Source organism: Miscanthus floridulus, chromosome 9 (assembly GCF_019320115.1).
Source record: "Miscanthus floridulus cultivar M001 chromosome 9, ASM1932011v1, whole genome shotgun sequence".
In the NCBI taxonomy this organism is placed as follows: Eukaryota; Viridiplantae; Streptophyta; class Magnoliopsida; order Poales; family Poaceae; genus Miscanthus; species Miscanthus floridulus.
In genome coordinates this window covers 22,727,224-22,799,312 of record NC_089588.1, presented here as the reverse complement: position 1 = coordinate 22,799,312, position 72,089 = coordinate 22,727,224, and the positions used below count along the sequence as shown (strand labels likewise).

Sequence of the window (72,089 nt, the reverse complement as noted above, 5' to 3'; positions counted from 1 at the left end):
TAAGCATCGTCCGAATCTCGAGGACGAGATTCATTTTAAGGGGGTAGAATTATAACACCTTAAATTTTCATTATTTTTAAATAGGTAAATTGATTTAATTATGCAATAGTGTGTGCATGCCACATAGAAAAAAATAATAAATTTTATCAAATTAAAATCAAATACAAGGTATACAAACATGTATATGCATTCATGCTGCTGCATAGTATTTTTGAATTGTGTGGTTTGAAATCAGATTTCAAATTGATTTGAATTTGCATTCAAAAGTTGTTTGGAAACTAATTTGGAAAATAGAAAAGGGATTTATTTTTCCCTTCCCTGTATTTGGGCCGTTCGGCCACTTCTGCTCCCGGCAGCCCATCCCGACCTCTCTCTCTCATGTAGGCCTGCTCCGCCCATGGCCCGTGCCTTCCTTTTCCCCTTCTCTCCGGCCCAGCTGGTCGGCCCAGTTTCACCGCGTAGCTCTGCTCTCTCCTCCGCTAGCCGGTCCCCTTCTGCTCTTGGGCCACCCCGCGTCGCCTGTTTATCAGCGCGGCCCAGCTTCGCCTGAAGCCGCAGCTAGCGCGGACGCCGTGCTCCTATCCCGTTTCACTGACAACCCGGTCCCATCTATCATCACCTACCTCGCAACCGTGCCTGACTCGGACACTGCCATCGCTGGTGAGTCCGCGCCCGCGCCGTTTTCCTTCCTTGCCTTGCGCCCCACGATGCTACCGGCCTTAAATAGCAGCCCCACCGTGCCGCCTCCCCCCAAATTGCCAAAGCCGTTTCACCTCGAGCTCGCATCGTACCGCGTCACGCCAACCCTAGTGCCACCACCGACACCGTCCGCTTCGCCAAGCCGCATGCCGCCGCAGTCCCGCCTACGTTCGCAAAAATTCTTTCGGTGAGTCCGCCGTAATCTCCTCTCTCCCTCTCCATGCCCTTGATTCGCTCAATGGTGGTCCGTAGGACGTGTTTCGTGCGCGCCACTCACTTCCGGCCATGGCGCCACCACGCTTGGCTCTGTTCCGGCTGACCGGCCACGTCAGTCCCTCCCATCCGTCCAATCTAAGATCAAGGGCCAGGATTAGAACATACTCTTTCCCTGCAAATTTTATAAAAAGGCCCTTATAATTATTTAGATCTCAACCCGTCGTCCCTGGTTTCTTTCAAAAGGACCCCTGCCTTTTCTTTTAATAATGCCCGCAGTCCTCGTTTTGATTTAAAAATCAGGTTTTATTTATTTTGATTTAAAAATCAAGTTCCACTTATTTACAAGATTGCCACTATCTTCTATAGGCCATAAAATCTCTGTTTTAACTCCGATTTGTTCCGTTCAACTTGCGTTAGGTTCATAATTCCATAATCTACATGTTCATACTACTGTTAGGTATGTTTTCAACCTTTAAAATTTGAGGTTAGATTTAATCTATTATTTTACTAAAGGAAATCTTGTTAATTCATAACTTCTTCGTTTTAGCTCTGATTTTTGTGATCTTCGCATCTGTGTGTTCGTAGTGAGACGTAGATTCATTTTACAAACTTTTTATCTTGATTTTATGCTGATTGGTGTACTGTACTAATCTATAGCTTTTTGTTTGCTATGTATGATTGCTTCTGGATGCTTGTATATTGTTGTGATTATCGAGTATAGACGGTGAGCAATTCATGGGAGACCAAGAGTATTACTTTGACGAGCAGGATCAACAGGAGCAGTTTGTTCAAGGCAAGTATAGCATAGGATCATCCTTGTTTCCTACCAACTTTAATACATTTAATTCATGTTGCATGTGTCACCTTGATAAGGATTCTCTAGAATTGAACCTATACCTTGTCTCCTATGGGATATGCATTGGGTAGCTTTGCTACTGCTCAATTAAACCATGATCTTATAACTTGACTAATGGTATACGTAATAAACATTAAAATATGACTTTTTAGCAATATGGAACCAGGGGGCTAGAGCGTTGGGCTGTTTTTATGGTGCTTTAGATTCCTCTCCCTAAGGACATATCTGTAAGTGATCATCCGGGACTTACAGTACAGCTGTGAGGGCTATATGGCTCTGGCTTTAGCTCAGTATGAGGACATTTTCTAGTTTATTAGTGGTTACCTTTATTGGCGTAAGAATGGCTTGACGAATCGGGTATAGTGCGGCCTCTGTCCCCATGTGTATAGGCTGCGCGTCATTGTGCCATTGGAAAGGGGGGCTCTACATCTGTTTGCCAAGTGAATCTAATGGCCCTAACTTGTTAGACGAACCTTTGAAAGGCTTCATAGTGAACGCGGCCGACCTTCCTTGGTAGTGGATCAAGAGGTTGGCCGCCTTGGACGAAAGGATAAATCACGACTCACAATGAAAGCGTACAACCTCTGCAGAGTGTAAAACTAGTATATCAGCCATGCTCACGGTCACGAGCGGCCTTGAAACCCTTATAGAATAGATGATCACTAAGAATTATTGGTTTATGCTATTCATTATTCATGTTTACATTGATCATGTGTTTTGCTTTGGGATTGAAACACCTTGATGCTACTCTTATGCTAAAAATTGTGACAACTAAAAGCTGAATGCTGTTAAACCTGTGTCAAGCCTTTTGAGCCTCATGAACCCCATGTTACACTTCGGTTGCTTCACCAACTGCAAATATTCATTTTATTTGTGAATGCATTAATAATTTATAGTGTCTTAAATAGAACAAAATTGGTAAGCTTTCATAGCCCAGCGCTAAAATTAAGCATTACAGTAAGTAGTCTATGTCGTGCTAATTAACTTAGAAGAAAATTGTGCAGCATGTTTATCATGCAAATAAAAAAATACCCCAATCGTATGAAGATGTTGCTATCCCCCAAATATTTTGGTAAATTTGTAATTGTATTAATATTCTACCAAAGTAATACCATTTTTATAACTTTTGTGAAACTTTGATTGTATCATAGATTAAAAAGAACACCAAAACCTGAAAAATGTGAATTCAGGATTAATGACTCAAATAGCATTCTGAATTTTTTTAACTAGAATTTGAAGACATGTTCATAAGAATTCAAATATTGGTGTCCTGATTTGATTTTAAATATCATTTTGATTGAAACTACCCTTTTCCAAATGTTTTATCACTACATGAATACTCATATTGGACGTTGTTTGTCATCGACCGGTTAGAAATGTTAAAAAATAGATTTCCTATCACAGTTTGTAACACTTGCTAGGTGAAGGAGATAATTCACTGCTATATGGCCGGGCCTATTTTGCTTGAATTATCTTTGGCAGTTGGTAATATCATCCATGGCAAAATATCCATCATGATTGTATTCTAGAGCCATGTGAGAAACCAAAGCATCCAGCATAAGGTGGAGCACTCCGGAAGCGATTTATCGATCACACTTTATGTCATCATCCCACATAGCTGCACATACAAAGCCTTCGAAAATTTGATGCTTCAGTCTTCCCATGCGTGCGAGTCTTAATTTCTAGCTAGAGTTATTTCTCTCCTCTGCCCTCCTGAAAAAGCCCAATTGCCCATCGCTCCACCACTAGATTCCACACATCTACTGCACACTCACCAGCCCAATTCCCTCTAACCATGGCTCACCAACCACCTGCATCAATGATCCATGGCCATCACTAGAGCTCGACCTTTAATTTGCTCTTCTCTCCATGTAGTCACTGCTTAAGCCCAGAGGACAAGGATTCTGTGGTGCAGGAAGCGGGCAAAACAAGGCACACTATGACTACTCCAACTGTGAGGAGTCCATCGACGTGGACTTCAAGATAACACAATACAAGCCATTGCCATAAAAGTGGAGGAAGATGTGCCTGAGCGAGTGAGGGCACAAGTGCAAGAGTGGTCATACGAGCAAGCACGTCAGTGGGCTTGCAGGCTAGTATAGAGATGGGTGTGGGAAGGCTAGTGTGCACTAGTACAAAAACAGTTTGTATTGGCTGTAGTTTTTGTTTTTTACTGTCAGTCTTTTGAACCGCTAGCATAAAAGGCCACTAGAAATGATGATTGTTCCATTTGCGTCAACTTGTTCACTGGCGGGAAGTTTAAACCAATTGTCACCAGTACACAAATGATTTTGTGAGGCGGTGGGTTTTAACTAACCGAGGTGGGCAGGCTGGACGGCTGCCTCCGTTCATCAGTGGCAGGGCCGCTGGCCATGCACCCGTCTCGGTTAATGCTTAACGGAGGTGGGAACCATTAGGCGTCCGCCTCCGTTAATGCTAGATTAATAGAGGCGGTCGCCATAAGACAACCGGTTTTGTTAATCGATTAACCGAGGCGGGCAACTTAAGACGTCCGCCTCCGCTAATCGATTATTTTTGGAGGCGGTCGTTGTAACCGTCCGTCTCCGTAAACCGATTTACGGAGGAAACGTCTTAATGATTGTAACAAAAAATAATTCATAACTTTTTCATATAAACTTAGATGAAGACAAACTTTACATCAAAATTTTTGCTCTCGATGAGATCTACAACTTTGTAGTTGAAAAGTTTTTGAATTGAAACTGTTTAGGATCCCAAAATATTGTTGTAAGTGCAAAGATTTGAAAATGTAAAAATTAAAATTATCAAACGATCTCGGACGTTGACATGGTCTATACAGAAGTTATAGTTCTAAATAGAATCAACAACTTTATAGTTCCTTTAAAAAAAATAACTTTATAGTTGAAAAGTTTTTAATTTAAAGATGTTTAGAGTCCTAAATACGTGTTTGAAGGTTATAGATTTTAAAATTTAAAATTTGAAATTCCTAAACGGTCTCAAATGTTCACATAGTTAATACCAAAGTTCTAGTGTCCGACCTGATCTACATGTTTGATATTGACAAGTTTTTGTTTTAAAGTCATCTAGAGTCTCAAATATGTGTTTGAAATTCACATGTCCTGAGACTCAATTTTTTGAATTTTTCAAACTATCTTTGATGGAGATACATCCTATACCAAAGTTGTAGTACTTGACAAGATTTAAAACTTTGTAGTTCAATGTTTTTTTCATTTAAGTTCATTTAGTAGCCAAAATATCCAATATAAAATTACGAAACATTGATATAAAAAGATAGCTTATTATATATAGACATAAATGAGTGTGCGGTGCAGTGGTAGATACACTGTAGTGCTACACACCCTATGTAGATTGTTATTCTAGTTGGTTCATATTTAGATCTAATGGTTAATTAGAGTTAGATGACGATAGTATTTTGTGTAAGTGACTTGTATGAAGAATTTATTAGTCTATCATCAGGATTTGCCTTGTTAGATCTGGATGACACAACCATAGGTTAAGCGTATTATCAGCAAAGTCTTTTAAACCAGAAGATTTATATATATTTGGCATTAGACAGCGTATGCATATTTTACTCTTTTCTTAGTTCCTTGTTCCTTGCCCCTGCCTAATATGTATTGGCGTATTGCCATCCACATAAACGAGTGAGTCGTGTCTTTCCCAATTGTGGTATAAACGCAGGGCACCAATGTCATTTGATCCACTTTAATTTATTAATTAATCTTTGTGCACAAGTGTAACATAACCTACATTTAGAGGCAGAGGAAGTATCACATGTATCAATTGTAAAGAGTATTATGTCGAGTAATATGTAGATGTGCTACATGAGGAGCTAAAAATACCATAAATGGAGTTTTTGATAATCTTAATATACATTAATTATGTCTAGTCATCTGTGACGCACTTGCTCCTTACTAGACCGTGGCAAATATATATAGGACTCTCATCTTTTAGTTATTTCAATAACCGATCCAGGCTGTCTCATGTCTACAGAGCGGTGTTTAGTCAGAGAAGGGAACTTACCTCAGTCGTCGTCGTGTTCCCCGCTACAGGAGGTGCAATGTAGGAAGCCGTCAGTTTCACCTGCTGGGCCACACGGCCATCTTTTTCAGCCTCCGCAAAGAATCTGCTATAGCTGTCTGCTGCGTCACGAGCTGCATCTTGTACACCCTGATCGACTGCTATGACACTCAAGAGTAAAGCACTTCTGGTCAGACGACGTGGTCACGGTAAGGACGCAGCTGGACATTGGCGGCACCATACCACCGAGTGGCCTCAAGAAATAATCCGAACTCATGGTGAGCAGCCTAAAGGCAACTCGGGCAGCAGTGCTGTTTGTTAGACGCAGCAAGGACGAGATTGTCAAATCGCTTGGATCCGAGTGGAACTGGAGCTCCACTGACTGGACGCTGAGGAGGACGCTCTGCAATGAACGAACGGGGATTCACATTAACGTACAGCTGTCAATGTCGTATTCTGATATATCATATATAGGGTACAGTCTATTCTGTATTCGCAAAAAAAAAAACATAGTCTATTCTGGTTATTTTAGTCATAATATGGAATGTGGAGTGTAATACTGGGTTAACGTTCTCACATGTAAAAGAGTAAAAAAGGATTCAATGCTACCACCTAATTTCAAATAGTAATTAGCAATTACATTGAATCTTTGTGTTATAAAAATATATAGTTGAACCTTGGTTTCCTGCTATATGCTCCATCAATTCAAACTAAGTTACTTTACATTTGGACTTGTTCACCAAGTAATTACGGTGACCAAGCCCATTCTACGTACCCTTAAGCTAATGATAAGCTAGAGAGCCTTTTTGTAGTGAAGTAGTTTACTAACAAAAGCACCTTCACATGGAATATATATTCACGCAAAACAAAATGATAATGGAAGATAGATATTGTGTATAGGATTGAACCATGGTTTTGGGAGACAACTTCATAGTCCATGTATAGCGCCCCAAGGGAGTGAAAGAACAAGCCAACAAATTATTGAAGAATGTCCTCTTGACATCAACGTAGCGTCCATATTAGAGCAGATGATGGGGGTTACTGGAACAGCTGATCTCCCCGATTGGCAACAAAGGACCAGCGACAGCCCCCACCACCTCAGAGGAAGCAACTCCTTTAAGAGAGGGGGGATGCACCGCCATTGTTTCCTACCACTCATCACGACGCCTGGAGAGCTTTTCACAACCTTAGTGAGGAGGGATCTCTAGGGTCGTTTTACTTGAGAAATAGACAGGCCAATCTGATCAGGAGATCAGTAGGGAGCCGCGCCACCCTGCGACGGGCACGGGCGCCTCACTAAGAAAAACTTTTGCGAGGCGTTTAGAAAATGGTCTCGGAGACGGGCGGATATTTGAACCGCCTCAGTTAATGCATGGGATTAACTGAGGTGGGAATTTTTATTAACCGAAACGGTCACAATCAACCGCCTTGCAAAATCGATTTACGGCCCAAAATCCATTAACGGAGGCGGGCCTTATAAAAAGCATGCCTCTAAAAATACCTATTAACAGAGGCGGTTCACTTATAAGGCCTGCCTCAGTTAATCGTGGCCAAGCCCACTAGCAATGAAAAAGCCCAAACCAGCCCAATATCACGCTCACACTATATATACTGTGACTTAGGGTTTAGCTCTCTCACTTCCTCTCCCTCACCTCTCATTCGCCGGCGCGGCACGATCCCGCCCCCATGCCCGGCTCTCCCTCACCTCTCACTCCACCACTATCTCCCTCCCTCCACTCTCTCTCCGTCGTAGCGCGGCTCGGCGGAGGGGCTCGGCATGGCGCGACGCGGTGGAGCAGAGCGGGCTCAACGCGGCGGAGCGGGCTCGGCGCAGTGGATTGGGCTCGGCGCGGCGGAGCGGTCTCTCTCCCTCGCCGGTGCTCAGATTCACGGCTGCTGCTGGCGGATCCGGCGGCCGTGGCCTAGATCTGGCCCCCTGCTCCCGGATCCGGCCTCCTCCGCATGCGGCGGCGGCTTCGCGAATGGCGGCGCGACCCCGAGCGGCGGCAGCTTCGCGCGGATCCGGTGCGGCCCCAGCAGAAGCGCCTCCCGGCGGCAGATCCAGGTTAGGCGTGCCCCCCTCCCCCGCGGCGGATCTGACGATGGCGCCCCAATCCAGTGAGCAACGGCAGCGGCGGCCCGTGGATGGGCTCGGTGGGCTTATACACGTGTTTTCCTTTTTTTTGTTTTTTATTCGATTTACCGAGGCGGGCATCCAACCGCCTCGGAAAACATCCCATTTACCATGACCTTTGCAGCGAGGCGGTTGCGATGCCCGCCTCGGTTAATCGAATCTGCCCGCCTCGGTTAAGTTTTTTGTAGTAGTGCCTTCTAGAGGGATCCTGAGCCATCGATGTCCCATATTGATGGCTTAGGACATGGCCTCAACACTTGGAGCCCGCCGGTGGGTGGGGGTTGGGAGGGGGCGCTGAACTCGGCATTGCACCCACGAAATGATGACAACAACCCACTGCAAAATCCTTATGGTAAGAGAACTTGCTCAAATGTTGGCTTTGTTCATGGGATGGGATTTGCTAGGGGTGGTTCTTCGTGTTTTGACTACAGTACTCTGCCTTAGGGTAGGGGGATGGCTCAATGCACTCGTGTGCTCCTCAAGGGGAGCATTCCTCAGGGTGAATCAATAGGATTACTGGAGCTCATTACATTTCACCTCAGTCTAGGAAACTGGAGAGGAGTGCATAGCTGAGGTAATTAAGCTGCATTTGTCCAACTATAATTTTGTACACTAAGAAACTGGAAGATCCTTCTTTACATGAGTTCATTGACTCGGAGATTGCTTCTTGCAGCCTGGAGGAATCACTTGTAGAACTATCTAGATTGGGGGGAGTGAGGAGTTATATGACGCCCCCTCAGTTCCTTGTGGCTCTACGCCGAATGGCAGTGGGCTCCTTGAAATTCACAACATTGGGCCAAACAGACACACTCATTCCTAGAGGCCCAAAAACCTAAAATGGATATGGGTGCCCAACCTTGTTTTGGGGATTGGCTACTCATCTAAGAAAGAAGAGGTTCGTTGCCTAGGATTCCAAGCCACATTTCTTTAGAAGACTGCCTCTCTTGTCTACATTGTTTGCTAAAGCTGTGAAGCAAGGGGCAATGACAAGGAGAGAGCAACAATATGATAGGCCTTGGAAGAGGATGGCAGATGAGTGGATGAAGGAGGATGACCTCATAGAGGAGAAATTCTAGGAACAACACACTAAACAAGATTTAAGGGCTAAACTCCAGCATCTCATGGGCGCCAGATTTGGGGAAGGAGTGAAATAGGATTATTGAGGAGGGTATTGGGAAGAACATATTAGTAGGGGTGCCAAGAGATTGAAGCTGCAAGATCACCTGAGGTGTGGAAGCCACTATTCCTTTCCTTCTCGCTCTCAGGGTGAGAGCAAGGCCATGGGCAGCCAAAACTCTCACCTAAGAGGAAGACGACCATGGCCACGTACCTAACAAAGATATGGATATAGAGGGAAACAACAAAAACCTACATGTAAACCCAAACCTAATGAAGTTTGGTGTTTTAGATGCAATAAAATGGGGCACCATCATGTAGATTTTAACAATGGGCGTATCTGCTATATATAAATGTAACTTACTAGGCACATGCCTAGAAATTGTCACTTAAAGCTGCACAAGAAACTCAAGGAAGTTGGTTTTCGCATACTTGCTCAAGGTTTGTACTTAATCTGGATCCTTGATGCCAAAACAAAAACTAAGGAAATCAATGGGGTCATCTATATTGGAGAGTGAAGCTACTCCTGACAAACTAGATAAAGAATTGAAGAACCAGATCAGTAACAAATGGAACTTCAAGGTGAAGCAAATTTCTTCTACCGACTATCTAGCTTCTTTCCTTGATGAACCTTAGCTGAACACATTTACCAAATTTACTGGATTATAGCTAGCCCTATACAAGCTCAGGGTGAAATGTCTAGATCCAACCTTTGTCCCACCACCTCCTCTTTCCTTGAATCCGTTGGGTAAAAAATCACAGCATACTAATTATTGCATGGGGTGAGGAGGTGCTATAGGAATTGTGATGCCTAGTAGTTGCTAAACCAGTTAAAGTAATGCTGACCTATCTAGCCTCAAGATAGATGTCCTAATGAGAGTCAAAGTAAATTGTAGAGACCCTAGCCAAATTAGGGGTTTCATTGAAGTCTTTCCAATGACACTGAGTATGATCTTCACTCCATGGCAAGTCACATGGTGGAGGAGATGAAATCATGGGGAATGGAAAACCATTAGATAAGTATGATCTGAAGGGGGGCAAGAATGGGGACCCTAAACAAAAGAAGAAGGACACAACCACTTAGAAGGGGTGCTTGGAGAAAGATACGAAACACAGTTAGGAAACTCTATGGAAGATATCTTGGAATATGAGTTGATAACAAATGGAGTTCTCACTTAAGATGAGGCAAACACCAGGAGAAAAACTAGAACTCCGCAGGAGAAGTCTTACTCCCCTACAAAAGGACTGCATGACACATCTAAACCCTTTACGGACACCATCAACCTTGGGGACTCAACTATATATGTTGACTACAACCAACTCTTGAGAATTCTACCAAGAAGGTTTTGGGATCCCTCATAGGGTATCTGCACTGAGCATTAATCTTTATCCTGTTGGACACCATTATTACTGCCACAGGGCCTAGAACAAGTGTGCATCTACATACTGAGTATGCTAATATATCAAGTACCATATCTGGGATACAAGGAATAATGTGTTTAAACTTTGAAGAAACAGTAAGTTACATATGTATGTATGTAGGACTCCGGAAGTCCAGATACAACATGCCCCCCTTTGTGTGACTATGTAAGGCAGGACGGAAGACAAAATGCAAAGGACTCTTCCTAGAAACTAATTTGAAGTTAGAAAGAAACATCTACAAACCATAGGCTTAGCACTTTGCAAGAATGCATAAACTCCCTCCATTCTAAAATATAGAGTTTTGTGCTAAATCAAACTTTTCTAACTGTGACCGAGTTTATAGAAAAAAGATATTAACATTTGCTAATTTGCTATACCAAATAAGTGCACTATCAAGACATTTTATGGATGGAGTTAATTTGATGTTGTAGATGCTGGTGCATTTTTCTATAAATCTAGTCAAACTTAGAAAAAAATGATTTATTTAAGACAAAATTAAAATGGTCTATATGTACTTTGGAATGAAGGAAGTACAATATAATCGTATCACAAATATGACACTGATATTATCCTACATGAGGCCTAGACCTGTATAAACTTGTTTGTGCTTACTGTGATTGGCTGATTAATGTCCATTAAAATCCCAGTACATAACTATTATACACGCATAAGATCGATTTGCAAACATCAGTACAAACCAAATAATGGTATCGGTTACTTTTTTTCCCTGCAGCGACATGAGGGCCAGTGTGCATGCTCTGTATGTGGCTGTGTGTTTCACACACACACACACACATATCAAGAGGTATAAAAAGTACAATATAATAAGAGAGAAATACGGAGAGAAAAGAAAGTCACCAAAAAAGTTATAGCTAGTTACCTTGCCGATCTCGTTTTCAATCTCATCCAGCTGCTGAGCAACATTGGCTATATGGGGCCTTTTATCCTTGTTGGACTCCATGCATTTGAATGCGATGTCAATGCATGTATTTACCTGTCGGCAATATGCTTCAAGCGAGGAACCGCTCCATGCTTTCTGCAACCTCATCCTCCAATTTGATTGTAGCTGTAAAACCACAATGTAAAAAGCTGTACTGTTACTACACAATTGTAAACTATATAACATACTATATAGTGACACTATTATACTGGATGCTTTTCTTATTATCACTATTGGAATAACTCGTCAATTTTCTATAAACAACAGAGAAAGTGGGAAATACAAAGGAAAATACATGAACCTGTGGGTACGAAAACATCCAGGAAAATTAGTTCAAATAAAAAAAATACAACAAAACTCCAAACCGTAGGCTTCCCTATCCACTCCTTCCCAACTTTCCCTACCCACGTTGTCATTCTCTTAGGGCTTGTTAGGTTAATAATTCTCCCTCCAAGAGGAAGATAGAGAAAAGATTTTGACATATAAGGGGTTTATAATCCCCCTCCAATTCTTATAAAACCGACTAAGGCTCTTATTGATGCATGGAGCCAATAGTTAGCCCGAGCATCTCCAAAAGCTCCCAATAAAGCCTCCCAATTTAGGACTTTTGGCAAGAATAGAAAAAAAACCATCTCCAAGAGTTCCCAATCCCACATACCAATCTTTTGGCACTTGAAAAAAATCACCGAAAGCGCGGATATATCCGCGTGAAAGATGCCCGTATCGGTCTGCCAATCTAAGGTGGAAGGGCGTGGAAAAGAATAAAGAGTAGAAAAGAGTATTGATGCAAATGTATAAGAGAGAAAGAATATATATAAAAATGGTTAGGATAATTTAGAAATAGTATAGAATTTTAGATGTAAAATTGTCTTCTATATCTTAGGAGTGAATTATTGGAAACGGTTGGAGATAGTCTTATTTATTCCTCCCAATACTTTTTGGCGAGTTAAAAAACTCTATGGTTTTGGGAAGAAATTCTTGGAAACTCTTGAGATTCTCTTAGATTCAAATGGTCTAGCTAATAATCTATCTAATTGTTAGTTAAAACCTAACTAACAATTATCTCACTAGTTGGACCAAACCAGCTAATAGCAGCTACTCCATTCGTTACAAATTACAAGATGTTTTGGCTTTTTTAGATACATTATTTTTATTATGTATAGACATAGTGTATATCTAAGAACGCAATAAGATCTATGAATCTAGAAAAACCAAAACGTCTTATATTTAAGAATTGGGATGGAGGGAGATGGTAATAGTTTTGAGCTATTAACTAGTTAACTATTAGCAGCTAATGGATCTAAACTAAATAGGGCCTAAGTCCTTATTAAAAATAATGCTAAGTAACACATATGTTTGCATTCAAATTACCTATATATATATATATGCCATTATGAAATAAAAATAGAAAGCAATAAATTTTAATTTGTATCTAGATTATCCATCTCTATCGTCATAAATAATAAACAAAAATATCTCTCAAATTAAATCTCCATAAACTATGCTATATATTTCTCAATTACAAACTTCTACAACTGTTATGTTATAAGTAAGAAAATGTTATGTTACACCATGTAGACCAAGTAAACATGTATACATTAAGATAAATATTTATTCTAATAGCTTATCAAGTGTAGAATAATGTTCACTTAATAAATCACATAGCAATAACACTATTAAAACTCCATTATACTAAATTTCATAAGTTGTTATTATAAATAAGTTTATACATTTTGATCAAAACATATGTGATATTAATATTGGTAATTTAAGTTTAAACACTCATGTTTTATAAGACAATTCTACTCCATATATAATTATGTGATGTAATAAATTCAACATGTTGAGTGCTGGCATGCAAGCTAAAACTTATACTATTGTACCAACAAGAGGATAACCTAGGACCTATACTCTTTCTTAATAAAATTAAAAATAAATAAAAGATACACTAAGCACTAGAGTTTTGACTCAACATGTGGATAAAAAATTGCAACAACTAAATTAAAAGTTGAAAGCTAAACTCTAGATCCATGATGTCACATAAAGGAATGCAACAAGAGCTTATATATATTTTCTAGAAACTCTAACTAGAGGTCCCTAATGGATTCTCCATGCTAATTCTCATGAAGCTCGCATGAAAAAAGAAGATAAATTCTAGAAATTCTCAAAAAATTCAGAAATATCTAGCTGTTTATTGTAGACTCTAATCACAATTGATAATAATAATTATGGTATCTATTTGTTTTTTAAATAACTACCAGCAGAAGGTATCATATGAATCTATATTTAGATTTCCTAGGTATACCATTAAGGAAAATTATCTAATGTAAACCTAAATTTGCATCTAATTACGAACCTACTATTATGATAGATAATATATGTAACCCCTAAAATTTAGATATAAGTGACCACTTCCATTTATTAAAGAAAAATCTAAAACGTCCCCTCAAATCTACGTCTAAAGTATCAACATTTTCTATCACAAAAATTGTTTAAATAATCATAAAGCATATATAAGTTTCTACGTTGCCCTGTAATTTGTTGTAATAGCTGGAATGTTATATCTACGTTGCATCCAGATATAACATTCCAGTTAATAGACTTGTATGTTTATTATAGTAGTGGTAGTTGATCTAGATATAGAAACATAGACTTTCGTACCAGACCAGTAAATTCTTTAGGAGGCATGTCGTCAATTCTTGTGCGGGCTGTTGGCCCTGCTATTATCTCCAAGATTACAACACCCAAGCTGAATATGTCAAACTTGGTTGAGCGAATCCAGTTACCCACATATTCAGGCGGCATGTATCCTCTGCACATCATAAATATAGCACAGACAACAAAATTATGTATATTTTGGTGTCGCATAGACAAGAAAATGCATTCCTAGACATCAGGAACGTAGCCAGCGGTGGGGCTAGGGGGGCTTCAGCCCCCCCTACCCATCCTGAGTACGTGGAGTTTTCCTAAGTTCTTCCTTAAAATTTTATGCATACATGTATTTGGTAGGAGAGGCTAAGGTTAAGAGAAAATAAAAAAACCTCTATTATTTTGTTCAGTCCCTCCTAAAATTTTTTCTGGCTTCGTCACTGCTAGACATGGAACTTACAGTGTTCCATGCACATCTTTCGTGCTCCTGGTTTGTTCCAAAAAGTCGTTAACTTAATTAATTCAAACCTAGAATGGTGATTTCATTTTAAGTCTGAGGTAATAATTTGCTACTCCCCGTCCTAGGTATGCTCCCCTCGCTGCAAAAAGAACGAACTTTCATTTTTAAAGAAATCAAACAATCCAACATTTAATTCGTTTTATAAAAAAAATAGTATCATTATTTGAATCTTCAAATTGGTTTATTATATGCAAATATATTTCGTGATTAATCTAGTGATACTTATTATAAATATTAATAGTTTTTATAAATATATGATTAATCTTGAAATCGTTTGAATCATTGGGAAATAAGATTTCGTTCTTCTCGACAGAGGGAGTGTACATAGAGAAGCTACCATGGCCGTGATGTTGACATGACGTCGGATCGGATGCCAAAGGATCAACGCTCGAGCGACAACGAGTTGTGACCCACGCGTTTTATAAGGAATTAATTAATGTGGGAACACACTCATGACAATCTAGGTAGTGCGTCATTATATAGCGTTGGAGCTTTAAACGGATCGGACACGGAGAAATATTATCAATCATATATTTGCTTTTATTTTTTTATTTGGATTCTGAGTCTTATATTTGCTTTTATATATATTTTTTATTTCAATTCAAAGTCAGATGGACACGCATAGATAATAGATACAGATGGGTACAGATTGTCCCGGTTACGAATACGATCGAATATGGAGTGAGTCAAATGCGATAATGTTTGGTCACATATATATTTTTTGAATATTAGGTAAAACCAATATCCACATATATATATTTTACATTCTGTCCAGGTCCTGCACAATATCTTTCTTCTGTAAAGCAAAAGGCTCTCGGACAAGAGCAGTACTTGTGGCTAAATCAAAAAATCAATGTAGAGTGTTCCAAACAATTGATATTGGATTAAAGGACTAACAATTGGTTAATGGATTCTAATCCATAGCTAATGTGCGAGTCAAATAATATTTCATCTATATCTAATCCAAAGTACAAAAGGACTAAGGGGATTCTAATCCGTACCTAAAGCATGAGTTAAATACTAGGGGCTTAAGTGTTTCTACCCCTGTTTTGAAGCGAAATGGTCATTTTGGCTTCGTTTTTTTAACTTTGTGATTTTACCCCTACGATTTCAAAACGAAAGCACATTTTTCAACCAAACAGCTTATAACTTTTCCACGTCACATAACTCACGACGGCTTTTTCATAGTTCATTGTTAATAGCAGATTTTCCACGGTTCATAGCTCAATCAAATAGACACTTAGATCACAAAAATTATCTCTAAACTTCTAAAAAATTGAGAAAAAATCTAGAGATAGATTGGGATACGAAAAATTCAAATAAAATATTTAGAGCTCATGAAAATATCTCCGGATGCTTAAGAAATAGATTTAGCTCTAGGAAAGTAGAAAAGATATCCAGAAAAATCCCAAAACACTCTAATCGACATGTCAACATGTTTTGAAATCTTTTCACAACAAAAACCTCATTCACAACCAACATGAATGCATTCAGCATGAATGTATGTTGCATTCATGTTGGTTGCATTTCATATTTTTGTCATGCAAAGTTTTTAAAACATGCTTATACCTCGAATACAAAGCTTTGGGAATTATCTTGATATTTTTTCCATTTTCCTAGAGTTAAACCATTTTTTTTAAAATTCTAAAAATGTTTTGATGAGCTCTAAATATTTTATTTGGATTTTTTTTATCCCAATATATCTCTAGATTTTTTTTTCAAAATATCTAAAAACTAGATTTTTTGTGGTTTAAAAATATTATCAAATATGCATGTGCCATCCCATGATGCTTTATATCGGCCCTTGTTGGTTTGTATATCGTGGTAGTAGTAATCAATTCAGGACGCGGGAGTGTGGTCAAGTCAACGCGCACCTGATGGAATCCTAGTAGCATCAATTGCTTAACGACTAACCAAATCTTGCTTCTATCAGCATAACTTGTTCCAACTTGAGCAGTTTTATTTTTTTTAACGAATTACACAAGTACAAACACACGCACGCACACTTACCTCTATGAACACACGTACACAAACTCTACCCCTATGAGCACCTCCGAATGACTGTGCTAGCACATCTCGAGATTGACGAAGTCACCATAGGCGTCTCGCTGTCGACGGGAACGTCGCCTACCACTAAAAGCATAACGCCATTAAATCATAGAGTAAATCTAGAAAAATACGAGCACCCGTGACCCGTGCTAAGTTGAGGACTTGACAATGCACGCAAGCGTCAAGGGGGGATGATTCCAAAATAGCGAATTATAGGGTCGAAAAAACCCGGCACCTACATTTGTCGGTACAACGCTAAACATGGTCGCCGGCAGCATATCATGATAATTAATATGGAGTATATGCCAACTTGACCTACTACTAGTATGTACAATAATCCACTCGTAGCTGAGTCAAGTCTTCACATGCATTGTGAACTATTCCAAAAAATCCGCATGAATCGCTATCGAGAGCGAGTCACCATGACAAAAGCACGTGTAACTGTTTTTGAATGATTCATACAACAAGGAGCAACTCTTCATGGAATCCAGCCTGTTCAGATTCAGAAGCAGACAGTCCACGCGTACTTGTACTGAACTTGAGACTTGACCAGGAACAGCAGGTCAGCCGTGGGAATTTTATCCTGTGCCACTGGCCGCTGGCTGGAGAAGCAGGTGAGTGCTACTTGCTTGACCGGCGGGCGCCTAGGCTACAGAAACGATTTTTATTGATGTTATTAAAAAATTTCACTGGCGGTTCGGAAAAAAACAGACATTAGTAGAAATAGAACTGTGAGTCTATAGCTATAAATTACATTTACACAGATAGATTTCTTAGAGATAACACTAGTACAAATCCTGTCCGTGTTTCGTCAACCAACTAGTGAATTTGTATGAATGCTGCGCTGCCCCAGAAAGACGATGATAGCATCCAAAAGACATAAGGAATTATACTGGTTCAGGCCGGAGCCCTATGTCCAGTCTTAGAGAAAATCAAGTGCGTGTTCCTCGGTTGAAGGCTCTGAAGTTTTTACAATGGGGTCTGCAAGAAGGGTAAACGAGGTAAGAGAATGGTGATCTATGAGCTAGATGATCTAGAGATCTCCATGGAGGGGTGCCCTAGCTGCCCTCATATAGAGTTCGGGGTCAGACCATGTACAAAAAGATATGTTCTCCCGACCGAATGGTCGTGAGCCTGAGGGAGGGAAACTAGCTAACTTGGCCGGCAAGGAAGGATGTCTTGTCTTGGTGCAGCGCACGTATGGACGTGGTTGTCGTCATGGTCTTGTGCTCACGTAGCGGTATGGGGTGGCGTGGTGCTACTGTGCTGGTTGTAACGGCACTGTTGGCACAGCGGTGGTTTGCCAGCCGTCCTATACGACGTGGTCTCCGTCTTGGCCTCCTGATCTCCCGGGCTTGTAGTACAGGAGTTGGTACTCTTGCCAGTCGTGGAGCCGATGGCCACGATCCCAAGCTCTAGGTCGTGGCCTTCGTTGGCTCGGACAACCTTGAAAGTCAAGGTTGCTGTCGTGAGCTCCATCCCGTAGTGGGTGGAGCCGTACGCCCATCCCGTCGGGCCGCATTTGGATGGTGGTTATCATACCTGTCGTCAACGCCTGACGGTCCTATCTTGTCTGCGGCATGGCAAAGGGATGGCGCCTGCTCCGAAATGGCTATCTCCTCGGTCCTGGCGGAGCGAGCAAGCGTGCCTGTCCTTGTCAAGGCAAGTGTACATGGCGGGATTCAACCTCTCACGTCCCTCCCAGTGGTCGAAACGGGAGAGAGGTCGTGCGGCGTCCTTTGTCGTGCGGCGAAAGGACAAAGAGGACGTCGTGGCCGACTCCCCATCGTAGTTGGGCTGCGGTTGCTCTGGCTTATACCAACTTTGTGTATTGTGGGCCGCCTGATCGGCTAACTAACCGGTGCCTTGAGATACCTGGGGTATCATAACCCCAACAGTAGCCCCCAAGTGTCTTTACGATCACGAAGTGATCGTGAAGGCGTTGATATCTACGTGTATTAGATGTGGATTCAAAGTCATTGCTGGTCTGAGCTTGAAGCACGACCCCTTGTAGGCTGGTGCGTTCAATGCGGTAGGCGGCTGCTACGTCCCATCAGCCAGGACGCCCTAACCGTGTGGTACGTGACTGTTCTGCTGGGCCCGGCAGTGTCGGTGTGCTGCGTGCCGGGGTACGTGGTCCAAGCAGGACCGAGTGGTCTCGTCGATGCTGTACCGGCTCTGTCTTTAGGAGGATCTCGATTTCCACGACCTCACGCGGGCATTTGACAATGGTTGTGACTTCCCGTAGTTCACCACATGGCGCGGGGGCTTCAGGATGCATAGTCCACCCTTGGGCCTTTAAATAGGGGCCTTCCTACCGTTTGAACTACTTGCAACCATGCCTATGAACTATTCTTAGTCTTCCTGAAAGGCTAAGTTTGAGAGAGTTCCTGCGTAGACAGGATAGTTTTGAGCATGCGACCCGCTAGGGGTCGGTTGCGTTGGCCGAAGGCCGGTGTCGCTCCCTCCAGCAACTGGTGCTAGAAGAAGATTTGCGACTGGGGGAGGATTGAGGCAGTGCTCGGGCCGCCTGTGGGGCCTTGAGATTTCGGCGCTTCCCCAAAACCTTAGGTTTGGGGTCGCTGAATCACATACTCTAAGGGCCGCAATTGGCTTCTCCCGAAACTTGTAGGCTGCTTGGTGGTGGGGTCGTGGTCCTATGTGAGGACCACTTCCCACTCTCGGGTAGCTGCCTGAGGGTCAGGAGACATGTTGCAGCGCCTTAGTGCCCCCATCGTGCTTTCCGGAGCATGATGGTGGTGGCCTACAAGCTCGGCTCCACCCTTTCTCCCCCTATGCGTTTTTGCCCTAGAGGTCATGATGCTACGAGAAGGATCGCGAGGCGGTTTTTCATCTCTTCCCTTCCGCACTTGTAGCAGGCGCCTCTAGGGGTCCCGATGACGCTACCTTTGTGATGGCGTCGTGGTTCAGTACTTTGTAAGCGGCTCGACCGCTCTTGTACTCTTGAACGTTGAATGGAAAGAAGCTTCCTTCGAATGTTTAGGCTGCCCTTATGGTTGTGGTGAGCCCGCCTCTGGTCCAGGGTCGTTGGCCCGAAAGAGTCGACATGCCTCACGAAGAATCGTTTCCTTGACCTCTTTTTGCGAGGTCATGAGGTTTTCTGCGACCGTGCTCCGGCTCATGGGTCTTAGACCTTTTGTTTGTTTTTCCATGCAACCAAACCGTGATCGCGTTCTGGGTTTCACATTGCTTCACGAGGAAGACGTCGCTGCGCAACCCTAGCCGTCCGCTCCATCGATCTTTCCCGGAGGGGTTGCTAACCGCCGATGGTTTGTGAGACTCTAGAGCTGGCCTCAGGTCTTGGACTTGGGACATAGGGAAAAGCTGGTTGTGGCTTGGCCTCGACCTCTAGCGGGGTCACGGGGGACCCGCCTCTATTTTTCCCAAGCGTCCTTGTCGACCTCGTGAGGTCATGTTGCCTTGTTGTAGGCAAATTCGGTTTCACCCCACGTGGGGCGAGGCTCATCCACCGTAACCACATGGTCAGAGTGGTGTGCCTCGTCGAGGTCGATGGGTAGTTCAAGTGGGACCCAATATCCCCCATAATCGACGTGAAGTTCGGCTGTGCCTCATCACGAGACGTCCTATAAACCGTCGGCCATCAAGCTAGTTGGTCCCCAACTGCCTCCGCAGCGGCCAGAGGGCAAGATGCCTTCCCCCAGAGGGGGTCAGCCCAGGCGACTTCGAAGCCTTCAACTCGAACACAGGGAGAGATGGTCAAGAGGCTCCGCACCACCGATAAAGAGCCACTAGGGCCCATCTCACCTTGCCCTATCCGTTTGTGGCCTCGAGCCCTTCTAAGGGCTAGCCTAAGAGTAGGTTTCCTAAACATGACACGGGGTCGCAGATGCGGTCGGTCACCTTGTGCACGGATTCAAGGGGCGGTTGGCCTCCCCAATCATGTCGCGCCTTTAATGGCACCCACTCATGAAGCGTCTCCGGTTATCCGAAAACTCAAATGTAATAAAATACTAGTCCTATGAGGCTAGTACGCACATTTATTACATCAGATAGTCTCAAAGTAGTAGTTCAAACGGAAGTGGGAACTTAAACCGTGCCAAAATAAAGATACAGATGGATCCAAAGATCCACACAAATCAATATGCTAATATCTGGTGATCCCAAGCCATAGGCTAAGCTGGGTGCAAACACGACCTTACTCGAATGCAGCTTCTGGGTCTTCCTCTATACAACAAAGCAAGGGTGAGTACAAAAGTACTTAGCAAATCCAACCTTACCCTACGGAAGGGGATAACAATATATGTGAAGGGACCGTGACGCCTAAGAGGGGAGTGAATTAGGCAACTTAAAAAATCTAACTCTAAACTATGGCCACTTTTTCTGCCCTTAGCAAAACATATGCAAAAGATAAACTATCTAAATGTGCAACTACGATTTTGCTAATGTGTTGCTATCTCTACCACAAAAGAAGTAATGTAATCAATGTAAGTGCGGAAGCTAAAGAGCAAGGTAGAGATATGCAAACTCCCGTCGACGACTCTGGTATTTTTATTGAGGTATCGAGAAGCGCGCAAGCTTCCCCCTAGTCCTCGTTGGAGCCCCTCGCAAGGAATCCCTTGCAAGGGCCAAGCTCCTGGTCGGGTAACTCCGTGGATAGCCTCGGGCCTTTCCCACGCGCAAGTGGGTCTCCGACGTGCCACCCGGCAAGCCTCTCCCGGATGCTCCCCGTCGTCTTCACTATCAAGCTTCCGGCCGAAACACCGCGGGCCTTGTTCCCTCCGGTACACGGTGGCGGCCATACCACAAACGCGGTTGGTGTGATCTCGCAAGACTACAAGCCCCTCCGATGTACAACAATGGTGCTCGCAAGCACCGGGTAGCAAGAGGTATGCAAAACTCACTAAACACTAGGCCTAAACCTAGAGCAAGCGCATGAGCGGTGGTCTAATCAACCTAAGCACTTCGCAAAGCACCTACGCTAATCACCTAATGAATCACTAAGCTCTATGCAAGTGGAGATCACTAAAATGGTGTATCAACACCCTTGGTATGTTTCCTTGGCTCCACCTTACTCAAATGGCCGGTTGGGGGTTGTATTTATAAGCCCCACTGAGAAAGTAGCCGTTGGGGTCGAATTCCCGCAATTCTGCTACTGACCGGACGTTGAATCGTCCTGACCGGACGCCTCCAGTCGTCCCGACCATTGACCTAGCAAAACATTGATCGGACGCTGGCCAGCGTCCGGTCGCCTGCCACTGGACGCGTTCGGTCGCAGATATGCCGCTCTGGAACCTTTCTGTACTCAATCGGACGCTGTGTTCCTGTGTCCGGTCGGTTGCCGCCAGCGTCCGGTCCTCGCGTCCGGTCGCCTATCTGCCGAGCCATCGGTCCAACGTCCGATCGCGCTTCCAGCGTCCGGTCGCCTCTACGAGCTTGTTTCTTCGCGATCTTACGTACGGCTTGGTTCCTATCTTCATACTTGGACTTTTGCTTGATATCTTGGGTCTTTTCTTGTGCTCCTAAGGTCTTGTTTAAGATGTTGATCATCGAATCATCACGTTGCCTTCGTCCAAGTCATGTCTTGCACCCTATTGGACTACAAAACAAACACTTGCAAATTCATTAGTCCAATTTAGTTGTGTTGGTCATCAAACACCAAAATCCAAAGTAAATGGGCCTAGAGTCCATTTTCCTTACAATCTCCCCCTTTTTGGTGATTGATGACAACACGACCAAAGCAAGCAAATAATGAAATTTTGAAAATTAAAAACTACCTACTTGCTAGGATGCAATGCAAAGGGCAAGGTTATATGATGCTAGAAAGTCCTACTTAGATACCAATTGAAGACCATCTTGCCCTTGCAAATATCCCCATGTGGCATTATGGATTAAATCTTGTTCCTTATAAAATCTCCCCATTACTTAGACTAATCCATAATCCACTAACCTCCCTTTTCTCGGACCATTACTACTTGTATACAAATTAATGCTTGCTTTTGGTCCTCTAAATTTCTCCCCCTTTGGAATCAAACACCGAAAAGGAAGACATTAAGCACAAGGGAGGGTCAAACTTTGTGATCCTTTGCATATAGAGTGGAATAGATCACAAAATTTGACTCTCACATTATATAGTTTAAGCTCCCCCTAAATATATGCATACATATGATAGAAGACAAAGTATATGCATAATTAGCAATTTTATTGCACAAGAGAATTTAATCTATATGATGCATGGAGAAAGCATATAAATATCAAAATGAAATCAACATGATGATATTGGTTTAGAAATACCACATGTGGAAACCACTTTGATTTCTTCCACTTGCAATAAGTGGTGGATACTTGAAGTATGATGCTTTGCTCCGGGGACTCCATTTTCCTTGCAATAAGACTACTATACACATGATAAGCTTGAAAAAGGTGTTAGTCTCAAAGCATCCAACTTGTAGAGTAACCTCCCCCTAAATTTGTGCACACAAGCGTGGAATACTTGTAGGAATCATGCACATTGATTTTAGAATCAAAATACCACTTAAAAGATGACATCACATGAATGCGAGGATCATTTTTAAAGATGATATTTGGGAGAGATTATCTACAATTTGGACTTTGGCACATATTAGATGAATAAATTGAAGGACAAGCTATGTGCCGTGCTTCTAAACAATTTTAAACCATGTAGGATTGCTCCAAGGGTTAAGAATGAAACTGAGCAAGCCTACCATAAGATATACCTAGTGTATGCATGACAAAAGATATAAGTATGCACATGCAAACCTAGGCATGAAGAGTAACTAGATGCTTAAAGATACCAAATGTAAGGAAAATCTAATACCAAATGAAGTAAATTGAATCTAGTTACCTAACATGGGAAGGGGAATTTGGGTCCATAGTATTCACTAACCCACTTGGCAATGACTTTGTCCATCATGATGCACCCCATGAAATGTACCCATACTTTGCCAAGTCTCTAAATTCCCCAAAGTCCATTTGACTTCTCACTTCCCTTTCGGGATCCAAACCTTCTTGGTGCTCTTCATGTCGGAAATGATTTTCTTTGGCACCCAAAAGCGTTTGACCCCATTGTTGGCTTGTTTGTTCACATTGATGGCCACCACCTTGTCATTTTTCTTCTTCTTCAAGAGATAAGGTGTGGAGGCATTCTTGTCCACCTTGTTGGTGTAGGTGTTGGAGAACTTGCTTGTTTGCTTTTTCTCCTCCTTCTTTGCTCCTCCCCCATTCTTCACCTTGCACTCATAGGACTTGTGGCCTTCCTTGTGGCACACGTAGCAAACCACGGTTTGTCCTTCATCAAGCTTCTTCACTCCCTTGACGGTGTTATCTTGATGAAGTTGGGTTTGCTTTGCCTTGCCTTTTACTTGAGTCAAGTCCTTGGTGAGGCGAGCTACTTCTTGCTTGAGTTGCTCATTCTCCTTTGCAACCTCTTGTGTGCATGTATCTACAACAACTTTCTCAATATAAACTTGGTTGCACAAAGGTGAGTTTAAACATAAATCATTACATGAAGTAGAGGCATCCTTTTTAGACATGTTAATGATAGAACTTTTCTTTTTAGATGCTTTGGTGAGGGTTGTACTAATGGCTTCAAGATTAGCAACTTTATTAGTTAGCTCATCACAATGTTTGCACATGGTTTCCATTTTAGCAAGCAAACTCGAGCTAGCTAACTTTTCATTTAATTTTTCGTTTTTCTTTACAAGTTGCTCATCATTCATTGTGCATGCATTTGTTGTTGCACTAGCCTCAAGTTTCTCAATTTTAGTAGATAGTTCAACATTGAGATTAGCAAAGTCCTCATATTGTTCAAGCAAGGTTTTGTATGCTTTTTGTGAACTATCTAGCTTTTCTTTTAAACTTTTGAGCTTCTTTTGTTGACTAGTGCAAGCTTTAGCATAATTAAGATTTTCTTGCCCAATTTCATGATAAGAAGGCAAATCATCATCACTATCACTCTCACTAGAGGATGAGCTTTCGTTACCTTGTGCCATAAGGCACACACGTGAAGAGCTTGATGATGAGTGCTTGCGGCCTCACCTCTTGTGATGATGTTCTTCTTCACTTGAAGAATCATCCCATGATCTTATTGAGGTGAGGGCTTAGTTCTTGTATGCCTTCTTCTTTGTCTTGGGTGTGGACTTGTTTGGACAAACTTCCACAAAGTGCCCCAACTTGCCGCATCCATAGCATCCTCTCTTTCTTTGCTCATCTCTTTGATTGGTAAAAATGAGATCTTGAATTTGGATGGGCACACCCTTGACATTGAGCCTTTGAATCATCTTCTCCACCTTGTTGATTAATTTGATTGATTCTTCATCGAGGTCGAAGGTGGAGGAGGAAGATTGATCATCATCACTTGAATCTTCTTCTTCATCATCATCATCGTCCTCATCTTCTTCTTCTTCTTCACTTGAGGAGCTTGAGCTTGAGCTTGTCTCAACTTGCTTGCCCTTCATCTTCTTTTTCTCGCAACAGGCGAGGGCTTTGCCTTTGCTTGATGAAGAAGCTTCTTCTTGACCCATCTTACGTGACATTTCAAATGCCACTAACTTGCCGATGACTATGCTCGGGGTCATGGTGCTCAAGTCCTCCATATTGTGAAGGATGGTGATGATGCTTGCATACTTCTTTTGTGGTAGCACGGAGATGATCTTCCTCACAATGTCCGCATCATCTAGCTTTAATAATCCTATAGAATGGAGCTCATTGATAATTAGATTCAAACGAGAATACATATCACGAACAAGCTCATCATCATTCATAGTAAAGGAATCGTAGTTTTGTCTTGCTAGACAATGTCTTTGCTCATGGACATTACTTGTGCCGTCATGGAGCTCTTGGAGTTTTAACCAATTTTTCATGTGCCGTATTTAAAGTGAATACTTGGTTAAAAACATCCATATTAAGTGATTCAAACAAGCAATTTTTAGCTCTAGCAATGAAATGCATTTCTTTTTCATCACTCTTAGTGGGTTTTTCAGGATTCTTAATGGGTTTCATCCCGTCACGAGTGACTCTCCATACACCCAAATCAACCGTCTCAAGGTGGCAAGCAATTCTAGCTTTATAGTATGGGAAGTTAGTGCCGTCAAAATGCGGAGGCCTAGCGGTATCCATCCCAACCACTCTAAGTAGCGTCGGCTCAACGGCGGTTTAGCCAAAGGTCCAAATTGAGCCAACCAGCTCTGATACCAATTGAAGGGACCGTGACGCCTAAGAGGGGGGGGTGAATTAGGCAACTTAAAAAATCTAACTCTAAATTATGGCCACTTTTTCTACCCTTAGCAAAACCTATGCAAAAGATAAACTATCTAAATGTGCAACTACGGTTTTGCTAATGTGTTGCTATCTCTACTACAAAAGAAGTAATGTAATCAATGTAAGTGCGGAAGCTAAAGAGCAAGGTAGAGATATGCAAACTCCCGTCGACGACTCCGGTATTTTTACCGAGGTATCGAGAAGCGCGCAAGCTTCCCCCTAGTCCTCGTTGGAGCCCCTCGCAAGGAATCCCTCGCAAAGGCCAAGCTCCCGGTCGGGTAACTCCGTGGATAGCCTCGGGCCTTCCCCACGCGCAAGTGGGTCTCCGACGTGCCACTCGGCAAGCCTCTCCCGGATGCTCCCCGCTGTCTTCACTATCAAGCTTCTGGCCGAAACACCGCAGGCCTTGTTCCCTCCGGTACACGGTGGCGGCCACACCACAAACGCGGTTGGTGTGATCTCGCAAGACTACAAGCCCCTCCGATGTACAACAATGGTGCTCGCAGGCACCGGGTAGCAAGAGGTATGCAAACCTCACTAAACACTAGGCCTAAACCTAGAGCAAGCGCATGAGCGGTGGTCTAATCAACCTAAGCACTTCGTAAAGCACCTACGCTAATCACCTAATGAATCACTAAGCTCTATGCAAGTGGAGATCACTAAAATGGTGTATCAACACCCTTGGTATGTTTCCTCAGCTCCACCTTACTCAAATGGCCGGTTGGGGGTTGTATTTATAAGCCCCACTGAGAAAGTAGCCGTTGGGGTCGAATTCCCACAATTCTGCGACTGACCGGACGCTGAATTGTCCTGACCGGACGCGTCCGGTCGTCCCGACCGTTGAGCCGGCAAAACATTGATCGGACGCTGACCAGCGTCCGGTCGCTTGCCACCGGACGCGTCCGGTCGCAGATATGCCGCTCTGGAACCTTTCTGTACTCGATTGGACGCTGCGTTCCTGCGTCCAGTCGGTTGCCGCCAGCGTCCGGTCCTCGTGTCCGGTCGTCTATCTGCCGAGCCATCGGTCCAGCGTCCGGTCCAACGTCCGGTCGTCTCTGCGAGCTCGTTTCTTCACGATCTTACGTACGGCTTGGTTCCTATCTTTATGCTTGGACTTTTGCTTGATATCTTAGGTCTTTTCTTGTGCTCCTAAGGTCTTGCTTAAGGTGTTGATCATCGGATCATCACGTTGCCTTTGTCCAAGTCATGTCTTGCACCCTATTGGACTACAAAATAAACACTTACAAATTCATTAGTCCAATTTAGTTGTGTTGGTCATCAAACACCAAAATCCAAAGTAAATGGGCCTAGGGTCCATTTTCCTTACAATATGCATATGGATAAATCAAGGATAAGGCTTGGTTTTATTTGCATAAAGCTATCTTTTTGACACATGCATGGTTTCATTTTAGAAATACCTTTTTATAAAATACAACTATTTTCCATATATAAGAGTATTTCTGGAAAAAGGAGGGTTTGTCGCAATTTTAAGTGCTGCTGAACGCTCCGTTCCCACAGCACATGGCCGTCAACCATTTATTTCCAAAATCACACTCATTCATGTTTCCACTTATCCCAAACCATCTAGTTGTTGAAACCAAACCGTATCCCGTCCAAGACCATGGACACAGCTATTCAGATAGATTTTACACTCTGCAGAGGTTGTACACTTTCACCATCAGCAGGATACCGTAACTTAACACCGTCGTGTAAGCATAGATCCAACAGAGTCATTACCCTCCATGGCCCTGTTCGCTTCTCTTATAATCCGTCTTTTTTAGCTTGTTTTTCAGCCAGAACATTGTTTTTCTCTCACAACAAATAAGTCGGAACAGTGTTTCGGCTTATTTTTTCAGCGAAGCGAACGGGGCCCATAGCTAAGTACTGGCGCTCACCATGGGAACACTAAGGCCACATCATCATAATACAATAATTTATAGAGCTCATTGAATTTCATACATACATCTCTTAGTGTCCCATTGCACACCTGCCTCCAGGTAATTGCCATACCAACTAGGGGGATTTAGACGAAGCCTTGCCTCATACAAGGTCGAGTGGTTGTACGATAAAATAAGTTAGGCAAGATGAATCATCAACTCAGTCCTTAATCAAGACAAGGCGGATATCTTCATGCTTAACCACAAAAGGTACAAGCCACAACACCATATCATCCCACAAAAGAAACACCGATCCACCTCATCTCTTGGGTAATCACCATTTCTAATTTGTTCATTAACCCTTCCACAATACCCACAATTTATTCTTACAGCTCACACAGTTTTATTTGAAATCATTGTATTTGAGAAATCATAGCGATAAGTTTCCATGGTGGGTAACAAAGTCCTAAGCATACTAAATAACGATATTTTGTCATATCGTAATATTTATTCCTAAGTTTGAGTAAGATGATAAAGTCGAACAATTCAAGAGTGGCCATTTAAATGGGTTTAGCTAAGCAGCAAAAATAATTTGTACGTATAATCATACGTGCAATATTTAAATCGGCTTGTACGGGTTGAGTTTAGAAACATGATCAATATGCATCAAAGGGGACAGATTGGACTTGCCTCTGTCGGCGTCCTCGGCAAACTCCTGCTCGTAGTTCGGGTCCTCGTGGTCGAACTCGCGGTACTGTCCTCCAAACTTCTCCTGGCCTCCAAGATCCTCGTGCTCCTCCTCAGTCACTCCGTTAGATACGGACGCGTAAACAAACCATCACAATAAATAAATAAATAAATAAATTCAAATGAGCTCTAGAAAAGAAGAAGATGGTATGGATGGATAGGTCTTGATTTTAAATGAATTTAGGAGGAAGAAATAATGGAATTGGAGCTTGGATGAAAGAGAAATTGATTTTGCAACGTGGCCGCTAATTAATCACGTGAAGGGTGATTAAAGAAAGCGATTAGTGGCATTTAGCTAGCTGGTCACGTGAATTGGATTTCACGTGATGAACTTGGAGTGGGTCTTTGGTCTTTGAGTGAATTAATTCAAATGGACTTGAGTGGCCTTTGGACTTGACGATCACATCAGGACTAGAGCGTGCTTTGGGCTAAACGTGCTTGGGGTGGGGTGCTGATTCATTCATGCAGGTCAAGGAATTAATGGAGGAGTAGACCACGGGTCAAGAAACTATTGGACAATGAGGAGATCATTTGCAGACTAGCTACCTCAGTCGATTGCAGCTCATCGATGGAGCGCGGCCTTCCCGGGCAAGAATAGAGGAACTCGATTTAGAGAGTAAGATGGTGAGCAGCGGAGCGGGACGGCTCGGCGGGCTCGGCGTGATGGGAGGGTTGCGCGGCGTGTCCTTTACAGGTAGGAGACGTGGGGCTGGAGGTGGAGCTGGCACTGGGAAGGACCACGCCCGACATGCGCGACACACTATGGCAGCGGCAGCGCGACATGCGCTGATAATTTTGTAGGGTGATTTGCAAGCGAAGTAAAGGCGTGAGTGATTGCTTGTACTTCTTCAATTAATGCGTATGCTGTGCGCGGTTGCTAATGGGCTTGGTTAATGGTAATAAGACGCTGCTGGTGCATGAGCGTGCTGCGCGGGTAGTGAGTGAGCGGTGTGCTCAGTGGGCTGAGCCTATGAAGAAGATGACTTTGCGCCGAGGGGAGCATCGTGGTCAGCTAGCACAGGGTGAGATGCCTACAGCCCTACAGCTTGCCATTAATGGATGGCACACGAATTTCTACGAGCTGCGGCAGTCGGTCATCTTCGTTTGCTGCAGAGTACGTGCAACACGCTAGGGGCTGCTGCCTAACTCGCCATTCATGACACGGCGAAGTATTGGCCCTGTTTGGCTTACCTTATATCCGGCTTGTTCGACTTCTTTTTTCAGCCGGAACAGTATTTTTCTCTCATAACATTCCCGCCAGAATAGTGTTTTCAGCAACTTTTAGCCAAGTTTCAGCCACTTTCAGCCAGAACAGTGTTTTTCAGTCATTTTCAGCCACTGCGGCGAAGCTTGCCCGCAAAGGGTACTACAAGTGTGCTACGCGGGCTTGTTCTGCGAGCGCTGAGTGCGCGAGCTCCGGGAATCAGAAAGAGGATGAACAGTGAGAGATGGAGTTAGAGAATATTTGGACAAGGAATAAATTAGAGCTCAATTGAGAATTAGTTTTGAAATGATATTGAAAATAGTTTTAATTCACATGATTTATTTATTTGGATTTTTGGGATGTTACAACTCACGAGTGATCGTGTGCCGCGGAAAGCGGACGCATAAATTGAAACGATATGGAAAGTTGGGATGCGCATGGCTTAGGGGGTGTTTGGATTCACCTCCTAAACTTTAGTCGTTGTCCTATCGGATGTTTGAACATATGCGTGGAGTATTAAATATAGACTAATTACGAAACTAAATGCACAGATTGAGACTATTTTGCGAGACGATTTTTTAAGCCTAATTAGTCCATGATTTGACAATGTGATGCTACAGTAAACATGTGCTAATGATGGATTAATTAGGCTTAATAAATTCATCTCACGGATTACTGACGAATTCTATAATTTGTTTTTTTATTAGTATCCGAACACCACATGCGACACCTCCACGTGACACCTCCTAAACTTTAGTCATTGGATCCAAACACCCCCTTATTTAGACGCTGGGTCACTTTGTGACCGGACGCTGGCAGGGTGCGTCCAGTCCTGCTGACATGGCAGCGCATAGAGGAGACAGTGAGTGACCGGATGCTAGGTGAGTCCGGTCGGGCATGACTGGACGCGTCTGGTCGCAAGTGGAGGCTTACTAGAAGTAACCGGATGCTGGGGTCCTGCGTCCGGTCGTGATCCAACTGACGCATCCGGTCGCAGCTAAAACCTTACTGGAAGTGACCGGACGCTGGGCACCTGCGTCCGGTCGGGGCACTGTGTTGCGTCCGGTCATCACTTGACCGTTGGGATCGGGCGCTCAATATTTGAAGCAGGGGCCACGTGGCGTGCATCGGGCGACTAGACGCTGGGGTACTGCGTCTAGTCGATCTGATCGGAGCGTCTGGTCACCCCGAGTAGTGCCTAGTGAAGGGGTACAATAGCTCTATTTCGTGGAGGCTTCTATTTAAGCCCCATAGCCGGCTCTAGCTCCCTCTCTTGGCCAGCATTGATATAGCAACCTTGTGATCTTAGCCAAAGCCCTCATCTCCATCATAGATTCAACATCTTTGTGAGATTGGGAGTGAATCCAAGTGCATTGCTTAAGTGTTTGCATCTAGAGGCATTAGGTGTTCGTGTTTTCGCTGCGGGATTCGCTTGTTACTCTTGGTGGTTGCCGCCACCTAGACGGCTTGGAGCAGCGAGGATCGTCGAGCGGAGGTTGGTGATTGTCTTCGGCTCCGATCATAGTGATTGTGAGAGGTTCTTGACCGTTCCCCGGTGGAGAGCCAAAAGGTACTCTAGTGAATTGCTCGTGGCTTGTGTAATCCTCATCTTGTGTTGGTTGTGCGGCACCCTATTGAGGGTTTGACGTGTGATGCCAATTAGCGTGTGAACCTCCAAGTGAGTGAATCGCCACAACGAGGACTAGCTTGCCGGCAAGCAAGTGAACATCGGTAAAAAATCATTGTGTCATCATTTGATTCCGAGGCGATTGGTCTTCATTGATATTGATTCTTGTGATTGATTGGTTCATTCCTTGACTCGATGGTATAACCATCTTGTTCTTTCTCTTTATATTACCGTAAACTAGTTGTCAAGCTCTTTAGTGTAGCTAGTCGTGAGAGCTTGTTAGTTTAGTTAGTGTGGCTCTTTAGTTAGCTTTTGAGAGCACACTAACTTAGTGTAGTGATATAGTTATTGTGTGGATAGAGACTATATAAACTATAATTATGGTAGGTGGCTTGCATTTTTAGTAGGCTAGCGCAACACTCGCTTTGTCTTATATTTGTCTAACCGGTTTGCTGAGTGTTGTTGTAGAAATTTTTATAGGCTATTCATCCCCCTCTAGCCATTAGGACATTTCATGTGGTTGTCGTCACAGTCTTGTGCTCACGTTGCGGCATGGGGAGGCGTGGTGCTACTATGCCGGTCGTAATGGCACTATTGGCACGGTGCTGATTCGCAAGCCGTCCTATGCGACGTGGTCTCCGTCTTGGCCTCTTGATCTCCTAGGCTCATCGTACATGAGTTGGTAGTCTTGCCGACCGTGGAGCCGATGGCCATGATTCCAAGCTCTGGGGTCATGGCCTTCGTTGGCTCGGACAACCTTGAAAGTCAAGGTTGGTGTCATGAGCTCCATCCCGTAGTGGGTGGGGCCGTACGTCCGTCCCGTCGGGCCGTATTTGGATGGTGATTATCGTACCTGTCGTCACCTTCTGGCGGTCCTGTCTTTGTCTGTGGCGTGGCGCAGGGATGGTACCTGCTCCGAGACGGCTGTCCCCTCGGTTTTGTCGAAGCGAGCAGGCATGCCTGTCCTTGTCAGGGCAAGTGTACATGGTGGGATTCGACCTCTCCCGTCCTTCCCAGGGGTCGAAACGGGAGAGAGGTGTGCGGCGTCCTTCGTCGTGCGGCAAAGGGACGAAGAGGAGGTCGTGGCTGACTCCCCATTGCAGTATCTGGCCCACGTCTACAGAGCTTAGTTGGGCTGCTGTTTCTCGGGCTTATACCAGCTTAGTGTATCGTGGGCCGCCTGATCGGCTAACTAACCGATGCCTTGAGATACCCGGAGTATTATGACCCCGACAAATCCTCTATTTAAATCTATAAAAAATATATTAAAGTTTTAAAATATTTGCAACAACAAATAAATTAGGTTTAAACTAAATTAGAAAAGTACTAAATTAATTAAATCTTTATGTATCATTAAGAGTATTAAATTAATATTGAAAAGTTATTATAGATGTACCATTAAATAGTTTCAATGCATCATTAGTGATATTAAAATTAGATAATTAGTCAATAAATATGCAGAGAAAACTTTTAATTATATTTATTATAACTTATTCTTCATGGATATGGATAAATGTCGGATGTTCCATATTTTTGTCGAATACGGATAGAGAATAATACTGAAAAGGATTTATATACATCCATTTATTAACATCCACGTTACAAACGGATACAAATACGGATATTCATATTACATGTTTTAACGGATACAAATTCAGATAATTTGGAATTCCATATATTTATTTTCATCCCAAGAGAGTATGAGTCAAGTAGCTGGCATTAAATTATAGGCTATATCATGTCTCATCCACGTCACTATCAAAATCGACAGCAACCACTGTGGACGAGCAGTCCCCCAACTCAACCTTGAGCTGTCCGATTTGGCTCATGAAGTTAGGTGAGGTTTCCTGTGACGGTACATAGGAAACTCAAAACCTTGCGCAGCCCATAATGTACCGGCGGCACTAAAGTTTCCTATGTGCATTCCCTCAATCTCCACATATATTCAACTATCTCAACTCCGATGCCGTTGTGACCTGTGATGGCCAGTGTTCAGTTCCACTCCAGTCCACTACTCCTTCGCTTGCTTGCTTCTGCGCCATTGCTCCCAGCAATGGCAGAACCTCTCACGTCGTCTCTCTTGCTAGCCCTTGTCTTCCTCACGATCTCAGCCGGCCCTGTGGCATCGTCCTCCCTATCCGGTGACCCTAGGGATGTCGCTGTCGACAGCCACGCGCTCCTGTCCTTCAAGTCGCTCATGAGTGGCCCATCACTGCAGGCTCTAGCGTTGTGGAGCAGCAATGGATCCACGCCGGTGTGCCAATGGCGCGGCGTGGCGTGTGGCACGAGGGGACGCCGCCGCGGCCGTGTCGTCACGCTGGCACTGCCAGAGCTCGGCCTCCTCGGCAAGGTGAGCCCTGCACTGGGAAACCTCACCTACCTGAGGCGGCTTGATCTTCCCAGCAACCGCCTCCACGGCACGCTGCCTCCGGAGCTTGGCCACCTTCGTGAGCTCAGGTATCTCAAGCTCAACTATAACTCCATCCAAGGGTCCATCCCTCCATCGCTCTCCAGCTGCAAGCAGCTCAGGAGCATCCAGCTATACAGCAACAAGTTGCAGGGGCAGATCCCAAGGCAGCTTGCAGCACTCCTAAATCTCGAGGAACTCGTCCTTGGCAAGAATACACTGACAGGAAGAATCCCTTCCAGCATTAGGAGCCTTGCAAGCCTCAAACTTTTGGTGGTAGAGTTCAACAACCTGACAGGAGAAATCCCGTCGCAGATTGGCAGCCTGGTCAACCTCGTCTATCTGGGTCTAGGTTCCAATCAGCTCTCAGGCCCCATTCCCACTTCGCTAGGGAACCTCTCGGCTTTAACAGTTCTTAACGCCTACGAGAATGAACTGGCAGGGAGCATACCCCCGTTGCAAGGCATGTCATCTCTCAGGGAACTTGATCTCACGGCAAACAACATTCAAGGAACCATCCCTCCTTGGTTAGGGAATCTCTCCTCCATGGTATCTTTAAACCTTCAGAGAAATAGCCTTGGGGGATGCATTCCAGAATCTTTAGGGAACCTTCAGTTGCTTTCGTCCATTTCATTGGCAAATAACAAACTTGTAGGTCCTATTCCTGATGCCTTCAAAAACATGCATGCCCTTACTGAACTTTACCTAGAGAATAATCAGCTAGAAGGCCCTTTGCCACTTTCGATGTTCAACCTCTCCTCTCTTAAAATGCTAAACATACAAAACAACAGCCTCACTGGGGGGTTTCCACCTGACATGGGCAATAAGCTTTCCAAACTACAGCAGTTCCTTGTATCCGATAATCAATTTCATGGTCTGATCCCACAATCCTTGTGCAATGCATCCATGCTTAAGATGATTCAAACAGTAGATATTTTTTTATCCGGAACAATTCCACAATGCTTGGGAACTCGCCAAGAGTTGCTGTCTAGTGAATTTTATGGGAAATCAGCTTGAAGCAACAAATGATGCTGATTGGGGTTTCTTGACTACTTTAACGAATTGTAGCAATATGATTGTACTGGATGTTAGTATGAACAGGCTCAAAGGAGTGCTACCAGAATCAATTGGTAATCTGTCAACACAAATGGAGTTCCTTGGCATAGCATCCAACTATATAAAAGGAACAATAACTGAAGCGATAGGAAACCTCATCAACCTGGATTACCTTGACATGGAAAATAATCTTCTACATGGCCCTATTCCACCATCTCTCGGCAAACTTCAGAAGTTGAATAGATTATATTTGACAAATAACAATTTGTCAGGATCCATCCCAGTGACTCTTGGAAATCTCACCAAACTCACTACCCTTTTCCTCAGTACTAATGCACTCGGCGGTGCTATACCTTCTACTCTCAGCAATTGTCCTTTAGAAGCATTTGATCTCTCTTTTAACAATCTTTCTGGTCCCACACCTAAGGAACTTTTTCACATCTCAACCTTATCAAGCTTAAGGAATCTTGCACATAACTCATTAACTGGGACTTTACCTTTGGAAGTGGGAAATCTCAAGAATGTAGCTGAACTCGATATCTCTGATAATATGATTTCAGATAAGATTCCTACCACCATTGGGGAGTGCCAAAGCTTACAATATCTCAATATGTCCGGGAACTTCCTTGAGGGAACAATACCCTTAACTCTAGGACAGTTAAGGGGTCTCCAAGTCCTTGATTTTTCTCGAAATAATTTATCTGGCAGAATTCCCAACTTCCTCAGTGGTATGACAGGTCTTTCTAGTTTGAATCTTTCATTCAATGGTTTTGAAGGTGAAGTTCCAAATGGTGGAATATTTCTTAATACAACAGCAACCTCAATCATGGGAAACAGTGATTTGTGTGGTGGAATCCCTCAATTCAAGTTAAGAGCATGTTCCACTATTGCCAAAAAGAAGCTATCTTCAAAGATTGTCGTGTTTATCATCGTAAGCAGTGCAATTCTGCTTGCCATACTATCTGCATTGTTCGTGTTATGCAATAGGAGTAACCTTAGAAGAGCAAACCCGCACGTATCACTATCCAGTGAGAAACACATCAGAGTTTCTTATGCCGAATTGGCCAAAGCAACAAGTGATTTCACATCCAGGACCCTCATTGGAGTAGGCAGCTTTGGTGCAGTGTACAAGGGGACAATGGAAATCTGTGCCCAACAAGTGGTGGTTGCAGTGAAGGTGCTCAACTTGCAACAAGCTGGTGCAACTCGAAGTTTTGATGCAGAATGTGAGGCTTTGAGATGTGTTCGACATCGGAACCTTGTAAGGGTTATAACAGTGTGCTCAAGCATTGATTACCGAGGTGCTGATTTCAAGGCACTTGTATTTGAGTATCTGCCAAATGGAAATTTAGACCAGTGGCTACACAAGCATCTGGAGGAAGATGGTGAACCCAAGATTCTAGATCTTATTGGGAGACTCCAAATTGCCATTGATGTAGCTTCTGCAGTTGACTACTTGCACCATCACAAACCATTTCCAATTATTCACTGTGACCTCAAGCCGAGCAATATTCTTCTTGACAACAACATGGTTGCACATGTTGGCGATTTTGGGCTTGCAAGGTTCCTACATCAAGAACACATTGACAAGTTAGAGAGATCAACTGGATGGAGTGCAGTAAGAGGAACAATTGGTTATGTTGCTCCAGGTGCGCATAATTCTACTCATTTAATTTATAGTGAAGCCATCTGTTTAAAATTTCCTTCCATTTAACACAGTGTTTGTTGAATCCAGAGTATGGACTGGGCAATGAAGTCTCGATCCATGGTGATGTCTACAGTTATGGTATACTATTGCTGGAGATGTTCACTGGAAAAAGACCAACAAGCTCTGAGTTTGGGGAAGCTCTTAGCCTTCATAGGCATGTAGAAATGGCACTGTCAGATCAAGCAGCCAATGTCATTGACCAAGACCTACTAAGAGCAACAGAGAGTGTTAAAGGAATAGCACAGAACTATCATGGCACTGAAGAGAATGAAATTGGTTGCATCGTTTCGGTTCTGAAGGTTGGAATTATGTGCTCGGAGGAGACACCAACTGATCGCATTAATATTGGAGATGCACTGAGAGAGTTGCAGGCAATTAAAGAAAAGTTCTGCATGCATCAGAGATCTTCTTGGTGAATTAGCAGCAAATCACTTGCATATTGTATTCATGGTTGTGCTTGTGCATGAGACACATCATAAATTATCGAGGATCAGTAATGGTGTGTGCAAACCAGTCATTTAAGTTTTGAAGAAGACGCTGGAAGCTGAAAAGACTTTAGCAGAAGCATTTAACAAGAAAGCTATGGTTTTTCCAACTCCTTGTTACCAACTATCTTAGTTTAGTCATTTTAGGAAAGCTTCACCTCCTATTCCAAGTAAAATTGATGATGTCATGTCATGCAAAGTAATGGTATGCATATTGCTCTATTTTCATACCTGTACATTATAATCATTTAATCACTGCTAAGAGGAAACAATTCCCCTCAGTTAGGCACATTAAAAATTTCCATGCCCTGTAATCTACTCATTTGCAGACTCAGTTATCTGTAGGCTTGCATCCCCCATTGAGTTATTTCTTTTTGCAACTTCTGTACAAGTAGCAAGCAGCAATCGAAGAGATCTCTAGGAAGGAGATCGACATTTACGTAGCTCCAGTGTCGAGTAGCGTACCAGGTAGAAGTAGTGGTGGAACTAGACGGCAATTGCCATAGGATGCGCAGGGGTTGATGCTGCCGGCTGCTGCATGTGTCGAGTGCGATGGTTGGTGGAACGCTGAAGCAGCAGCTAGTGGCGATGTTGCAGGGTGGCTGACGCTCCATGGGGAAGAAACTGCAAGCCGAGCGTGACTGACAGACATAGGACAACGTAGACACCTAACCCTGAAACTAGTAAGCAGGCTTCACAACGCCTGACTAATGGATTTCTTTTTTTAGAAAACAAGAATTTTATCATGAACATCGAGGGGTCATGTTTAGTTAGTATTCATTATCTTCCATGCGGCAGAAGTTTAGTTCTTCTTTTCATTTAAGCTTGACTACAGCAATATACACTTAGGCAACAAGCTAAGTTTCATGGAATTACCCTACCAGGAGCATCTGCTGATCAGATTCTGAAGCAATAAATTCATCATTGTCTTGCGCAACGTGCTTCTTGGATCTGATTGATCCAGAAGAATTGGTGGAACATCCAAACACTATCTTTCGTCTTCCAGTTTCGACATTCCACTTTAAATATGCAACCTCATGAGATGCCCCATAATACATGGATATGTTTTCGCAGTGAAATTATGGTTTAAATATGTTCACAGCACTGAGAACTCCTGTGAAAAATACCTCATTATGTGCAGTTCTAGTCCAGCCTTTTCGCCTCCCAATTTTGGCCTCATTAAGTCTGTAGTATGCTGGATCTCTCTCAAACTCTGAAATTGCCTTCTCCAGTTCACCCACCTTATTCGAAATTATATCCAAGTGAGTAAAGGACATTGGCGGTACCACAAAATAAGTAGATGTAATTTTACGATAACCTTTCTGGTACTTAGCATAATAACAGCACTACATGAGCGGCTGATAGTGATGCTGCCTGAGGTGTAGCAAGCATGCAAAGGAAAATGTCTAACATGGAAATCCTTCTGAATAGCATGGATTGGAAATTAGAATAACAACAATCCAAATGCTGAGGCAACTCCATTCCATGCACCTGCCATTGGATACTTTCAGCTGGTTCAGCAGTTCTTTGTTCAGATAAAAAATATTCTCCCATATTCAATTCAGGCGTATGCTTCCTATTGGTGTAATGCACCTTGCACTTTGTCATTCCCTACAATAACAGGAAAAGAAGGAAGCTTTTGTCATATCATATGCAGCATAAATGGGTACGCAATGTATGAATTCTAGTCTAGGAATCAAAATATGACGACTAGTGGTGTAACAGCTATTTCTTCGAACATCAGCATACAGCCAAGAAAACGGCGCCAGCCGCCAACTCTGCTCGATTCACTGCTCCCTACCCTACCATGCCACCGCGACTCACTACACGCACAAACTCTGCAGCGCGGACGGATGAGCATCAAAGAAGACCCTCGTGGTTCCGAACAACGAAAGAAACGGGCGGATGGAGGAACGGGGACCAGAGGGCGGGCAGAAGGTGAGCAGCTCACCGAGTCCTGGATCTCGTCCTTGACGATGTAGAAGGGAGGCCCTGCGCGGGGGTCATCCTATTATCGCTGTGCCGGAGTGCCCCAGCCGTCGAGACGAGATCCCGCCTCCGTGCTCTGCCAATGAGCCAGGGGAGGTGAAGGGGAAGAAGGGAAAGGAAGGGGAAGGGAGTACAGATTGGGCCGGAGAAGTGGGAAGTGGGCTTTCATGAGCAGTCCAACTTTCTCTTGCCTTGCTCAAAAGACGAAGGAAAAACATTTTTAACTCCTTGGATTATTGTCACGGTTCAAGTTTTCTCCCTGAATCATTTCCTCCAAGCTTCTTTCGTGCTCCCTTTCCGTCTCCATTCGACGGTGTGGCCGTGTGGGTGCTTAATGCAAAGTTGAGGGACGCCACCGGATTGCCCTTGGGCATCTATGGCTATGGGGTGGAGGCGTGGAGCTATAGTGATTTCTGGGTATGCGAGGATACCCAATTTTTTTTTTTTTCTAGAACATCAAGTTTATCGTCCTTGACCAAACTTTTGGATGGTGCAGGGTGAGAAAATGGTTACAAAGTTGGAGTTTTGGGATGGGTTGTCATCAATGAACTATCAGATTGTTCGGCTAATTGTCACGACCACTGTTCCAGCTGCTGTTGCATGAGTATTGCTAAGAATATGCAAATGTTGAATGGCTGATTGCTGCTTTGTTGCAACTAGCAGCCGAACAAGCTATATGTTCCCGCTTTATTCTAGAGGGAAATATAGTGTCAAAGTTACACTCAGAGGACTATAACCATAAAGCTCCTACCCCGGAGCATACCCCTAATAATATCATAGGGACCTTATGGTCTTTTGAGTTTAAGTCCATATAGGAATCAAAGCAGAAATTGACTTTCTAGGTCAGTGTCCATGTCCTCGCTTCTGCCCACCCTCCGAAACATTGCCACCACCTCCTCGGGCAAAGTAGGACTTAGTTTCGGACCGTCTGAAGATGTCTTCGTGTTTACCCTTCGGGAGAGGCCGGTGGTGCGCCCTGGTCTTCTTTTCGGAGACCTTATGAAGATGATTCTGCAGCCGCTGGCCCATCCCTTCGGAAGGTCCTTTCGGATGAAGACCGGATAGGGTTCTTGGGTTCCTTATTGCAAGAGCAAGCATCTCGGCTCACACCGGTGATTAATGGTTATGCGAATGGAGGAGGACCCTACGAGGGATACATGCCCCCAACAAAGTATATATCTAAGCATATTGTCAGTTATATGGACTCAGGGTCCCTCCACCTGGTGAAGAAGAGCCCACTACAACTAGGATGGGCTGGTGGCTGGTGCTATCAAATATGAGGCCCAACTAAGACGGGTACGTCACAGACTCGTGAAGCAATTTGCCCGGATGGAGTTTGAAGATCAGATGTACCAAAAATAACAGGCTCTATCCGATAGATTCCTTGTAACCGAGTATGAGACTTATATCTCAATCGAATGGGATCTAATCTGTAACTCTACTTCCCGGGCTATATAAGACGAGACAGGAACCCCCCATTCGGTGCCTTGCAATCCCGTAGCGATCTAGGAAAACAATATTATTCCATATGAAACAATATTATTTTTACAAAACGAAGTTAAAGTACTATATTGGGACCATATATATTACATCGATGCCATAGTAGACTTAATTATACTTGATGATAGGAGGAAATAGGTGGTACAACGCTGCAAAAATATGAGAGATATGTACGCCATCACATTATTATTTCTCATTCATGATCCGTGCATGCCTGACCTCTTGTTGGGATGCAAGATATGGATCGCACTTGTGACGAAAAATGTAGTAGGGCTACTTCTCCTAACACAGCAATAATGGAGTGGTTGCTGCTGCAAACTTGATGCATTATTGCTCCATGGAACATTTGGATCTACCTTGCTTTGGATCTAATGCAAGCAGGGCACACATGTCGCTTGTCTTGTTGGTCCATCTCTTTTGCTTTCATCCTTTAACTTCAGTGTCATTATTGTTGCATTTGCTTGAAATGACATTGCCAGATAAATAAAGTACAGGATGGACAAACTCAGTCTTCTCCTGGACTACTCTGCTATGAAAAATGGAACAAGATAAAATTTGTACATTTAGATTAAGACTGGTCGCCAAAGTAAGGCAAACTAAATAAAACCTTTTCTTTTATACCTAGCCAGTTGCTATATATATGCTTCTTTCCGTGAGAAATAATCAAACATGCACCCATGCATACGCCATATATATGATCCACAAGAAAGATATGAAAAACATATTAGTAGATCAGTTTAAATATACCATATACTAGCTACTAGCTAGTACGACTTGCACCGTTCAAATGATCGATGTATGGTTATTCGGTTAAGTGACTGCCTAGAGACTAGAGCTAGTCAACCACTCACAAGGTGTCACCTGATCCAGATCCATAGGTAACAACTAACAACTACCTTGACCTTTTGCACCTCCATTATCACTTGGGGCTTGGGGGACATCAACAACGGCACAAGTTTCCTGTGGTTGCAATGCAAATGGCCGATCAAAGAACACACCACGTATGTATGTATGTATATATATACATGCTTTGTTTAATTAATATAAGTTATTTGGTAGCCAAGATGTGATGCATGATGATGTTGATAGGAGAAGGGGGTCGTCTGGTGAAGATATTTTTGGTGTTGGATCGATCGATCAAGTGGTGGCCGACAACTTCCAGCTCCTTTGTGATTTGCATCATACGACTCTTCTTTAGCTAAAGGAAAAGTGGATCTTTTAAGGCCCTTATTATAGTACATTGATCGATCATAAACACAAGAGAGGCGACATGTCATAATTCCCAAACTTGTAAAGGATAATCTCTTCGAAAATCTTTGGTTATTTATGAGGTATTTGGTGTGACGAACCATTTCATCCTAATATAGTTATTAGCAGAGGCAAACCAGCAACGTTGATTAAGGGGAGCCGGACAAACATGATGACACACATAAGTGTATATTTCAATTACTTTTTAAGTGTTTCTACATGTGTAGTTAGTATTCATAACAAAAAATAGATGAATTGTCGCATTTTCACAATATTATGATTAAAAATAGATGAATTGTCGCATTTTTGTTCTATAAATTAACAAACTTTATATGAATATTTAACAAACTTTTACTGTGTGTGTGGGGGGGTGGGGGGGGGGGGGGGGGGGGGGGCTTGAGAGGCAAGTAGTGGTGCAGAATCAATCCATTTATATATATATTCCACAGAGCAAACAAAAACTTGAGGATTGAGAAAATGATGAACCACCATATTCTTCCTCAAACCAAACACACCTTTATTGCATCATTGTCTGACTTAGCTAATTAGGGAGAACAAATTATGCCATTGTGAGGTATATGTAGTACATATTGGTTTATCATATAACTCCCTCTATTTCTAAAATACAAAATGACCAATTCTTTATCCTGATTAAGTATAGCTTCTCTAGTTTTGATCAATCTTGTAGCTACAAAAATATATTATCCTTTACAACACCAATGCAAAATAAATTAAATATCAAGACATACTTCATGGTGGATTTAATTAAACTAATTTGTCATTGTAGATGTCAATGCTGTTTTTTGTAGACACAACCAAAGCAACTAAAGCTTCACATAAAAAAAGTAAACACCATAGGTTAGAGAAATAGGTGTGCACATGCATGCAAGTTGCCACATGCATGTATCTAGCTTAATCATGTGAGAGAATCAAATATTTTTGCACTTCTCCTATATTTCAGGTGTCTAAATTTTAAGATGACTTCAGGCAACAGTCTTGTACTACCAATTAGTATAAGTAATTGTCACTTTTGTGATTTATTATTTGTCTTTGTGTCATAACATATCAATTTTTTGTCCTTGTCTAACTATAGAAATAATTGTAAATTATTAAATTGTCTTTGTGCCAATACATATTATATTTTGTCAGGTTTGTGGTTTTGTCCAACCGATTTTTTAGGAACAAAAAATTGCAGATTGTGTCTACAGAAATTGCAACGAATTAAAACTATAATTTTAGAGTAAAATATATGAAATAACTATCGCCCGAAAGAAAACTAAAATTCACGCACCTGAAATTTAGCAAATCCACCTACAAATTTTTTTATTATTATTTTGATTTGCCGGACCCATTTCTGGCATCTCAACAAACAAAAAAGAAATGAAAAGACATGTTTTTATGGATGAGAAAACTCTGAAATTTCAAGTCGTTCGATATCGCGATCAAAGTACACTTTCTCAAAGCATTTGACGTGTCACGATTTTTTTTTTTGCCTTCAGATATGGTCCTTTTTTCTAGCTCCAATGGACGGCAATTGCTTCGAGTGTAGGCAATAAGATTTATTTTGTCAAAAGATAAGCCGTATCCATTGAATAAGCTGCTGACCTTTTAGTTAAGGCATCCTATTGACCACCAAAAATATTAGCATACCTAGTCCTAACTCCTAACCCTCATTATTCTACAAACTCTGGTGTACCGACATATTTTTGCAGGTTGTCAAAATGCAAAGATAGTATCCACATCGCGTCTAGATTTGAGAGCAACTCTACGAGCCTCTTTATATCCTTCCTTATTAATAGAACAAAGATTTAGATTTAAAAGTTTCCTTCAACAGATTATTTAATTGGATTTTCAAATATTGTCATCCTCTATTACGGATTTCTCTGAAGAAGATGGAGAATGGAGTTGGATCTCTAGAGTGTGCACAAGATTTAGAGAAGCGGTAGGAGGATGAAAAGATATAGTGAGTGATTTTTATTCAAATGACTCTCCATATAATGATTTAGAGAGTTAGTTTAACAAAGACTCCTGGAGATATTCTGATCTTGTAAAAGGTTAAAAAAAATTGAACCGACACGCATATGTGGTCAAATTGAAGTAACCATGATTTATATGCCGAACATATAAGATCACGAGAAAAACTAGAAGCATACCGCACGCGTTACCGCGGAATTTTCTTAAAAATAAATCAATTATATACATAACATTACTATATATGGTATAATGTATACTGTGTATATATATGATTTTTCAAAAAATGTATATATATGAATTTGACTTGCGTGTTATTTTATTGTATTAGATCTGGTAAAAAAACCAGTAAACTAATAGAAGAAAACTAATAGAATATTTGATCACATTATAGAGAAATAGATGATGAAACAAATAGTGTATGTAGATGACTTGTATGTTAATAGATAAAAAATTAAAAGTATTGCACATGATAGAGATGACATGAATATTTTTTTTGTAATTAATAAGGGATGATATGGACTTAGTGGGATATGACGTGGGTACCTTGCATGAAGAGATAGAGCATCTAGTGGGGTCATTTAGTGGGAAATGGTGTGGACACCTTACATGAGAAGAAAAATTATTTAGTGGGATTTAGCTTTATAAGAGTATATAGATATAGATATGCGTTATATTCTATCGTATGACTGAGGGAGCAAAGTATAAGTATTGGTAATTAACTTGTAGGGGATAAAAAAATAGGAAAAATTTAAAAGAGAGTGTAGCTCATGGTAAAAATTGAACCTGAACCGTCTTAGTATAGGGATAAAAAAAATGAAGTGTAAGAAAAAAATAGGAAACATAAAAATCAGATGATTATGAGAATTGAACTAGCACACTCAGGGCCTCTTTGGCAGGGCTCCGGCGGTTCCGGCTCCCGCACCTGTCGGCCGCCCATGGGCCGATAGGTGCCAGGAGAAGCTGGAGCCGCGGAGCCCGAAAAACGAGCTTCTCCGGCTCCGCCTCTGTCTATGAGAGAGGAAAGAAGGAGAGAGAAAAATGGCTCCGGTGAACAGTACCCCCTGTCGACCCATGGGCGGCCGACAGGTGCGGAGGGGCGGGAGCCGGAGCCGCCGGAGCCCTGCCAAAGAGGCCCTCAGAGTTAGGACGAGAGGGTTGTACTACTGGACCACATGCTTCTTTTTATTTTTATTTACTGAACGTCCGGCACGAGGACGCATTCCGACGCAACTCGGGCCAATCCGATTTGAGGAACAAGAGTTGTCCGATTTTAGCGCATAACAGAAGAAATGAGCTCACCTATCCCCCCCACGTAACAGAACAGAAGGAACGCGCACTCACGGCAGCCCGTCTCTTGCTGCGCCACCATACCAAGCCACGCCGCCATCCCACTACGAGCCGCCAGCATCGAGAAGAAGGGGAGGGTGCGGCGCCCGCCTAGGCCTTTGGTTCAGATGCCCAGCCGATGTCGAGAGAAGGTGGAGACACCGAGGCGACGCATCATCCCGATCTACTTTTACAAGGAGGGAGCGAGATGCAATACCCGATCTTCTTTTGAAATATCCAGATGTAACAATTGCAATATACATCTAAAGATAGACGAAACACTTAAAACATGCATCTGAAACACTTGCAAAAACACCTCAAAACCATTGTAAATCATACGCAACATCTAGATAAAATACGTGCAATATATATGGAAACATATGCAACATCTAAATAAACACACCTGCAACAAACGCCTGAAAAATAGATGAAACATTGAGAACAGAAGCTTGCAAAATGCGTGTACAACCATTGCAACATATGCAACATCCCGATATGCTTTTACAACATCCTTATGAAACATTTACAACATACCTGTGAAACATCTGAAACACCTGAAACATAGACTTGCAACATGTGTTTTTCACCCTTCTTCTTCTGTACGACGCAGCGCAAGCGTGATGGGCAGACGCAGGGCAGCGCCGTCGTGACCCCTTCTGGAGGCGAGCGGAGGGGGCGGCGCGGATAGGCCGCTGGCAAGCTTTGGCTAGGATACGGGCTGCCGCCGTCCCAGGCGAGCGATGGAGAAGGTGGGGATAAGCCAGCGATGGCGCAGGCCGCCGGCAGGCTCTAGCTGGGCGAGGACTGGGTGGAAGGGCTCATCCACAGGTGCAAGCGCAGGTGGCTGCCGGCGAGCTCTGGCCGAGCGGGGGTGGGAAGAAGCGGCTGGCCGAGAGCTCTGGCCGGGCAGGGGACAAGAAGAACGGGCAGGCATCAGGCGTAGCGACCAGCGGCGGGGGGAGGCGGCACGGGGGATGCATGGGATGGAGGCGCCGCTGGGAGTGAAACGAGCAGATGGAGATTTTTTTTTGCGGGAGCGCGTACGGACGGGAGTCAGGGGACGAAGTCCTCTTCGTATCATTATCGTTTTATTTATCTATAACAGTAAAATTAATAAGTGATTATCAAAGTATCAAATGAATGTTAGCCGACCAATCACTACTATAGAATGGACTTGTCCCGGGCGGTAACAGCCTTTAGTCCCGGTTACCGCGCCGGGACAACGATCCCGGGACTAAAGGTGGAACCTTCAGTCCCGGGTCATCGAGCCGGGACTAAAGAGGTTCCTTTAGCCCCGGTTGGTAACACCAACCGGGACTAAAGGCCCTCTAGCCGAGCAACCTGGCGTACCCTTTAGTCCCGGTTGGTAACCCCAACCGGGACTAAAGGTTCCTTTTATTTTTCATTTTTTTTGTTTAATTTGTTTTCAGTTCAGTTACACGTATTTGTTTAATATATAATATGTTTTTATATACGTATTCTACGCTGCTAATATAAATACACGCATGCGTATAATTACATCTAATTCTCATCTTGAGCATTATTATATTCGAATAAAGTATGAAACTATATATATTATAGATATATATATGTATATATACAACACTTTCATAATCTTGTTCTCGAAAATAACGATATCAATAAACATTTAATTTACATCATTTATTCCTTAGGATCAAAGTAGAACTCGCCGTTGGGATTTAGCACTTTTTCTAGAAGATATCCTGCTATTGACTCTTGAACTGCTTTCAGATGGTCTTTTTGCATGACCCTTCGTTTCAACCATTCAGTCTTGCATTTGAAATAAAAGGAAAAGTATTAATACACATATATGTATATATATTCATTTAAAAATAAATAAAAATTGATATATACGTACTCTGAGGACATCTTCAGGAGTTCTTCTTATGTGCGCAGTGATAAATTCACAAACGTAGTATCCACACAAGTTATTACCTGGTTCCTACCGCAAACACCACTGGACGAGAAGAAGATTATTCTCATCATCTCACACGTAAATTGAAGTACGATATAGTAATTAAACACGTGAGGAAGTGTATATAGTACAACTTACTGGTATTTCAACTACATTAAGTGGTGCCTTGCAATCCTTGCAATGTTGCCGAATAAACTCTTTCCAAACCCTGTGCGACCAATAATGTACGATCGTTAATAAATTATGGCAAAGTCTATTCAATAATAGTTGTGCGCGAGAGATCGAAATTACCCCTGGATAATGTCTATCATATCTTGGTATAGTGCCCGTTCTTTTCTCAACGAGTCAAAGATTAGTAACCGACTTGAGTTTAACTCAATGACAATGAGTATCCAGTGAAAACTGCATTGGTTTATACACACACGTACATGCATATAAGTTGTATTGATATTACATAAAATGTGTAGACTACATTATTATTAACACTTACTCAAAGTTGTACGGGAAAAGTATTATTGTCTTGTCGTGCTGCTTCACGAAGAACATCATGATATTCTCCTGTGCTTCAGATACCCATCGCTCCTTGATAATAATACCGGTTTTGAATACGATATAAGGATCAATGAAGCCAACACTGGTGTCTTGTATTCTTTGGAGCTCTGACATCTGGAATCTGTATATAAATATAAGTTACATGTGAGGATAATTATATACACGTACGCATGGAAGTGAGTTTATTAAATAAAAGTAAGAATCACTTACAAACAAAAGGAGCTAATGATTGATTTGTTCAGAGCGTCCATGTGGTATAGTTGATGCAATTCTTCGAAACTAATATGTAAGATGTCATCGCCACGAAAGTAATGATGGTCTCTAAATCTGACAAAGATCCACTGCTCACCCCTGCCACACGCCTGCATGTACCACTTGTTGAGCAAGTACATTTGCGTACCCAATTCATTCAGAGCCGCAGGGTTGTACAGACTTTTGCCATATTTATAAGTCTTCTAGGTATCAACTTCCAGGTTCTGGATTGGAGCTTTGCCCGTCAATTGATCCAAGGTTAAACCAGTATCTTGAAAAAAAGCATTAAGGGCTTGAACCGACACTTCTCCAGAGTTGTCTGGTCGATAGACTTCTATGTTGGAACCATATTGATTAGCAACAACAAGATTTTGCATTAGTTGCTTCTGTTGTCCGAGCTGTGGGACATCCTTCCCTGATGCTCTTTTCCTTTTCTTATTTGCATCATGTGACTTCACGAGGGAGCGGTCATAGTCTGATAGTGGCGAAGGCTTACGAAGTTCAATCATCTTTTTCTTGTGAGCATCGACCTTCTACCTCAGCACCTCTCGTGGTAGGTAAAAGTACGGCTTCTCCTTAAGCTTCGCTTGACTCTTCTTTTTGGTATCTATAAAAAAATCTTTCACTTTTTTGTCTTCTTCAGCTGCTATTTGCTCATCAGTCTTTTCAGAAAGTATTTCTTGAGAAATAACTCTTTTTCTCGGGGTCTTCTTTGCCGCCGGGACCTTAGATGTCTTTGTAGTGCGTCGCTGTGGAGGGGGTGGGGGCGGTGTTGGAGACCGGCGTGGAGGCGATGTGGCCGGTGTTGGTGGAGACCGGCGTGGAGGTGTTGGAGATCGTTGTGGAGGTGGTGGGGCCGGTGTAGGAGTTGGAGATCGTTGTGGAGGCGATGGGGCCGGTGTAGGAGTTGGCGATCGCCGTGGGGATGAAGTCGTCTCGCCCCCCGCGACGCTGTGATGAGATGGGGAATGAATGATTAGGCTAGGCTGGGGGAGACCCTGCTACAAAAACAAGTTGTGTGTCAATTATTTTTTAAGCCAATAGAAAATTAATGGAAAATAATATTTCATTCACTTTCATTTGTACCTAGGGTGAGGTAGGGGAAGTGGTGGCGCCCCAGGAATGATGATGAAGCGTTTGCGCCATTGAATAAATGTCTTTTCTGCTTCTCCTAGTGTCTTCTCCCCATCACCGCCTTCAATGTCAAGAGGAACATTGCTGTAACCTTTGAGCACTCTATCGACCGAGACGCTAGCATATCCAGGTTGAATAACTGACCCATGGATTCTTGGTGTCTTCGTTCGGTCTATTGGAGATACAACCCCGACAGCCACCATGATTGATGCATTATTACCATCTGGAATGTGCAGCTCACATGTTGTTAGAGGCTCGGTAATGTCATCAACAGGGAAGCGCAACCCAGCATCGTCTTGAATAATTGGCAGCTCCGTAGAAGCACAACTGCTTTTCATCTGACCAACGGGGCTAATGGTGACTCCCGGCGTTGATTGCGATTGCATTTGACTCATTGCTAGCTGCACTTGCCTCTTGATCTCCTCCTGCATTCTTGCCTCAAGAGATTTTTCTCGTTCACGTGATTCAAGCAATGCTTGTCGTGACTCATCAATAAATTGCTCCAATGCACGGATTCGTTCTGCCTCCTCATCCTTCTTTCTTTGGCGGCTTCTGTAGGTATCCTTGTCTGCTAGGAATGCGTGTAGCCACGGAACCGCCCCATAGCCTCTTGTTCTACCACCGTGTTCGGGATTCTCTAGGACATATGTCAATTCATCCTTCTCTCTGTTGGGCTTGAAAACACCACTATCAGCTTCTTCCCTAGCACGAGCTAGTCTCTGTGTTGCTCTCTCAATTTTTTGGCCGAAAATTAGCTTGCCAGTGTCTGGGTCTAGGCTTCCCCCATGAGCGTAGAACCAATTCTTCGCGCGTTGAGGCCAGTTCTTCTCTATTGTTTCAGGTATGATTCCCTTGGCAGTAATCTCTACTTCTAGGTTCTGCCACTTGGGAATAGCACTCTTATAACCACCTGATCCCATGCGATGATGGTATTGCTTCTGTCGGGCATTCTGCCGATTCCTCATCACACGTTCCTCACTGTCTTGGGATGTCTTGTATTCTACGAAGGCATCCCAATGGGACTCCAACTTGATAAACGCCTTAGCATTGAAATTCGGCGTAGCATTCTTCAAGATAAACTTTTTATACAATGTCTTCTTCCAACTCTGGAACAATGTTGCCATCTTCTTCATTGTCCAATCCCTCACTAGCTCCTTCAAAGCATCATCTGCTTGTAATGTGAAATGCTGAGTGATATCTCTCCAAGCTAGGTTCTTGTCACGATCAGATACAAAACTAACATTAGGAGCGGATATCTTCTGCTTCCATTCACGAGCACTAACTAGGATCCTATCCCTTACAACGAACCCACATTGATTGACATATGTCTGAGCATGTGGTCCCAATGGTTTGCCGGTGTCGGTGTCGAATTCTGATATTATGAAACGGCCCTCTAATGGCTTTTTTGGCCCTCGGACTTTCCTACTTTTGTCGGTGGTTGATGTAGATCCAGAGACCGGCTACATGAGTAGAAACACAACGATTAACAACAAATATACGTACGCATGCATCTATAAGAGATGATAGATAATCGAATATACCTCGCCAGTATTTTCTTGCACGACAATTTGTTGATCTTCAACCACCGGCATATTCAGGATATCCTCATAATCAGCAAAGTACTGACTCGTGTCATCTACATCTACATTGGTGCCGGCGTTGATAATATCCGCTATTATGTCATCACTCAAGTTATCATTCGGAGCAGCCATTTGTATCTTCAAGATAACACATAGATAGAATTACTATGGTACATAACATAAGTACATGTGATAACACATATAGAATTACTAAATCCAATTAAATATAATAACACATAATATTTCATCAACATGGAAATAAGTACATGTATATATATACACATAGAATGATACAATATATTTTCTCTCTCTCTCAACACATAGAAATAAGTGCATATGTCTATATCTCTAGATATGCATGTGATACACATAGAATGTCTCTCTAGATACAATTTTCTCTCTCTCTCAACACATGAAAATAAGTACATGTATATATACATATAGAAATAATTAAGTACATATGTATACATATAGAATCTCTCTCTAGATATAATATATATAGAGAGATAGAATATATAATTACTAAATCCAATTAAATAAATCTAACATGAAATTATATAAACTAGTAAGATAATACATTTTAATCTAACATATATCAAAAACTATAATAAAAAACTATCTAAAAAAACTATCTAAATAAAATACTAATTAAATTTTAATACATTTAAATCTAATATATCAAAAACTATCTAAAAATAACTAAAAAACTAACAATAAACTACTAATTAAAATTGAATACATTTTAATCTAACATACAGCCGAGACTTTGTAAAAAAAATCTAAAAAACTTGGCCGATCGAGAGCAGCAGATCAAGATCGAGTTCGACGGAGGCCGTACGGCGTGGGCGCGCGGGAAGCGTCGGCGATGGAGGGTGGGGTCGGGTGCGGCGGCGGAGACGGGATGTGGCGATGCGGGCCTGGAGAATGGCGCGGCCGGGCGGGGGTAGACGACGATGGTGGCGCGGCAGAGACGAGCTCGACGACGGCGGATGGTGCGGCCAGGCGGGGCTGAGCGACGGAGGCGAGATCGAAGATGAACAGAACAGACGTTCGATATATATAGCCCGCGACCCTTTAGTCCCGGCTGGCTGGTGTTACCAACCGGGACTAAAGGTCCAACCCTTTAGTCCCGGTTGGTCTTACCAGCCGGGACTAAATGTCCTTTAGTCCCAGCTCGTGTTGCCAGCCGGGACTAAAGGTATTTTTTGGCGGGCACCGAAATTGCCGCCCACCCTTTAGTCCCGGTTCTTGGTCTGGGCCGCGACTGAAGCCCTGAAAATTTTGCCAACCCGCCAGCGTAATTGGAAAGGCCTGGGATTTTGTTTTTGTTTAATACTAGGTTAATCAATTAATTCCATAGCAACTTCAATACTTTGCAATATTTATTTTAAAAAATACTATTGATTAACTAATTATTTATTGTAAATAGGAAAATTTTGTAACCTAAAGTTTTTAATTTCTTTTATGAATATAGAATATAAATGTTACTAATACTAAGTATTTTGTTAATGCAAAAATATATTTCTAACTTAAAATTAATAAAACTAATATTATTCGATAGGAAATTTATTATCACATTATTGTAACGTCAATGTTTCAATTTTTTCTCAGTTTTTGACCAATATTGACAGGAATTTTTTGTTGAACCTATAAAAATAGAGAAAATGTAGTATTTTTTGTTCTACAACTTTCTCAAATGAAAAAATGGCCTATATAAGGATTGTATATATTGATGAGCTTAACAAACTCGGTATTCAAAACTTTTCAATTTGAGACAATCTAGGGTCCCGAAAACTAGTTTGTAGGCATCGAAATTTAAAAATCACAAATTTAAACCATCCAAACTTTCTCAAATGGAAAGTTGACCAAAACAACAATTGTAGATCTTTTTGAGTTTAACAAACTTGGTATTCAAAACTTTTCAATTTGAAGTCATTTAGAGTTCATAATACTAGAGTCAAAGTGTTGTTTTTTTATTTGACCAAATTTGACTTGGTCAAACTTGTTCAAATGAGACACTAAATGACCTCAGATGAAAAAACTCTGAATACCAAGTTTGATCATCTCAGCAAGATCTACAATTGTTACATAGCTCATTTTCCCATTTGAGAAATTTTTATCAAACACTAGTCACAACTTCTTGAATCTCATATATACTTTCTAAAACTATGTCACACACTAGTGAAATTTGAACTACATTTTGTTCAAGCTTTCTCAAATGAAAAAATGGCCTATATAAGGATTGTATATATTGATGAGCTTAACAAACTCGGTATTCAAAACTTTTCAATTTGAGACAATCTAGGGTCCCGAAAACTAGTTTGTAGGCGTTGAAATTTAAAAATCACAAATTTGAACCGTCCAAACTTTCTCAAATGGAAAGTTGACCAAAACAACAATTGTAGATCTTTTTGAGTTTAACAAACTTGGTATTCAAAACTTTTCAATTTAAAGTCATTTAGAGTTCATAATACTAGAGTCAAAGTGTTGTTTTTTTATTTGACCAAATTTGACTTGGTCAAACTTGCTCAAATGAGACACTAAATGACCTCAGATGAAAAAACCCTGAATACCAAGTTTGATCATCTCAGCAAGATCTACAATTGTGAAGTCATAACATATTACATAATATCCGTCTCTAAAATATAATATATTAAACATGCATCGTTGTATCATGCGGGCACAACAGTGAATTTCTTCTTGACGTATGACCCTTGGTTATGATCTTGTCGTAACCATGGAGTGTCTTCATCATTTAACATGATGCTTGGATCTTTCTTCACTATGAAGGGTGGAATTCGGACATTTCTTTCGTAATCTTCTGACATGTCTGACTTGTCTTCAATTCCCACTATATTTATTTTTCCAGAAAGAATTATGTGGCGCTTTGGCTCATTGATCATTGAGTTGATGTCTTCGTTTTTTCCTCTCTTTGATTTTGTAGACATGTCTTTCACATAGAACACTTGACTCACATCGGCAGCAAGGACGAATGGTTCCTCTTTGTACCCAATATTGTTGAGGTCCACTGTTGTCATTCCATACTCTTTGTCGACTGTTACCCCTCCTCCGGTCAGCTTCACCCATTGGCACCGGAACAAAGGGACTTTAAAATTAGGTGCGTAGTCTAGTTCCCATATCTCTTCTATGCGGCCATAATATGTTTGTATATTCCCATTTGGATCTGTTCCATCTATGCGAACACCACTATTTTGATTGGTGCTCCTTTTATCTTGGGCAACTGTGTAAAATGTATTCCCATTTATCTCATACCCTTGGTACGTGAGGATATGCCACGATGGTTGCCTAGCCAACAAATACAGTTGCTCATCAATATTGTCATCGCCTTGACATTCTTTTCGCAACCAACCACTGAAACTTTCCATGTGCTGACGCCTAATCCAAGCTTCAGTCTTCCATGGAAATTTGGATCGTAAGAACTCCTTATGTATCTCGATGTACGGATGCACCAATGACGAGTTCTGAAGAACTGTGTAGTGTGCTTTATTGAAATAATCGTCTTCCATGCCGATATATGTTTTCTTCCCTAAAGTTCCTTTACCACTGAGTCGCCCCTCGTGTCGTGATTCGGGAACGCCAATCGGGGCAAGGTCAGGAATAAAGTCAACACAGAACTCAATGACCTCCTCTGTTCCATAGCCCTGGGCGATGCTTCCTTCAGGCTTAGAACGGACTTTCACATATTTCTTCAAGACTCCCATAAACCTCTCGAAGGGGAACATGTTATGTAAGAACATAGGTCCAAGAATACTAATCTCCTTCACCAAATGAACTAGGAGGTGTGTCATGATATTAAAGAAGGATGGTGGAAACACCAACTCAAAGCTGACAAGATATTGAACCACATCATTCTGTAGAGTAGCTAGTTCCACTGGATTGATTGCCTTCTGAGAAATTGCATTGAGGAATGCACATAGCTTCACGGTGGCTAGACGTACATGTGGAGGTAGAATTCCTCTTAAAGCAACTGGAAGCAATTGCGTCATAAGCACGTGGCAGTCATGGGACTTTAAGTTTAGGAATTTCTTATCTGGCACATTTATTATACCCTTTATATTGGAGGAGAATCCCGATGGGACCTTGATGCTGCTTAGACATTCGAACATGCTGTCCCTCTCTTCTTTGCTAAGCGTGTAGCTAGCAGGACTTAAGTAATGACGTCCATCATCTGTCTTCTTTGGATGAAGGTTGTCTCGTTCTTTCATGCCCTGCAAGTCATGGCGTGCTTCAAGTGAATCCTTTGGCTTCCCGTACACACCCATGAATCCTAACAGGTTCACACAAAGATTCTTTGTTAGGTGCATCACGTCGATTGCGTTGCGGACCTCTAGGACTTGCCAATAGGGTAGCTCCCAAAAGATGGACTTCTTCTTCCACATGGGTGCGTGTCCCTTAGCATCTTTGGGAATAGATTCACTGCCTTGTCCCTTTCCAAATACTACTTTCACATCCTTGACCATTGCGAGTACATCTTCCCCGGTTCGGTTATGAGGCTTCTTCCGATGGTCTGGCTTACCTTTAAAATGCTTCCCTTTCTTTCTTACTTGGTGATTCAACGGAAGGAATCGACGATGGCCAAGGTACACGACCTTTCGACATCTTTTCAAATATATACTGTCAAGGTCATCAAAACAATGTGTGCATGCATTATATCCTTTGTTTGTCTGACCTGAAAGATTACTTAAAGCAGGCCAATCATTGATTGTTACGAACAACATTGCTCGTAGGTCAAAGTGTTCTTGTTTGTACTCATCCCAGACACGTACACCTGGTTTGTTCCATAAAACTAGAAGTTCTTCAACTAATGGCTTCAGATAGACATCAATATCGTTGCCAGGTTGCCTCGGACCTTGGATGAGGATCGGCATCATAATGAACTTCCGCTTCATGCATAACCATGGAGGAAGGTTGTAGATACATAGAGTAACTGGCCAAGTGCTATGACTAGTGCTTTGCTCTCCAAAAGGATTCATACCATCTGTACTTAAGGCGAACCTTAAGTTTCTAGCCTCATTTGCAAACTCTGGAAATTCCCTGTCTATCGCTCTCCACTGGGACCCATCAGCTGGGTGTCTCAGCATATTGTCTACCTTACGGTCTTCTTTATACCACCGCAACAACTTTGCATGGTCTTTATTTCTGAACAAATGTTTTAAGCGTGGTATTATAGGAGCATACCACATAACTTTGGCAGAGATTTTCTTTCTAGGACGTTGTTCACCCTCGACGTCACCAGGATCATCGCGCCTGATCTTATACCGCGATGCTTTACATACCGGGCATTCATCCAAATTCTCGTATTCATTGCCATGGTAGAGGATGCAGTCATTAGGACATGCATGTATCTTCTGGATTTTAAATCCCAATGGGCAGACAACCTTTTTTGCTTCGTATGTAGTGGTGGGCAATTCATTTGGCTTCGGAAGCATCTTCTTTATGAGGTTCAATAAATTCCCAAATGCCTTGTCGGATATACCATTCTTTGCCTTCCACTGTAGCAATTCCAGTGTTGTACCCAACTTTTTTTGCCCCTCTTCGGCCGTCGGGTATAGCAACTTCCTATGATCCTCAAGCATGCGCTCGAACTTAACTTTCTCTTTTTCACTTTTCCATTCTTGTTGTGCATCACGAATGGCATCGCCAAGAGCATCACCGAGATCATCTTCTACCGCTACCTCTTCTTCATCTCCCCCCATTGTAGTATCATCAAAGGCACCATACTGAGCAATAATGTCATCAATGTCTAAATCTTCTCCTTCACCTTCTTCCATCATGATCCCGCTTTCTCCATGCTTAGTCCAACATATATAGTTTGACATGAAACCTGACTTAAGCAAATGTGAATGAAGACTCATTGAGCTTGAATATTCCTTTAAATTCTTACATAGGGCACATGGACAGCACATGAAACCATCCCGCTTATTTGCCTCGGCCACACCTAAGAAATAGTGCAAGCCCTCAATAAAGTCTTGGGAGCGGCGATCGGCATTGTATATCCAATGGCGTGACATAATCTGTATTACACGACAAATTATGAAAACCTTGAACATAATTTAGTATTTTATTACACAACATAAATGACACACACACGGTTGATTAATTAACTAAGTCTGGCTACAACATAAGCAATCCCAACTATCACTAAACAAACTAAAACTACAATGCACTTCAGTAACATAATTATTTCGTGATCGTACGCAACTAAAACAGACAAATCATTCTTCTGTTGAATATCAATAAGCTTCTCCTGCTGGCTCACGGCCTCATCAGCAGCAGCCGCTACCTCAAGCGCACCCAAATTCTGCACGTATGTAGCATAATGTTCCTCCCAGTACCAACCATCGCATCCATTGCCCTCCCACTGTAATTAAAGCCAAAAAATATTTAGTCAAAAATATTCAAGAAAAGCAGGTCAATTAGCCATAAAGATAAAATGCGTAAGAAACTCACATCGCGATCCGGGCACTTGTAGAAAACACGACCCTTGTTGGGTCCCTGTCTCTTGACTCGGTACTCCATCACAATCTTCTGCTTACACTTGCCGCAGATAATGAGAGGGAGTTCTGGCCTCAGTCGTTTCGCAACCGAACGAGAGGCCGATGATCCGGTACCAGTTGTCATCTACTTTCTATACTTATTTTTGCAAACTAGTGTAAATTTCATATTTTCTAAAATGATATATTTAAACAAAACTAGTACGGATTTCACATGTTTCAATAAATAACCATCCGTACTAGTTGACCTTGCTTACGTGATCATCTCGGCCAGCATTTCTCCACCGGACGGCACCGTACTTGGCCAAGGAAGAGCTCCGATTCTACGAGAAAGGGAACACGGTCTTCCACGACCGTTGCCGCTCTCCCTCGTAGCATCAAAGTTCCTTCTTGACGTCCGTTACCGCTCGGCAGAGAACATGTTGGCCGAGCTGAACACGGTCCGCAAGTTCAACTAGTACGGATTTTCTATAATTTTCTAACTATTTACTAAGTTTTTCATTTCATGGAAAATTTAATTCTAAAAAAAGGCATGATTTCTAAGTAGTTCATTTCATGGAAAAAATAATTCTAAGTGACCTGCTCGATATCGGTGAGCTCGCGGACGTTTAGGTTGCCGAGGATAGTAACATTTGTAGATGACATTTGTAGGTCTGAAGTTATCAAATATCCATCAAATTATAGCTCAAAAACATGTTTCAATAAATAACCATCCATACTAGTTGACCTTGCTTACGTGATCAACTCGGCGAGCATTTCTCCACCGGACGGCACCGTATTAGGCCAAGGAAGAGCTCCGATTCTACGAGAAAGGGAACACGGTCTTCCACGACCGTTGCCGCTCTCCCTCGTAGAATCAAAGCTCCTCCTTGACGTCCGTTACCGCTCGGCAGAGAACATGCTCGCCGACTTGAACACGGTCCGCAAGTTCAACTAGTACGGATTTTCTACAATTTTCTAACTATTTTCTAAGTTTCTCATTTCATGAACTAATTTAACTTTTGTTTATCCAAACATATATGCAAATCATCATGTGATTTTGAGCTAAAAATGACATATAAAAGCATAATAAAGTCCAACATATAAAGTTACACATGCATCTACATCGCAAAATGAGATAAGCTACTGATAAAACATAAGAGGATTAAGTTTGTTACCTCCAAAATCGAAGAGCAACACCAATGGAGGGGGAGAGAGCAAGAACAACAGCAAGCTGAAAAACAGAGGCAGTGAGTTTGAATGGAATGGCTCGGGATCGGGGAGAAAGAAATGAGCTGAATTATAGGCCGGGATTATTAGTCCCGGTTAGGGATCCAAACCAGGACTAAAGATTAATCTTTATTTCCGGGGCATCACCCAAACCGGGACTAAAAGCTTTAGTCCCGGCTGGTATTACCAGCCGGTTGGTAATACCAGCCGGGACTAAAGGCCCCTGCCCCGCGGACGACCGTTGGGCAGAGACCTTTAGTCCCAGTTGGTATTACCAACCGGGACTAAAGGGTTCTTTAGTCCTGGGGGCAAAAAAATGCCGAGGCTAATGCCAAATTGGGACATCGTTCTAAAATCTGTTCTCTAGTAGTGAATAGGTTATGCCGTGGCTCTCCTGGCATACCACATGGATGCACCCCGACTTCTTACCTAGTAGGCTCGAATCAGGCGAGTTATAAACTTCTACAGCTGGAATCACCAGACACCAAGGCATATAAGCCGTATATACCTGTAGATCTACAACATATACCAGCGCCATATAGTATACACGCAACTTTAAGTTTCTGCCGACAAGATCAGTAGTACTAGCTAGTGTCGTCTCAAATGGGGTAGGCGCTATGTCAATGACAGAATGCTACTCCATCGATCCAGCAACAAGGTCGTTGGGACGCATCGTCCAAAATGAACGAGGCGCCCCGTTAACGGGCTCCAGTGGTGTGGATAAGAATTATTTAAGAAGCTTCCAATTGGTTTATTTGCGTTGGTGAAATTTAGGGACATCACGCGGGATCTGTATGTCATTTCACAGAATGAGAACATTGTAAATGTTGCAATAAAACCCATAAAGGACCTGTCTGTATCCACTAACTAAACTTTAGCTGACTAAATTTAGCTGCTAGGCAACCAAACGGTCCGGCTAAAAGAGCTGGAGGATCCAAACACCCTGGCTAAAGTTTAGCTAGGAGTACTTTTAGCCGACTAAAGTTTAGCTTTTAAAATTTTAGATAGCTAAACTTTAGTTGGGTGGATCCAAAATATTTGTCTTTTTTTTTGTCCTATAGGTACTAAATAAATTACACTTAGAGAGGAACAAACTTTTGCAGCTAGAAGGAACATGTGAGGTAGGTATATACATGCATGCCATAATATGTCCCATCTGCTTCCGTGACTCCAGTAATAACATCGTTATCCTATTCACATGCATGTTTAGTGATGCTAATCCCACCGCCCACTGTGTAATGGCTTGTGGAATCGCCTATAAAACGCCCCCAAGCCAACGATCCTATCCTCACACACAGCCAATTGGTAGCCAAGTGTTGTGTAGTACTATCCCTCCCCCGGTTAAGCCACACTAGCTAGCTAGTATAGCAACCTGCAGCTGACCAGGTAGCTAGCTCGGGCGGCAGCCATGTCGGAGGAGAAGCACCACCACTTCTTGCACCACCACAAGAAGGACGAGGAGCAGCCCACCGGGGAGTACGGGTACTCCGAAACCGTGACTGCCGAGGTGGTGACCACCGGCGAGGACGAGTACGAGAAGTACAAGAAGGAGGAGAAGGAGCACAAGCACAAGCAGCGCCTCGGCGAGGCCGGCGCCATCGCCGCCGGCGCCTTCGCACTTGTACGTATTTATATATATCTCGCTCGTCGTCGTCCACGCAGAAGTACCATCGATGCTTCTTGTATTTGTTCTTCGTGCTGTTCCATGAATTCTTCTTTCCTTCCGTATATGTAGTACGAGAAGCACGAGGCGAAGAAGGACCCCGAGCACGCCCACAGGCACAAGATCACGGAGGAGGTCGCGGCGGCAACGGCCGTCGGCGCCGGCGGCTACGCCTTCCACGAGCACCACGAGAAGAAGAAGGACCACAAGGACGCCGAGGAGGCCAGCGGCGAGAAGAAGCACCACCACCTCTTCGGCTGACCGTACCGGCCGGCGATAGAGCTCCGGCGCACCACCACCTGTTTAATTCTGTATTATGCGTGTTAATTTGACGGTTCACAATAATAGGTCCCTTTCCGGACCTTGCTAATAAGCTGTTGCTTGTGTGAGTGAGACTGAGAAGAAGAGGTGGGGTGGGGCCGGCTGTGCGTCGAGGTGTTCCTGCACTTGCTTCATTTTCTCTGCGTGTATAATTGTGTTGAATAAGTTGGAGTGCTATGATGTGTGGCTCCGTAGCTGAATGCTTGTACTATCAACTCGCCCAACTTTATAAGTTACTAGCAAATGTGCCCTTAATTACATTTAGAACGCACACCTTATATTGCACGGTCACCTAAATTACTTATAGCTCGGAGATTCATGTAAAGGACTCGCGTCATCTGTTCCACTATGTATTAAAATCAAAATCCATATCATTCATGGATGCGCAAACACATGCGGTTCTGACTCGCATGAGCACGGATCATGAGTTCGAGTCCTAGATGATAAGGAGAGACCCTGAGGAGACAAGGAGAGACGCATGGGTATTGTGGGAAGTAAAAAAAGATGGATGAAAGAATCCTTTGGCTTTTCAATATTAGGTAATAAAGATATAGATATAAGATAATAGCTTTGTTCAGGTCCAATTGTCATTCGATCCTAAATATTTGCCTTTTCTTCTGTAATGTAGAGATACATATATATAATATAACTTCTAATCTGGTTCCAAAGTAGAGATAAAAAAATCTTATAGGGAATGATATTTTTGGCCTATGGTGGCCGTGGGTTACTTGAGGAGGACGAGGACATGGAAGGGATTCGGCAAGAGAGCGATATTTGGCTGCCTTTCATCCATGCCACCAACTTCTAATCTGGTTCCAAAGTAGAGATAAAAAAATCTTATAGGGAATGATATTTTTGGCCTATGGTGGCCGTGGGTTACTTGAGGAGGACGAGGACATGGAAGGGATTCGGCAAGAGAGCGATATTTGGCTGCCTTTCATCCATGCCACCGGTCATTCACTACTGGATTCAGGTTGCTGAGTGCCTGAGGCACTCGGTAAAGGTCAAATTGCACTCGGCAAAGCCTTTGCCGAGTGCGGCACTCGGCAAAGAACACACGGTAAAAAATTGATCGGCAAAGCCCTCTTTGCCGGGTGTTCTTTATCGGGCACTCGGCAAAGAAAAGCGACCGTCACGGCGCCGGCCCCGTTGACGGTCGCTTTGCCGAGTGCCAACCCTGCAGACACTCGGCAAAGATTTTTTATTTTTTTTAAAAAAAATTCTTTGCTGAGTGCCCTCTATCCGGCCCTTGGCAAAGATGTTTTATTTTTTTTTCTAAAAATTATTTGCCTAGTGCCCCTGGCCGGCGCTCGACAAAGTTTGAATTTTTTTTTTAAAAAATTTCTTTGCCGAGTGCCCTCTGGCCGGCACTCAACAAAGTTTGATTTTTTTTAAAAAAAAAATTCTCTGCCGAGTACCATGGTCATGGCACTCGGCAAAGCTGGAAAAATGGTTTTCCGAGCGCCCATTTTTCTAGCTTTGCCGAGTGCTGTGACCATGGCACTCGGCAAAGGGGTCCTTTGCCGAGTGCAACACTCGGCAAAGTGACCCAGAACGACAATTTTTAATTTTTTTACATTCCATCATGACAAATAAATTCATATAAACATATATCACATATATATCTCATTCATCACATATATATCTCATCCATCACATATATATCTCATCCATCCACACATCCATCCGCACATATCACATCCATCACAATATATATCACATATATAATAATAAATGCTCAAGTCCATCCAAATAAATCCACAAGTCCATCACAAGTCCATCAAAGTCCACAAGTGCATCGCAAGTATATCACAAGTCCATCACCAAGTGAACAACAAATGAAAAAATACAACGTGCACTCATCTCGGCCACTGCGACTGTGGTGAAGGCCCAGCTCCATCATTCGGAGGTGCATGAGGTGGATTATTCGAACCACCGTCAGATGGAGACTGCACAAAGGAGAAAAGATTGCATGTGAGACAAGATTATTTGGATAGCTAATCTAGGAAGGTAGAGGCCATACAAGCAAAGCACAAGCGAAAGTAAAAAACTTTCATACTCACAGGAGTAGCTGCAGCTGCAGGACGCTGAGGCGGAGGTGGAACCAACAGGTCAGCTGGCAGAGAGAAGCCCACACGTTGCCCAAGCCCTTTTAGGAACTCCGTAATGTCCGTCAGCCTCTGCGCCTGGGCCTGCCGCTCGGCCCGCTCGGCCTCCAGCTGGGCCACCATCCTCTGCTGCCTGGCCTCTAGCTCCTGACGTTGCCTCATTTCTTGTTCCAGCCGGGCCTGCAATATTTCACTCCAATGTTTCAGTAATGCAAAGCTAATTAAGGTGTGTAAAGATCAATGTATGACGAGTAAAACAGGAATAACCTCGAGTGCGTCGACCCGGTGCTGTGCAGCAGTCTGTCGTGTGTGAATGGCCAGGCTCTCGCTCGTGCTCCATGCTCGGATCTAGGAGAGAGAGGGAGTAGAGGCCGTGTCGATGACGCCGTCGCCAAGCCAGAACCGCCCATGCTTCTTGCCTTGCACCGTCCTTATGACGGCTTCTCCATCAAAGTCCTGGGTGCTCGGATCGTGGTCTGGCCCATGGAGCGACCTCGCCACCTCAGTGTACTCACTGATGCGGGAGTGGACGCTCGGGTTCATGTATGCCTCAGGTAGGTCCTCCAGGTTGAAGGAGACGTCGGACGTCGCCTTGCCCTTGTGGGCCATACACCATGCCTGGAAGTCCAAGCAAGCCTGGCCACTATGTGACGCCGACTGCGAGAAAGACAACACGATGATTAGAAATCAGGCAGAACTAAGCGTCACAATAAATAAATGAATTCGCGTACCCATGCTTGTTTGTATCCGGCGAGGCTGTGGCTGCCTTGAAGGTGTGCTGGACCTTGCATCTGCAAACGATGGTCCCAGGCATCCCTGTGCATCTTGAGGTACTCCTTCGTGAACCACCTCTCTACCATCATCACCCAGCACTCGAGATACGCTTGACACCACTAGGGAATCATCTACACGTCATCAAGTATTGGACATATAAGAAGATCAAATTAAACCAACTTAATCTCAAAACGAATCAATATTGATGTTTTTCATTTACCTTAAGGTACTGCTCTCGGGTCAGCTGCATCTCTCTTGCATCTTTCTTGGTTTTCCTCTCTCCAAGCTTCGACCCGTAGTAGGTTACGATGGTCTGGATGCGCACCTCATGATGCATGTCGGTGACGAGTTTTTTACAGGCTTTGGTAGTCACCTGCTCCACCCTAGCCTCAAATCCCTCCTCGCATCTGTAATAAGTCTGCATACAAAAGCGATGTATCCATTCATTATTTAAAGAAAAGTCCAATGAATACGATGTATTGAGCAATGTTGTGCGAGGGAGACTTACCCAAAACTCTGCCTTCACCCACGCCGCCTTGTTAGGGTACTCCACATCGAGGGCGATGGCATAGTGGTCAAACGAGTAGGCCAACTCCGTCTTTGATGCGTACGTGACAATGCCGAGGAAGTGTTGTCTGCACAGAAGACCCAGGATGCCGTTGACTAGCCGTGTGCTACCACCCGACACAACCACCCAGTTCCTGCACAAGTGATTAAGAAAAATTATTAGTTTTTTTCATCATATCATATGAAGTAGTGGTGATAACATATAAAGTTACTTACTTTTGCCCTTCGGGGCGAATCACTGGGCGTTGGTGAGGAAGCGGAACATGTGGGAGGCTCACGGGACCTCGCAAGTAGACACTCGAAGAGGAGTCGGAGGAAGCGGAACCTGTGCCTGCCGCCTCACACTCATCGTCCTCGTGTGGCCCCTCCTCCTCGTCCGTCTACCGAACCAGCTCCTTGTCCGACTCATCCATGGGCGCCACCTCCTCCTCACGCGGCGTGGGAGGAGACGGCCCCCTCCTACGGTTGGCGGTCCTCCTCCTCCTCCTCCTGTCCGATCCCTCCGTCGCCCCCTCCGCCTCCTCCTACAGCCGGCGTGGTCTTTGGTAAATCGAGTTCACGGACCTATGACGGTCGCCCGCCATCTTTGTTCAATCACCTGCAATAAAAAAGAAAAACAAGACATAATTAGAAATATGTGCAAAAATGAACAAAACATAATTACAAAAAAACATAGTAATATGTGTATTAGAAATATATGCAAAAATGAACAAAACATAATTACAAAAAACATAGTATTATATGTATTAGAAATAATCTTCATGATTGAGATTAGCTGGATCATAGGTCTCGTCATCACTATCAACATTGTCCAACTCATCAACACTATCCGAAGGAGGAATGTTGTCTTCATTGTCATTGCCTAAACGTAATCGCTCAAGCATTTGTATGTCCTTCAGATTTCGCACCTCGTCTCCAGCGTCCTCGTCATCATCCCTTTCATTGTCTACTTCCATTCCTATCTCTTCGGTTAAGTCTATGTCAAACCTCCCTTGTAGCCCCTCTTCTTGATAGAACTCTCCATCATATGTGTTTGGGCTGAAGTTATAATCTTCATCGTTTGGGACAGGTAGTTTACCATGTGGCGATACCTTATGCACAATAGACCAACCCTTAAGATGCTCGGCGTCTTTGCACGCGTATGACGTATAATAAACCTGGACGACCTGTTGAGCCACAATGTAGACATCTTTTCCTAGATAGACGGAATCCTGTCAAATCTCGACTAGCCCAAGCTTAGGGGCCCGTCTCGTTACTCCAGGATGAAACCAGTGGCATTTGAATATGACAGGAGTAAGAGGTTTGGAACCATAGAATGATAGTTCGTAGATTTCTTCAATTCTTCCATAATAGTCGAGTCCATTAGTGCCGGGCGTAACAACTCCGCTGTTTGTGGTTTTTTGATTGGGCCAACTCTGCTCGTAGCTTGTTATGTGAAAACGATATCCATTCATGTCATAACTGGTAAATGACTTGACCCTAACGGCATAGCCGTTTGCAACCTATCTCAGCTCGTCACTTATAGGCGCATCCATTTGAACCAACAAATGAAATCGGGGCTCTCTGGTCCTGCACCCTATGAAAGAAGGGTATCATTTTCTTGCAGGGTAGGTTGCCTTGATCCATGCTAGGATTGATGAAGAAATTCCCTGTACCAACGAGAAACAAGGGGGTTGGACGAAGAAACAAGGACATACGGTGAAATGAAACAAGTTCGTTCAGAACTTACCCAATGAATGGCTGCACCTCGACAAGGTTGGTCAACACATATAGCATGATACTGCGCCACTCTTCATTTTTCAATTGCTTAGTGGTCGATGCACTTTCGCTTCCGAGTTGCCCTTGGAATAGGCTGAGGTTCGATTTATTTTCGCCAGCATTGTAACGAGGGGGTGGATTATAAACGCTAGGAAGGTTCTCAGTGTAGTATTTCTCTATGAAGTTTGTCACCTCCTCTAGAATGTATGCCTCTGCAATGGAAGCCTCAATCACTACTAGAAATGTGTTCATCAATGACGATTCAGTTGTGACGCTTACAAATTTCGTCACAGAACAAGCGCTTTCTATGACGAAATTTCTAGCTTCGTCATAAGTAACAAGTGACGGAGCTTTGGCACGAAGAATAATGACGAAAACAAAAGAATCGTCATAAAACAACAAAACTAAATCGTCATAGATCGTTTGGCTCGTGTACCACCTCGAGGACGTGGCGCCGTGGTCCCACCAGCAGGTCCCACCTCGAGGATGTGGCGATGTGGTCCCACCATTGGGTCCCAACCTCGAAGACGTGGCGATGCGGTCCCACCAGCGGGTCTCAGCCTGAGGACGTGGCGGCGAACAAGTGGGGCAGCGTGGCCCACACGGTCCAGGTGGACCTGCATCCTTCTGCCTCCCTTTTTTTGCCAAAAAATAGCGCACGCAGGGAGATTCGAACCCGCGACCTGCTGCTAGACATGTTGGTGCGTTACCACTGGAGCACTCGGCGTTTTGTGATAAAGGCATGCATGTTTTCTATTTGTAAACGTATAACATGATAATTAATGATTTTTTTCCTAAAATTTTCTAAAATCATTCTCTATCAATTTATTTTGTTGGTTTTGTCAATATATACATATGAAAAGTTTGAGCAATTTAAATTTTGAATTTAAAAAAAATGCAACTTCACACAAGATTTTGGTTCCCCAAATGATTTCAGCTGAAAAAGTGATAAATACCAAAGTTGAATAACTCATCAAGATCTACAACTTTTGTATTGGTCATTTCTTCATATGATAAAGTGGTAACGACATTGTTCACAAATGTGACACATCTCTCACAAGGTTTTACAAACTATATGAGACATGTGTAAGATTAGTGAACAATGTGTGCTAAAAATTTGTCAAATGAAGAAATAACCAAAATAAAAGTTGTATATATTCATGAGTTGAACAACTTTGGTATTCATAGCTTTTTATGTTGAAATCAATTTGGGTCTCAAATTTTGGTTCAAACTTGTCGTTTTTCAAAATTTTAAATTTGAAATGTTCAAATTTTGTCAAATGACAAGATGACTAAAATAAAAGTTGTAGATATTAATTAGTTGAACAACTTTGGTATTCATCACTTTTTATCTTGAAATAATTTTGGGTCTCAAATTTTGGTTCGAACTTGTTATTTTTCAAAAATTCCAATTTGACAGGTTCAAATTTTGTCCAATGACAAGATTACTAAAATAAAAGTTGTAGATATTAATAAGTTGAACAACTTTGGTATTCATCACTTTTTATGTTGAAATCATTTTGGGTCTCAAATTTTGGTTCGAACTTGTCATTTTTTAAAATTTCAAATTTGAAAGGTTCAAATTTTGTCAAATGACAAGATGACCAAAATAAAAGTTGTAGATCTTGATGAGTTGAACAACTTTTGTATTCATCACTTTTGCATATGAAATCATTTAGGGTTTGAAAATTTGGTTTGAACTTGTCAAATTTCAAATTTTAAAATGTGTAAAACATTGTCACATCCAAGTTTGATCAAACTTAAATGCTGAAACATGATTTTAGAAATTTTTAGAAAAAAAACCATCACATTTGGAGTTAGTATGAGGGAGAACAACTAGTTACAAAGTTTACCCATAGATTAAAAAGAGAAATCACACTGTTCTAAATGATCCTTACATGATTATAGTGAACAGTGTGATTTCTTTTTTTAATCTGTGGGTCAACTTGGTAACTAGTTTTTCTTCTTCATACTAACTCCAAATCTGATGATTTTTTTCCTAAAATTTTCTAAAATCATTCTCTATCAATTTATTTTGTTGGTTTTGTCAATATATACATATTAAAAGTTTGAGCAATTTAAATTTTGAATTTAAAAAAAAATGCAACTTCAGACAAGATTTTGGTTCCCCAAATGATTACAGCTGAAAAAGTGATAAATACCAAAGTTGAATAACTCATCAAGATCTACAACTTTTGTATTGGTCATTTCTTCATATGATAAAGTGGTAACGACATTGTTCATAAATGTGACACATCTCTCACAAGGTTTTATAAACTATATGAGACATGTGTAATATTAGTGAACAATGTGTGCTAAGAATTTGTCAAATGAGGAAATGACCAAAATAAAAGTTGTAGATATTCATGAGTTGAACAACTTTGGTATTCATCACTTTTTATGTTGAAATCAATTTGGGTCTCAAATTTTGGTTCCAACTTGTCATTTTTCAAAATTTCAAATTTGAAAGGTTCAAATTTTGTCAAATGAAGAAATGACCAAAATAAAAGTTGTAGATATTCATGAGTTGAACAACGTTGGTATTCATCACTTTTTATGTTGAAATCAATTTGGGTCTCAAATTTTGGTTCGAACTTGTCGTTTTTCAAAATTTCAAATTTGAAAGGTTCAAATTTTGTCAAATGACAAGATGACCAAAATAAAAGTTGTAGATAATAATGATCTGAACAACTTTGGTATTCATCACTTTTTATGTTGAAATCATTTTGGGTCTCAAATTTTGGTTCGAACTTATCATTTTTTAAAATTTCAAATTTAAAAGGTTCAAATTTTGTCAAATGATAAGATGACCAAAATAAAAGTTGTAGATCTTCATGACCTCTACAACTTTGATGTTTATCAAATTTTTATTTAAGATCATTTGGTGTCTCAAAATTATTTTAGTAGTTTTGATTTTAATTTTTTAAAATTTTAATTTTTTTCCCATTTGGTGACGGGGGTGCGCAGGGTGGAACGGGTAGGCGCGGGGGGCGCGCAGGGTCGAAAGGGAGGCGCGGGGGTAGGATGCGTGCGGTCGGGAGGGGTAGATGGACTTTAGCAGCTTTTATGAGGGGGCAGAGCCAATTCCAAGCCAAGCCAAGCCCGAACCCACGACCTCCGTTCATTCCGCTCGCGTCTGGAGGCTTTTACCTGTGTACCCTTAAAAAAGATGTCACACTCCTGCGTACCCCTCAAAAGTTGGTCGTCACCTACATGCCCTCGTTCGATCTTTTCTTTTCCCTCACGCCATTCCGTCGGCATTTGCTCCTAACGGTGGGTAACGGCTCTGGAGAATGACTCAGTTGTCCTTGGGCTTGTATGGGCGTCTGAACTTTTTCATTTCCCCTGTGCCATTGCCAGGCCAACGTGGACTCATGATCTGTCTCGTTTAACCGCCTACGTGGACTCATGCTAGAAGAAAACAGGAGACGGAGACCGGTCGACAACAAAAATACCATATTATGTAGCCGGACCAAAACTCCCGAGCCCGAGCGCACCATGGTCACGCGCCTGGCTATGGCTTTGGTGGTCCCCTTCGGGCTACGCATGCATCCATGTATTGATTCAATCCCGCTAATTCCGCGTGGCTGTGGTTTGCCTCGCACATCTAACTGGCTCGTTAATCACGCCGTGACTCTCGTTTCTCTCTTCTCTCTCCAGGCGTCTCGATCTGGATCTCAGAAAAGTCACGCACGGCGGCTCCTCCCATGGATCCTCCCACAAAAGTGCACTACACAGCGCCTCCTCCCGGTGGCGGCAGCGTCGAGTCCTCTCCAGTCCAAGCACCGGCGGCGGCGTCCCTTCCCACCTCACGCGCACGGCGAGCAGCGCTCCATCCACGATGGCTCCAGCACGGAGGCGGTGGCTCCTCCTTCCATCGGTAGCAGCCGCGGCTCGTCCTCCCCCGTGCGCCCTCGCCTCGCGTGGATGTGGTCCGGAGTCGGCGCGGCTCGACCCGCACGCACGGCTCCCCGGCGGCGACGCTCACCGCCTCTGGGGCACCGGCCCTCCATGGCCACCTCGGGACCTCGACGGCAGCGCCCCACGGTTAGTTTCATTTTGGTTGCAAGGATTGCTCTGTGCCACTTAGAATCATACAGAACCTACTGTTAGTTCTTTTGTTAGCTATATATACGTTGTATAAGCATTTGCGGTCATGATTTTGTTTCTTAGAAACGAGCTTAGGCTGGTAGGTCCTCATTTTTGCTGTTAGACTAGTCTCCCCTTTCAACTGGTCACACACCAGTTTCATTTGGTTGGAAGGATTGATCTGTGCCACTTAGAATCGAGCAAAACTTACTGTTACTGTTAGATCTTTACTTAGCTATACGTTGTAAGCATCGATTGTTGTCATGAATTTGAGTAAGAGAGCTTAGACTGGGAGGTGCTCATTTTAGCTGTTAGAATACGCTTCCTTTCTGTGAAATAGCAAGTGCCATCTTCTTGCTATTGTTAGGTGCAAGGGTTGGCCTCCTCTTGCTATTGTTAGGTGCAAGGAAGCAAAACGTAGTATTACTTTTTGTTTGTTTTGTCATGGTTTCTGTGTTGGTGATTGAGTATTAGAAATGCGGTTACAATAGTAGGTATGTAGCAGGACTGGTCGGTGCTACCTTATCTCATGTGCTTTCCTCGATTTGTTTCACAACAATTTGGTTTGGCTTCAAAGATGGGTCTGTGGCACTTAGAGCAGAGCTTACTGTTATTTCTTTTGTTACCTACGTTACAAGCATCCTTTAGTATTAGAGGTGAGCTTAGAGTGAAGGTGCTCAGTTTAGGTGTTGGAACACTCTTCCTTTCAGCAAAATAGCAAGTGACATCCTGTTGCTACTTCTAGGTGCAAGGATTGCTGCCACATAGAATCGAGCTAATATGTAGTATTGCTTATCTGTTTGTTGTCATGGGTTTCTGTTTTCATAATTTTAAATATTATTAGATGTTATTCGGCTTTGTCAAGGTTTGTTGTAGATCTTAATGACCTCTACAACTTTGATGTTTATCAAATTTTTATTTGAGATTATTTGGTGTCTCAAAATTATTTTAGTAGTTTTCCTTTCTGTTGGTTCCTCTGCAGGGCTATACGCTGATGTGCTTGGGCTCGAGGATTTCTTACACGCGTTGCCTATCTCTGCACCCAGGTTACTTGTGGTGATGCCCTGCTTCAGGTTACTTTGCTTTAGATTCGATAATATTAAAAACATGCTTTGTTCTGATGCAGAGCCAGACTGACAGAGTGGCGCTACACTGGGTGACGGCAAGCACAGGCACATCAGGACGTATGTTGTAAAAAGGTACAGAAAACATGTGTAGTCCCTACATTCAGTTGCTATTTGCTATCCGATTTATTGAATACTTGAATTATATTGTGTTGGAAAAAGTGGGTGCAAAACGTTAGATTGCTCATCGGCCAATTGCGCATAATTTCTGACTGCATTAGATAAACATGATGGAAATAATTCTTGGTCACAGCCAATATTTCTCATATTGGATAAATTTCATTTTTGTTGCATCTCACCAATCTTGTGGAAATTTAAATATTTGTGATACAGAATCATTGTATGCATGTGTCTATAATAGTTTATAAATAAAAAGTAAATCTGCTACTAGTAGTACCTATATATTTTACTAATGTATTAAATATTTAACTGAGCCATAGCTCAAGCACTAGTTATGTAGTTTTGATCAGTTTTGATGTTCTGAAGCATTGCACACATATATGTGATTCTGCATGTCACACTATCCTGCATGTTTACTTGTTTTTCAGTACATCAGCTAGTTTGTTCCTTATGCACATGTCCTTATGTGTTCTTGTGCTATTATAATAAGACTTAGAGAACGTGGACCTAGTATCTAAAGAAATTTGTTTAGTCGGATAACAATCCGTTTTCTTGCTATTGCCAAGAGAATTGACAATTCTACTTATTCATGCTCATATGTGCAGTGGAGGAAGCAAGCATAGCTTGAGCAGCAGCATGGACATGGAGACCCTGTCGAAAAATTGAGAATGGGTCAGTTCCCTTTCTATTTGATTGTTGTTTTCTATTCGATCAATGTGAACCTGCACACTTAATCCTCTGTTCTGCCCCTTTTCAGTACTTCATTATATTTGCCTGAAACCTTAACTATTGATTCTGATTTAGAATCATTGTATGAATATGCCTGTAATTATAAACTGCTACTACTACACAACTAGTAAACTATAAGTCTGTAAGCATTCTTTGCTTACAGTCTTGATTCAACTAATTTACAAATGTGCCTGTAATAATTTATAAATCAGCTACTGTTACACAGCAAGTGATTGTGATTCAGAATCTTTACCGTCTGTTTGTACAAATGTGCATGTAATAATTTACATGTGGCAGCACTAGAAACCATTTAACTCGCTGATTACTAGGTAATCATGTTCTTTACTAAAAAAACTGGAGTGCTCTAATACAATTTCCTGATCATCAGTACATCTGAAACAGCAGCCTTAAAGCTTTTAATTGCATCTAGTGAACCTCTCCAAACTGCTGTACTGAATAAGACACTGTTAGCCAATTATAAACCTTGAACTGCCCTTCTTTGTTCACTTTACACAAGTCAGGTTTGCCTTGAACTGCCCTTCTTTGTTCGCTTTACACAAGTCAGGTTTGCCTTGAACTGGCCTTCTTTGTTCAAAAAATGTCTTAATTGTAGTAGGTTTGCATTAGTACTCAA

The 72,089-nt window shown here is 42.6% G+C and overlaps 2 protein-coding genes, 2 long non-coding RNA genes and 1 pseudogene across 5 annotated transcripts in view; 3 read left to right on the top strand and 2 right to left on the bottom strand.

Moving 5' to 3' along the window:
* The first annotated feature begins 32,921 nt into the window (after positions 1–32,921).
* Positions 32,922–37,407, top strand: LOC136481549 (receptor kinase-like protein Xa21; annotated as a pseudogene).
* On the bottom strand, positions 36,226–39,076 carry LOC136481550 (uncharacterized). Of its 2 annotated transcripts, XR_010764755.1 has the most exons (5): positions 38,939–39,076; positions 38,479–38,598; positions 38,115–38,228; positions 37,453–37,611; positions 36,226–36,361 (listed from the first exon to the last, which is right to left on the bottom strand). It is a non-coding gene; the product is annotated as an uncharacterized lncRNA (long non-coding RNA). The 2 variants fall into 2 exon arrangements; XR_010764756.1 differs by lacking the exon at positions 37,453–37,611 and having other exon boundaries at positions 36,231–36,361.
* Positions 39,077–53,150: 14,074 nt separating this feature from the next.
* On the bottom strand, positions 53,151–57,224 carry LOC136482444 (uncharacterized). The gene is made up of 5 exons (XM_066479655.1): positions 56,950–57,224; positions 56,759–56,860; positions 54,825–56,513; positions 54,438–54,671; positions 53,151–54,161 (listed from the first exon to the last, which is right to left on the bottom strand). Exons 1-5 carry the CDS (start codon positions 57,118–57,120, stop codon positions 53,151–53,153), a joined length of 3,207 nt encoding a protein of 1,068 aa, XP_066335752.1. The 5' UTR covers positions 57,121–57,224.
* A 2,260-nt stretch (positions 57,225–59,484) lies between these two features.
* LOC136481547 (abscisic stress-ripening protein 5-like) lies at positions 59,485–60,397 on the top strand. Its single transcript, XM_066478880.1, has 2 exons — positions 59,485–59,823; positions 59,938–60,397. The coding sequence occupies exons 1-2, from the start codon at positions 59,611–59,613 to the stop codon at positions 60,124–60,126; spliced, it is 402 nt and encodes a 133-aa protein (XP_066334977.1). The 5' UTR covers positions 59,485–59,610; the 3' UTR covers positions 60,127–60,397.
* Positions 60,398–68,971: 8,574 nt separating this feature from the next.
* The window catches only part of LOC136481546 (uncharacterized), a 3,658-nt gene continuing 540 nt past the window's right edge, over positions 68,972–72,089 (top strand). The window contains exons 1-4 of the long non-coding RNA XR_010764754.1: positions 68,972–69,440; positions 70,465–70,528; positions 70,609–70,681; positions 71,332–71,398. This is a non-coding gene — a long non-coding RNA (uncharacterized lncRNA). The remainder of the gene's footprint in view (positions 69,441–70,464; positions 70,529–70,608; positions 70,682–71,331; positions 71,399–72,089) is intronic.

What these genes read in the sequence shown, in the direction of transcription:
- LOC136482444 (XM_066479655.1), bottom strand. Translation starts at nt 57,120, where the DNA reads ATGACAACTGGTACCGGATCATCGGCCTCTCGTTCGGTTGCGAAACGA. An exon ending in ACAAGTGCCCGGATCGCGAT is followed by an intron (nt 56,861 to 56,949) that starts GTGAGTTTCTTA and finishes CTTTAATTACAG; the next exon opens with TGGGAGGGCAATGGATGCGA. An exon ending in CGGCTGCTGCTGATGAGGCC is followed by an intron (nt 56,514 to 56,758) that starts GTGAGCCAGCAG and finishes CGTGTAATACAG; the next exon opens with ATTATGTCACGCCATTGGAT.
- LOC136481547 (XM_066478880.1), top strand. Translation starts at nt 59,611, where the DNA reads ATGTCGGAGGAGAAGCACCACCACTTCTTGCACCACCACAAGAAGGAC. An exon ending in CCGCCGGCGCCTTCGCACTT is followed by an intron (nt 59,824 to 59,937) that starts GTACGTATTTAT and finishes CCGTATATGTAG; the next exon opens with TACGAGAAGCACGAGGCGAA.